The sequence below is a fragment of the Phyllobates terribilis genome, unplaced genomic scaffold (assembly GCF_046119375.1).
Source record: "Phyllobates terribilis strain yellow unplaced genomic scaffold, ASM4611937v1 Scaffold_9__5_contigs__length_417890890, whole genome shotgun sequence".
Taxonomy (NCBI): domain Eukaryota; kingdom Metazoa; phylum Chordata; class Amphibia; order Anura; family Dendrobatidae; genus Phyllobates; species Phyllobates terribilis.
Genome location: NW_027362769.1, coordinates 43130987 through 43203075, shown reverse-complemented (window position 1 = coordinate 43203075; position 72089 = coordinate 43130987). Strand labels below are relative to the sequence as shown.

The 72089-nt window shown below is 48.5% G+C and overlaps 1 protein-coding gene across 1 annotated transcript; it reads right to left on the bottom strand.

Moving 5' to 3' along the window:
- Positions 1-50636: 50636 nt before the first annotated feature.
- On the bottom strand, positions 50637-54622 carry CTLA4 (cytotoxic T-lymphocyte associated protein 4). Its single transcript, XM_073646404.1, has 4 exons — positions 54345-54622; positions 53755-54105; positions 53521-53648; positions 50637-52220 (listed from the first exon to the last, which is right to left on the bottom strand). The coding sequence occupies exons 1-4, from the start codon at positions 54397-54399 to the stop codon at positions 52131-52133; spliced, it is 624 nt and encodes a 207-aa protein (XP_073502505.1). The 5' UTR covers positions 54400-54622; the 3' UTR covers positions 50637-52130.
- Between the last annotated feature and the right edge of the window lie 17467 nt (positions 54623-72089).

Below are 72089 nucleotides of genomic sequence, written 5' to 3'. Positions count from 1 at the left end.
AACTTTCTTCTGGCTACCACTATCCCTGGACGCTGGGGCCTTCGTGGTTCCTAGTTCTTTAAATGATTGTAGCTTCAGGTTGACCAGGGGTTTAGAATCCTCCTGGTATACCGGTTATTCCTACTGGGCGTAGAGGACCCTGTAGGCGCGGACCCGGTGTCCGGCTTGTGTTCTGGGGTGAGCCTAAGATGCTCCTCTGCCCCCATAACTCCTCTCACTCTTCTCCTTGCCTCCGGCCATGCTCTAGGCCCTCAGGCTTCAGTACGTGCTTTAGGCCCTGGCTGGCCCTCAGCACAGCAGCTCACATGCTGCTTCTTCACTGATCTCTGTGCCTGCACACACTCACTACCTAACTCCACCCTCCAGTATATATATCCCTAACAGGCTCCCTCTAGTGGTAAGAGGTGGAAGAGTGGAGGTGTCTGTTATGTAATGGGGGCCTCTGGTGGAGAAGTCAGTCCATGCACCCTTTTGAGTTCTGTGGTACCTGTGGTAGCAAGGTGCCACATTCCCCCCTAGTACAACTCAGTACTCCCGGACTGAAGCATTTTAAACAGATAACAACAACAATTACAATAACAATAACACATATCAAAGTTACAGTGAGTCCTATAGCCAGGTGTCCATCTCACTGGTGAAGGTGCAACATGAATAGCATGAGGGACCCGTCTGAAAACCCTCAATGTAGGCCCTGGGCGTGGCTACAGGGAATAAGTGATCCAGGTGTTGGACCACGTCTTCGGCCACGCCAAACGGGTTTTTGTTCAGTGGTCTTTTGACAAAAAAACCAATAGGGGGCACTTTAATAAGTGCAACTATTTACAAGGGACAGTTCTTTGGTTATTCACCATACATAACCTACAAGTCTTTATACCCTTACGGGTAACTAAATGCACACATTATTTTCAGCTCTCACAAAAACAAATTTTTGTACCCTTAAGGGTAACTATGTACAGTACTTTTCAGCAGTTCAATAATAGTGCTCCCTCCGGGGAAGCACCTGTCCACAATAGGCTGGCCCAGCCGGGTCATCAGCTCTAGGTGGCGAGGGTTTTCTCTCCTCCACCACCCTGTGGACATACGGCAGGGCCATGGGTATCACTGGAGCCATGACCCCTGCTGGTGGGGCGGCCGCTCCAGCCTGAGCAGCGCCGGGCGCGAGTTAAGCATCGGGAGCATTAACCGGTGCTCCGGCGTTTTGCTGGTCGTCGGTCATGGTTGCGCCCCCCTAGTAAACCGTAGCCTACCTTCTTTACTTTTATCAGGAAGGCCGCAGCTCCTTAGATCACGATCTCCTTCCAGGACCTGACGCTTCCTGGTGCTGCGTCAGAACACGAGGCGGGGCTTGAGCTTCGCGTGCTACTAATGGTCACGCCTCTCTGGTTCCCGTGGTTTCGGCCCTCTTCTTCCCGCGCAGCGACACGGTAATGGCGGCGATGTTCACCACAGTTCAAACACAGTTCAAATACAGCACACAGTACCTGGTGGCAACGGGCACGAAATCCTGTTCGTGACACCAGGAAGAGCTGACTCACCCAGGGGGATATGGGGGAAACTCGGTACCCGGGCCTTGACCTTCTATGGGATGTCACGGCAGTCGGCTCCTGGGCCCGTGTAGCATCGGCGTCTCTGCCCCGTTCTAGGCAGAGACGCCGTCCCTCTCACCTCCCCGCTCCTGGCGCGGCGTCCTCCAGTGCTTCTCTCCCCGCTGCTTCCGGCACGCGCTCCTTCCCCGGCAGTGTGCTTAGGGCGCGCGCGCGCTTCCCCTCTCTTAAAGGGACCGCGCGCGCCGTCCTAAGGAGTCCCCGGCCAATTGCCGGAGGACCTCCCATATAAAAGGCACCTCCTCCAAAATGGAGGTGCCCGAGCAATGTTGTAGCACTGTTCACTACTCTGCTTCAGCCCTCAGGTCCCGTTGCCAGTTACCTGCCAGATACCTGCCAGATTCCTGCCAGCTTGCTGTCTTATTCCTGCCTGATATTCTGCTACCTGCCTGCTAGCCTGAGGTCCGACGGTCTGCCTTCCAACTCCTGTCAGTCTGTCTAAGGACCAGCTTGCCCGCTCACCTGGGAGCGCACATCTGCTACCTGCCTGCTTGCCTGAGGTCCGACGGTCTGCCTTTTAACTCCTGTCAGTCTGTCTATGGACCAGCTTGCCCGCTCACCTGGGAGCGCTCATCTGCTGCCTGTCTGCTAGCCTACCTGGAGGCTCTGCCGTCACGTGCTGTGACCACCCGCCTGTCCAGAGACTTCTGCCCGCTCACCTGGGAGCGCTCCTCTTCTACCTGTCTGTTGGTCTTCCTGGAGGCTCCGCCGTCACATGCTGTGACCACCCGTTTATCCAGAGACTCTCGCCTGCTCACCTGGGAGCTCACGTCTATCATCAGCCGCCTCAGGTCGTACCAATCCTTTACCCAGAGACTGCCCAGGTCACTTGCTGTGACCTCCTGCCCGTTCATCCAGAGACTGCCCCGGTCACTTGCCGTGACCTCCTGTCCGTTCATTCAGAGACTGTCCCGGTCACTTGCTGTGACCTCCTGCCCGTTCATCCAGGGACTGCCCCGGTCACTTGCCGTGACCTCCTGTCCGTTCATTCAGAGACTGTCCCGGTCACCTGCTGTGACTGCCTGCCCGTCTACCCTGGTCGCCACCCGCTCCCTTACAAGGACCGCCCCCTTGTATAGTAGCTCAGAGGTTCCGCCTCCCAGACCCGTTACAGTTTGCTCGGGCCATGGAACCCGGTGGCACCCAAGCTCCCTCGCTCTCGGACCTGTGTCATGAACTGTCCCGTCAGAGGTCCCAACAGGAGTCCATCCTGGGTCACCTGCGGAATGTCAATTCTCGCCTGGACACTCTGACGGCTCTGCCTGCAACCACCGCCAGTGCCATGACTCGCAATCCGGCAGCTCCACTGCCCACTTATAACATGGTATTCTACCCCGACCCCGGCTTTCTGCACCTCCTCGCTTCGGAGGCGACTCCGCCCAGGCTCGGGGCTTCATAAATCAGTGCACCCTGCACTTTGAACTCCTGTCTCACCAGTTTAACTCCGACCGGGCCAAAATTGCCTTCATCATGTCCCATCTCACCGGGGAGGCCCTGGCCTGGCTAAATCCTCTATGGGAGAGAGGAGACCCCCTGGTGTCCGACTTGCCTGCCTTTCTCACGGCTTTCCGGAAAGTCTTCGATGAACCCGGACGGAAGACCTCATCCGCATCATCACTGCTACGCCTCCGTCAGGGAAGTCTCACCGTGGGCCAATATGCCATACGGTTCCGTACCCTTGCCTCGGAGCTGGCCTGGGATAATGACGCTCTGGTATCCATCTTCTGGGAGGATCTGTCCGGCCGTATTAAAGATGAACTTGCCGGTCGGGACATTCCTACCACCCTCGATGACCTAATAACTCTTGCCACCCGGATTGACCTACGGTTCCAGGAGCGTGCCAAAGAGGTCACCCGTGAGAGGAGGTTTCCACGTCTAGCTCCTACTTTTCAGAAACCTGTCACTCCCTCCGTCTCTCCTCAGGTACACTCTCCTGAGCCTATGCAGGTCGACCAGACCAAGATGGTCGGTTCTCGCCAAGAATCTCGCCGAGCCGAGGGAAGCTGTTTCTATTGTGGCAGTATGAAGCACTTCATCCGTTCCTGCCTGGAAAAGCCGGGAAACGCCAGTGTCTAGGACCACTCGGAGAGGTCGTCCTAGACAAAAGTAAGCCCTCTCCGTCTCTGACCTTACCGGTCTCTATTGCTTGGGGAGAGAACCGTCTCTTTGAACTCGCCCATCTGGATTCTGGAGCTGCTGGAAACCTCATCTCCCAGTCTCTGGTAGAGAGATACCATATTCCCACCAAGTCCCTGGCTAAACCATTGTCAGTCGCCTCCGTGGATGGAAGACTTCTCTCGGAGACCATCCTGCTCGTCACTGAACCCATAACCCTGCAGGTGGGAATGCTGCACTCTGAGGAGATCTCATTCCATGTGCTGTCCGGGCTTTCTCACTCCCTGTTGCTAGGTTTACCTTGGCTCCAGACACATGAACCCGTATTGAACTGGCGGTCCGGTGAAGTACTCCGATGGGGTCCTGACTGCCATAGGACCTGTCTGGTTCCGGTCCGTCCACTTTGCCCTCAGCCTACTCCAGCTAACTTACCTGGTCTCCCGGCTCCCTACTGGCCCTATGCGGACGTCTTCGGTAAGAAGGAAGCTGAGACGTTGCCACCCCATAGGCCATACGATTGCCCGATCGACCTGGTACCTGGTACCACTCCTCCCCATGGGCGTATCCACCCGTTGTCTGCAGCCGAGACCCGGGCCATGTCTGAGTACATTGAAGAGAATCTGGCTAGGGGATTTATCCGAAAATCTACCTCCCCGGCTGGAGCCGGATTCTTCTTTGTCAAAAAGAAAGACGGCTCGCTACGTCCCTGTATTGACTACAGAGGACTCAATCTCATCACGGTAAAAAACAAATATCCCCTGCCACTCATCTCCGAATTGTTTGACCGTCTCAAGGGCGCCAGTATCTTCTCCAAGCTGGATCTACGAGGAGCGTATAATCTGGTCCGTATCCGTCAAGGAGACGAGTGGAAGACGGCATTCAATACCCGGGACGGTCACTACGAGTACCTTGTGATGCCCTTCGGTCTCTGTAATGCTCCCGCGGTCTTTCAGGAACTAGTCAACGACATCTTCCGTGACCTCCTGTACTCCTGCGTAGTGGTATACCTGGACGATATCTTGGTCTTCTCTCCGGATCTCCCCACACACCGGAGGGATGTTCATCAGGTCCTGCTTAGGCTTCGGCAGAACCACCTTTATGCCAAATACGAGAAGTGCCTCTTCGATCAGACCTCCCTTCCGTTCTTGGGCTATGTTATCTCCCAAACAGGTCTGCAAATGGATCCCGAGAAGCTCTCTTCCGTTCTAAAATGGCCTCGTCCTGAAGGTTTGAAGGCGATACAGCGATTCCTGGGCTTCGCTAATTACTATCGTCTTTTCATCCCACACTTCTCGTCTCGGACTGCTCCCATATCTGCACTTACCCATAAGGGGGCTAACCCCAGGACATGGTCGCCTGAAACCGAGGAGGCCTTCCTTTCCTTTAAGAAAGCCTTCGCCTCTGCTCCCGTCCTGCACCGTCCGGACTGTAATAAACAATTCTACCTGGAGGTTGATGCCTCCTCCTCCGGAGCCGGAGCGGTGCTCACCCAAAAATCTTCTACCGGGAGAATGGTAACATGCGGCTTCTTCTCCAAAATCTTCTCCTCGTCGGAGCGCAACTACTCCATAGGAGACCGTGAATTGCTAGCCATCAAATTGGCACTGGGGGAGTGGCGCTATCTGCTTGAAGGGGCTCTCTACCCGGTAATTATCTACACGGATCACAAAAACCTGGCATATCTCCAAAATGCCCAGAGACTCAATCCTCGCCAGGCCCGGTGGTCGTTGTTTTTTGCCCGCTTCGACTTCATTCTTCATTTCCGTCCGGCGGACAAGAACGTCAAAGCTGATGCCTTGTCCCGGTCCTTCCTGTCCTCCGATCAAGAGGAGGAACCTACGCACATCATCGACTCCTCCAAAGTGATGAATGTGGCCCCCTTGGATCTGACTCGTCTTCCACCCGGTAAGACATTCGTAGCTGTGCCAGATCGGGAGAGGGTTCTTCGCTGGGGACATTCTTCTAAACTAGCTGGCCATGCTGGCCAAAAGAAGACCTTCCAACTTATTACCCGGCATTACTGGTGGCCTACCCTGCGTAAGGACGTGGTAGACTTCGTCGCGGCCTGTTCATCCTGTGCCCGTAACAAAGTTCCCCGACATCTACCTGCCGGCCATCTCCTGCCCCTTCCCGTACCTGCTGCTCCTTGGCAACACATCGCTATGGACTTTATCACCGACCTTCCAGTTTCTGCCGGTTGTACTGTCATTTGGGTTGTCGCTGACCGTTTTTCTAAGATGGCCCACTTCATTCCCCTGCCTGGTCTCCCGTCTGCACCCGAGCTGGCTAAAGATTTTATCCGCCACATCTTCCGTCTCCATGGTCTGCCTCTCCACATCGTGTCGGATCGTGGGGTTCAGTTCACCTCACGCTTCTGGAGAGCCACATGCAAGCTGCTGGACATTACTCTGGACTTCTCCTCCGCTTACCACCCTCAGTCCAATGGTCAAGTGGAGCGGATCAATCAGATCTTGACCAGCTACCTCCGGCACTTTGTTGATGCTCACCACTCGGACTGGGTGGATCTCCTACCATGGGCCGAGTTCTCTTATAACAACCATGAGAGCGAATCCTCTTCCAAATCCCCGTTCTTTATAGTCGGTGGCCAACATCCCCGGATTCCACTTCCTGTCTCCGTTTCTATGGACAACCCTGCTGCGGAGTCTCTTGTCAGCGAATTTTCTACTATTTGGGAGAGCACCAGGTCCGCTCTTCTTCTCTCCTCTGAGCGGATGAAGAGATATGCTGATAAGAGACGTCTGGATCCGCCCCAATTCCGTCCGGGAGACAAGGTTTGGCTCTCATCCAAACATGTGCGGCTCAAAGTACCCTCCTACAAGTTGGGTCCTCGATTCATCGGTCCCTTCGAAGTCCTCAGGCAAATTAACCCTGTGGCCTACAAATTAAAACTCCCGGCCACCCTACGGATCCCCAACTCCTTCCACGTATCTCTCCTCAAACCCGTTGTCTTTAAATTTTTTTCCAAAAATCCAGGTACCCTTCCTGCTCCGGTTTCCGCTGATGACATCTTTGAGGTAGAGAGTATTCTGGCCTCCAAGAGGGTAAGAGGAAAAACCTTTTTTCTGGTGGATTGGAAGGGGTTTGGTCCTGAGGAGAGAACTTGGGAACCCAGGGAGAATATCAACGCCCCGCTTCTCCTTGAAAAATTTCTTTCTGGCCAAAAAAAGAGGGAGCCTAAAGGGGGGGTACTGTAGCATCGGCGTCTCTGCCCCGTTCTAGGCAGAGACGCCGTCCCTCTCACCTCCCCGCTCCTGGCGCGGCGTCCTCCAGCGCTTCTCTCCCCGCTGCTTCCGGCACGCGCTCCTTCCCCGGCAGTGTGCTTAGGGCGCGCGCGCGCTTCCCCTCTCTTAAAGGGACCGCGCGCGCCATCCTAAGGAGTCCCCGGCCAATTGCCGGAGGACCTCCCATATAAAAGGCACCTCCTCCAAAATGGAGGTGCCCGAGCAATGTTGTAGCACTGTTCACTACTCTGCTTCAGCCCTCAGGTCCCGTTGCCAGTTACTTGCCAGATACCTGCCAGATTCCTGCCAGCTTGCTGTCTTATTCCTGCCTGATATTCTGCTACCTGCCTGCTAGCCTGAGGTCCGACGGTCTGCCTTCCAACTCCTGTCAGTCTGTCTAAGGACCAGCTTTCCCGCTCACCTGGGAGCGCACATCTGCTACCTGCCTGCTTGCCTGAGGTCCGACGGTCTGCCTTCCAACTCCTGTCAGTCTGTCTATGGACCAGCTTGCCCGCTCACCTGGGAGCACTCATCTGCTGCCTGTCTGCTAGCCTACCTGGAGGCTCTGCCGTCACGTGCTGTGACCACCCGCCTGTCCAGAGACTTCTGCCCGCTCACCTGGGAGCGCTCCTCTTCTACCTGTCTGTTGGTCTTCCTGGAGGCTCCGCCGTCACATGCGGTGACCACCCGTTTATCCAGAGACTCTCGCCTGCTCACCTGGGAGCTCACGTCTATCATCAGCCGCCTCAGGTCGTACCAATCCTTTACCCAGAGACTGCCCCGGTCACTTGCTGTGACCTCCTGCCCGTTCATCCAGAGACTGCCCCGGTCACTTGCCGTGACCTCCTGTCCGTTCATTCAGAGACTGTCCCGGTCACTTGCTGTGACCTCCTGCCCGTTCATCCAGGGACTGCCCCGGTCACTTGCCGTGACCTCCTGTCCGTTCATTCAGAGACTGTCCCGGTCACCTGCTGTGACTGCCTGCCCGTCTACCCTGGTCGCCACCCGCTCCCTTACAAGGACCGCCCCCTTGTATAGTAGCTCAGAGGTTCCGCCTCCCAGACCCGTTACAGCCCGTACCCTGCGGTCATTCTTTAAAAGGGGTTTTGTTAACAGATTTGTCTCGTGACGCCACCTGTGGTTCCCAGTAATGAGTACCGGCGCTGCTGCAGACCTCCGGGGGTGATGGGATGGCAGCTGGGATGTTTCTGATCCCCACAGTGTAACATACCTGGCAGCGTCCTTGCATAGTGGTCCATCTCCCACTGTGCAGGAGCGCGCACTTGATCTCCTGTCCAGAATGTCTCTCTGGCTTCCCTCCATGCTGTCTGTTTGTGTCTGTCTCTGCTGCTTAAGGGCGGCGCCCGATCACTTCCTGCTTTTTGTACCTGCTGTGGGTCACACCCCTTGTGCGTCCTCAGCCTATTGCTGTCTGACACTTGGTAAATAGCTCAGCATCTCCCTTCTATCCCTGCCTGAGCATAGTGTTTTCCTTCAGTGTGTGTTTGCACTCTGAAGGTGCCAGGTCCCGTCTTTGTTTCCTTGTCTGCCTTTCCTGGAGGCTGTATTTCCAGGCCTGTCTGAACTTAGTCCTGTATGTCTCCTGCTTTGCGGTATCAGCTCCCGTGTCTGAACTGTGTCCTGTATGTCTCCTGCTTTGCGGTATTAGTTCCCGTGTCTGAACTGAGTCCTGTATGTCTCCTGCTTTGCGGTATTAGTTCCCGTGTCTGAACTGAGTCCTTTCTTTGTATCTTGTCTGTCCTGTCTGAACACGCTCCTAGCCTGTTCCTCCCGCCTTCTAGGGGCCGATTACCTAGACCCGCTCCTGTATCTTGTCTGTCCTGTCTGAACACGCTCCTTGCCTGTTCGTCCCGCCTCTCTGGGGGCAGTATTCCCAGACCCGCTCCTGTATCCCGCTGCAGTGTCGGTCTCCTCCGTACACTCAGTTCCAGTCTGAACTCTCTCCTATCCTTTACCTGTTTTTCCTCTATGTCCGTTCCCTTCCTTTTTCTGCAGAGTCTGAACTCGTACCTAACTCCTGCCTGTTGTCTCTGTACTCCCGTTTGTGAGTTTGTGGTCCACTCGCTACTTCACTGCAAGTACCCTGTGGGTGTCTGGCTCTGTCTTTCCCTTCCTGTCTGTTCCGTGTGAACAGAGTCCTGTCCTGCCCTGTTTCTGCCCGCTGCTCCGGCAGTCCTGCCCTGCTTCTGCCCGCTGCTCCGGCAGTCCTGTCCTGCCCTGCTTCTGCCCGCTGCTCCGGCAGTCCTGTCCTGCCCAGCTTCCGCCCGCTGCTCCGGCAGTCCTGTCCTGCCCTGCTTCTGCCCGCTGCTCCGGCAGTCCTGTCCTGCCCTGCTTCTGCCCGCTGCTCCGGCAGTCCTGTCCTGCCCTGTTTCTGCCCGCTGCTCCGGCAGTCCTGTCCTGCCCTGCTTCTGCCCGCTGCTCCGGCAGTCCTGTCCTGCCCTGCTTCTGCCCGCTGCTCCGGCAGTCCTGTCCTGCCCAGCTTCCGCCCGCTGCTCCGGCAGTCCTGTCCTGCCCTGCTTCCGCCCGCTGCTCCGGCAGTCCTGTCCTGCCCTGCTTCTGCCCGCTGCTCCGGCAGTCCTGTCCTGCCCTGCTTCTGCCCGCTGCTCCGGCAGTCCTGTCCTGCCCTGCTTCTGCCCACTGCTCCGGCAGTCCTGTCCTGCCCTGCTTCTGCCCGCTGCTCCGGCAGTCCTGTCCTGCCCAGCTTCCGCCCGCTGCTCCGGCAGTCCTGTCCTGCCCTGCTTCTGCCCGCTGCTCCGGCAGTCCTGTCCTGCCCTGCTTCTGCCCGCTGCTCCGGCAGTCCTGTCCTGCCCTGCTTCTGCCCGCTGCTCCGGCAGTCCTGTCCTGCCCTGCCTGTACCCTTCTGCCTGTATTGTTCCTGAGTCCCGGTGTGTACTGGGTCCTATCCCGCCTGTGTTCCTACCTGCTAGTGCCTCCCTGTCTGCACTCTTGCTGTGCTTGCCTGTACCCCCCTGCCTGCTTACCCGCCTGCCTGCATACCAGTCGTGCCTGCCTATACCCACCAGTCTGTGTGCCAGCCTACCAGTCTGTTCCTGTATTCCCCTGTGTGGGTCAACAGCCGTGTCCGGGGTCTGTCCTGGAGTAGCACCTGGTCCCTCTGCTCGGTTCCTCCTTGGTGCACTGGCGTCGTATGCCGTCGTGCGACCCTGGTCGGATCGGGTGAATACCTAGTTACGCCCTCCAGGCATTCACTCTCCGGCACGGTCCAGTGGAATCACTACCAATCACACGCACACGCCGCTTAGCCCGGGCGTGTGCATAACAGCATGCTCAGGCCATGGTTCCCGTTGAGCCCCACGGCCTTCGCCCTCTGAGAAGTTTTCCAGCGAATATATGCATTAAAATAAATAAATAAATTTTTTTCCCTTAGCTGAGTTCCAGGCGAATTACGCACCGTCCAGATGGATCTATCAGCTCTCGTTCCTGCGGATCCGCCACGTTACTATGGGGATCCAAGACAGTGTCGTGCATTTGTGGAGCAATGCATGCTACACTTTAAGGCCTACCCTCTTTATTTTCCTTCCGATTGGGCTAAAGTGGCCTTTATGATGTCTTACCTGGCGGGTGATGCCTTGGAATGGATCAACCCCCTATATGAAACACAGGATCCGATCCTCCGGGACCTAATGGCCTTCCTGGTGGCCTTTCTAATGGTCTTCGATGATCCTAACCCGGAGGCTCCTGCTGAAGCTTCACTTCCCAATATCCCGGAGCAGCCCCAATGGGTAATGTGTGTGGGTAGCGCAATAGTCCTCCAGCCCAATGAGACTACTGCCCACCCAGAATCCTCTCAGGGTGACTACGCTTTCCGGAATACTTCTCTCAACCTCAAGAGGCAGTCCAGATGTGCTAGACTTAGAGGCAAGCCGTCACGCCAGGGTCTGTCCTCCCTGAGACCTCCTGACCCCAACCTTGAAGTCCCTACTGAAGCTTCACCTCCCTGTATCCCGGAGAAACCCCAATGGGTAATGTGCGTGGGTAGTGCACCAGTTCTCCTGCCCGAAGAGACTTCTGCCCATCCAGACTCCACACAGGAGAACTTCCTGCACCCGGCATCAGATGCTTCTCTCTCTTTAACCGGTGTGCATGTCCAAGGATGCTCCAAAGCTGTGGTTACCTCTGAGTCTGTGCACCTCTACTACCTGGCGGAGGATCCCCTGTTGCCTCCTGAATCCTCCGGGATACCACTCGATGACAAATGGAGAGAGACTTCTCTACACCCGGTACTCAATACTTTGTCCGCTTCGTCCTGTGAGCCTGACAATGGGTACCCAAAAGTGGTAGTTACCTCCGAGTCTCTACACCCCTCCGACCAGGCGGAGGATCTCCAGTTGTCTCCTGAACCCTTCGGGGTGCTACCTGGTAGCGAAAGGACAGAGACTCTCCTATACTCTGTACCTGATACCTCGCTCGCTTCGTCCAGTGAGTTCGACCTAGTGTACTCTGAAGCAGAGGTTACCTGTGAGTCTCTACACCCCTCTGACCAGGCGGAGGACCGCCAGCTGTCTCCAGAACCCTTCGGGGTGCCACCTGGTGGTGAATGGACAGAGACTTTCCTATACTCGGTACCCGATACCTCGCCTGCTTCCTCCAGTGAGTCCAACCTAGTGTACTCCGAAGCAGAGGTTACTCCCGAGTCTCTACACCCCTCCGACCAGGCGGAGGACCTCCAGTTGTGTTCAGAACCCTTCGGGGTGCCACCTGGTGGTGAATGGACAGAGACTTTCCTATACTCGGTACCCGATACCTCGCCTGCTTCCTCCAGTGAGTCCGACCTAGTGTACTCTGAAGCAGTTGTTTTCTCTGAGCCTCTGCACTCTTCTGACCCGGCGGAGGACCTCCAGTTGTTTCCTGAATCCTCCGGGGTACCACCAGATAACAAAGAGACAGTGACTTTTCCTCATTATGTACCTGATAACCCGTCTATTTTTTCCTGTGAGCTTGACAAGATGTACCTCGAAGCAGAGATTACCCTCAAGTCTCTGTCCCCCTCCAACCCAGTGAACGACTGGTCCTCGAATTCCCTGCGGAAGATTCTGGCAGGCCTGAAGAAGAGGGGGCGTAAGGGGGGAGGTACTGTAACATACCTGGCGGCGTCCTTGCATAGTGGTCCATCTCCCACTGTGCAGGAGCGCGCACTTGATCTCCTGTCCAGAATGTCTCTCTGGCTTCCCTCCATGCTGTCTGTTTGTGTCTGTCTCTGCTGCTTAAGGGCGGCGCCCGATCACTTCCTGCTTTTTGTACCTGCTGTGGGTCACACCCCTTGTGCGTCCTCAGCCTATTGCTGTCTGACACTTGGTATATAGCTCAGCAGCTCCCTTCTATCCCTGCCTGAGCATAGTGTTTTCCTTCAGTGTGTGTTTGCACTCTGAAGGTGCCAGGTCCCGTCTTTGTTTCCTTGTCTGCCTTTCCTGGAGGCTGTATTTCCAGGCCTGTCTGAACTTAGTCCTGTATGTCTCCTGCTTTGCGGTATCAGCTCCCGTGTCTGAACTGTGTCCTGTATGTCTCCTGCTTTGCGGTATTAGTTCCCGTGTCTGAACTGAGTCCTGTATGTCTCCTGCTTTGCGGTATTAGTTCCCGTGTCTGAACTGAGTCCTTTCTTTGTATCTTGTCTGTCCTGTCTGAACACGCTCCTAGCCTGTTCCTCCCGCCTTCTAGGGGCCGATTACCTAGACCCGCTCCTGTATCTTGTCTGTCCTGTCTGAACACGCTCCTTGCCTGTTCGTCCCGCCTCTCTGGGGGCAGTATTCCCAGACCCGCTCCTGTATCCCGCTGCAGTGTCGGTCTCCTCCGTACACTCAGTTCCAGTCTGAACTCTCTCCTATCCTTTACCTGTTTTTCCTCTATGTCCGTTCCCTTCCTTTTTCTGCAGAGTCTGAACTCGTAGCTAACTCCTGCCTGTTGTCTCTGTACTCCCGTTTGTGAGTTTGTGGTCCACTCGCTACTTCACTGCAAGTACCCTGTGGGTGTCTGGCTCTGTCTTTCCCTTCCTGTCTGTTCCGTGTGAACAGAGTCCTGTCCTGCCCTGTTTCTGCCCGCTGCTCCGGCAGTCCTGCCCTGCTTCTGCCCGCTGCTCCGGCAGTCCTGTCCTGCCCTGCTTCTGCCCGCTGCTCCGGCAGTCCTGTCCTGCCCAGCTTCCGCCCGCTGCTCCGGCAGTCCTGTCCTGCCCTGCTTCTGCCCGCTGCTCCGGCAGTCCTGTCCTGCCCTGCTTCTGCCCGCTGCTCCGGCAGTCCTGTCCTGCCCTGTTTCTGCCCGCTGCTCCGGCAGTCCTGTCCTGCCCTGCTTCTGCCCGCTGCTCCGGCAGTCCTGTCCTGCCCTGCTTCTGCCCGCTGCTCCGGCAGTCCTGTCCTGCCCAGCTTCCGCCCGCTGCTCCGGCAGTCCTGTCCTGCCCTGCTTCTGCCCGCTGCTCCGGCAGTCCTGTCCTGCCCTGCTTCTGCCCGCTGCTCCGGCAGTCCTGTCCTGCCCTGCTTCTGCCCGCTGCTCCGGCAGTCCTGTCCTGCCCTGCCTGTACCCTTCTGCCTGTATTGTTCCTGAGTCCCGGTGTGTACTGGGTCCTATCCCGCCTGTGTTCCTACCTGCTAGTGCCTCCCTGTCTGCACTCTTGCTGTGCTTGCCTGTACCCCCCTGCCTGCTTACCCGCCTGCCTGCATACCAGTCGTGCCTGCCTATACCCACCAGTCTGTGTGCCAGCCTACCAGTCTGTTCCTGTATTCCCCTGTGTGGGTCAACAGCCGTGTCCGGGGTCTGTCCTGGAGTAGCACCTGGTCCCTCTGCTCGGTTCCTCCTTGGTGCACTGGCGTCGTATGCCGTCGTGCGACCCTGGTCGGATCGGGTGAATACCTAGTTACGCCCTCCAGGCATTCACTCTCCGGCACGGTCCAGTGGAATCACTACCAATCACACGCACACGCCGCTTAGCCCGGGCGTGTGCATAACACACAGGCGGAGCGGGCCCCCGGGGCAGGGTTGATGGAAGGGATGCAGGTGAGAGGTGGCCCAGCCGGGCTAAGGGAGAATAACAGACATGCACACAGGGAGTTGGCTTCAGTACCTTTACTGGTGTAGACGGCAGGTACGGTCCAGGATACTTGATAGCAAGGGTGTACTTCTGGACTCTCCCCAGTGAGCGAGTATAAGGCCTCCTGATCTTTTTCTTCTCTCTGAAGCTTCTGACCAGCCTGAAACTAGGCCTAGCTTCTGTACTCTTTCCCTTTCCTCACCTGCATGCTTGGTGGTAAGAACTTTCTTCTGGCTACCACTATCCCTGGACGCTGGGGCCTTCGTGGTTCCTAGTTCTTTAAATGATTGTAGCTTCAGGTTGACCAGGGGATTAGAATCCTCCTGGTATACCAGTTATTCCTACTGGGCGTAGAGGACCCTGTAGGCACGGACCCGGTGTCCGGCTTGTATTCTCGGGTGAGCCTAAGATGCTCCTCTGCCCCCATAACTCCTCTCACTCTTCTCCTTGCATCCGGCCACGCTCTAGGCCCTCAGGCTTCAGCACGTGCTTTAGGCCCTGGCTGGCCCTCAGCACAGCAGCTCACATGCTGCTTCTTCACTGATCTCTGTGCCAGCACACACTCACTACCAAAGTCCACCCTCCAGTATATATATCCCTAACAGGCTCCCTCTAGTGGTATGAGGAGGAAGGGTGGAGGTGTCTGTTAGGTAATGCGGGCCTCTCGTGGAGAAGTCTGTCCATGCACCCTTTTGGGTTCAGTGGTACCTGTGGCAGCAGGGTGCCACAACTCTGCTCCAGGATCATCATCCATTTGCTGTGTCAGGGCACCATAAATGCGAGGTAACTAACAGGGACAAGCCATAGAAATCGCTGGACTCACAACATTCACTCTCATTCACACCTATCTAAATGCATTTTATACTTCAGCAATTATACAATTTGTGACATATGTACAGGAGCACAAATATAAATAAGGTATAGAACAATAATAAAAAATATATATAGCAATATCTTAAAATGTCTACATGTAAAATGTGCATCCAATGAACACATCATAACTTCAACATCTATACCTTTTAAAATAAAATTGGTGCTTTGAGGTAGTTTCAAGCACTCCAAATTTATAATATATTCAAGAAATAATGGTCATGATGTTTACTAGTCATACGTTTAGATAATCCCCTACTCCTTTGAGTATATCTAATAAATTCAGATCATGAATAGTTCACAAATATCACATGCAATTTGATTCGCTGCACACGGTACCAGTAGATAACCTGTCCAATGCTCTATTAAAAGCATCTTCTTATTGTTTATTAGAATATATGGAGATCACACTGGCTGATAGAAATATTTGATTCTCTATTGCAAAATATTAGCAAGTGTCTATACTCTCCAATAATGGGCACACTCTGTTGTAGGTCCTTTCATCTTCTATATTTTTCATTTAGATTATAATATATGGTCTTTTCACAAATTTTCAGATACAGGTCAATTCATGTCAAGAAATCCCAAGAAAATGTTCCATAAAGGTAGTTTATCAATCCAATTGCCATCAAATCATGGCTCATTCAGGATTCAAATTTGATAAATTAGAGTATGCTCCATCACAGATCCTGGAAATAAAGAACAAGAGCAGTATCAGATTATACAGCAGATTCAACATAATGGCACCCCAGATGGGACACACAATTGCCTTCCCTCCTCAGAGGTTTTATGACTCCACAGCACATGGTCAATCTCTTTGATGTAGTCCTTTGATGAACTTTAGTGCTATACAGCGTTTGTGGATCAAATTGTGAGTTCAGTCATTCATATTACACGTACTATAGATATTGTCCACGTTGGGTTCCAACACCCCCAAAATAAATTATTTTAACCACTGTGCCCGCAGAATAAATTTTGATGACAGCTGTGTCCCAAGAATATATTATAATAACCACTGTGCAACCAAAATACATTGTAACAATCACTATGCCCCAGAATGCATTATAATAACTGATGCATTTTCACTCATACTCACCTGTCCCAGGTACAATTATGCCATCCAATGCTACAAACATGCATTATTGCCATCAACATTTCTGTGCAGGACCTGGACCTTGTCAGAAGATGCCAGGTCAGCCTGTATCAGCAGTGCAGCAAGCCTCCAAGGCCATTGCACCACATTAGCGATAGATGATAGATAGATAGATAGATAGATAGATAGATAGATAGATAGATAGATATGAGTTGATTCCATGAAAATTGACTTTGAGTTGAATTTCCAAAAATTCTCTGGTCCCTACAAATATACACAATTTGCATTTGAATTCACAAGGATCACACACATAAAAAAATGTCTGGGGCTATTTCACAAACTGTTGAAAACAGTGCAACAGCCAGGTGCAGCAAAGCGGCTCGCCTATAATAATAATCTTTTTATTTATATAGTGCCAACATATTCCACAGTACTTTACATTTGCAGACATTGTCCCCATTGGGGCTCACAATCTATATTCCCTATCAGTATGTCTTTGAAGTGTTGGAGGAAACCAGATGAAACTTATGCAAACAATGGGAGAACATACAAACTACTTGCAGATGTTGTCCTTGGTGGGATTTGAACCCAGGATCCCAGCGCTGCAAGGCTGCAGTGCTAACCACTGTGCCACCGTGTTGCCCATTAAATTATGCAGTTGTCACATCACATGGTTTGGTGTAATCAATCAGGGGGGACTATCACAAATAAGGGCACCCAAACAGCACCATTTTAGGATTTCACAGGCTAGGAATAGGAGGTCAGTGCGCACAGATTATTCCACATAGGGATCAATAAAGGCCCAAATACTGCAGTGCTAAAGTACATTAGAATGAGGTGGAGTCTGTGAATAATAATACGAACATTCAAGTGATATAGGGAAGTTCTGCACCTGCATATTCGCTGGGACTGTGAATTGATTGATTGGTGATATACTGCAGTAACAGTACTGTAATAACAGCATTTTTTTTATTATACTTATGTGTCAAAAAGTATGCTTCTTGACTTGTGACATGGCCCGGGCAAGCCATTTTTTTTAGTTTATTTTAACAAGTCAAAGGAAAACTCTCCACGCTTTAGAAATTTATACTAAACAGTCTAGGTCACAAAGTTTACGTATTGTAAAAAATATTTTTTTGCATATTTTCTTGATGTCATAGTCCAATATTAGACCTGTACATGCTACTCGAAAACAGTGGCTTGTGCAGGTGCTTGCTTTTTGGCAGTGCACCTACTTAGTAGAATCGATCCGTGGAGGATATACTTCAAGTTGTATTTCCTTCATTTAGCAGGACCCCTGGAAATTTGAACACTTTGTAATTCAATTTATGGGGAGCGTAAAAAAAGAAGAAAAAAAGCCCAGCCACGTGGGTTAAAGGGGTATTCCCATCTCCAAGATCCTATCCCAGTATGTAGTAGGTGTAATGATAATAATAATAATATTAGCAAATACAGTGGTGGCCAAAAGTATTGGCACCCCTGCAATTCTGTCAGATAATACTCAGTTTCTTCCTGAAAATGATTGCAATCACAAATTCTTTGGTATTATTATCTTCATTTAATTTGTCTTCAATGAAAAAACACAAAAAGAATTATCCTAAAGCCAAATTGGATACAATTCCACCCCAAACCTAAAAAAGGGGGTGGACAAAAGTATTGGCACTGTTTGAAAAATCATGTGATGCTTCTCTAATTCGTGTAATTAACAGCACCTGTAACTTACCTGTGGCACCTAACAGGTGTTGGCAATAACTAAATCACACTTGCAGCCAGTTAACATGGATTAAAGTTGACTCAACCTCTTTCCTATGTCCTTGTGTGTACCACATTGAGCATGGAGAAAAGAAAGAAGACCAAAGAACTGTCTGAGGACTTGAGAAACCAAATTGTGAGGAAGCATGAGCAATATCAAGGCTACAAGTCCATCTCCAAAGACCTGAATGTTCCTGTGTCTTCCGTGTGCAGTGTCATCAAGAAGTTTAAAGCCCATGGCAGTGTGGCTAACCTCCCTAGATGTGGACGGAAAAGAAAAATTGATGAGAGATTTCAACGCAAGATTGTGCGGATGGTGGATAAAGAACCTTGACTAACATCCAAACAAGTTCAAGCTGCCCTGCAGTCCAGGGGTACAACAGTGTCAACCCGTACTATCCATTGGCGTCTGAATGAAAAGGGACTGTATGGTAGGATACCCAGGAAGACCCCTCTTCTTACCCCGAGACATAAAAAAGCCAGGCTGGAGTTTGCCAAAACTTACCTGAGAAAGCCTAACACGTTTTGGAAGAATGTTCTCTGGTCAGATGAGACAAAAGTAGAGCTTTTTGGCAAAAAGCATCAACATAGAGTGTACAGGAAAAAAAAAGAGGCATTCAAAGAAAAGAACACGGTCCCTACAGTCAAACATGGCGGAGGTTCCCTGATGTTTTGGGGTTGCTTTGCTGCCTCTGGCACTGGACTGCTTGACCGTGTGCATGGCATTATGAAGTCTGAAAACTACCAACAAATTTTGCAGCATAATGTAGGGCCCAGTGTGAGAAAGCTGGGTCTCCCTCAGAGGTCATGGGTCTTCCAGCAGGACAATGACCCAAAAACACACTTCCAAAGGCACTATAAAATGGTTTGAGAGAAAGCACTGGAGACTTCTAAGGTGGCCAGCAATGAGTCCAGACCTGAATACCATAGAACACCTGTAGAGAGATCTCAAAATGGCAGTTTGGAGAAGGCAAACTTCAAATATCAGGGACCTGGAGCAGTTTGCCAAAGAAGAATGGTCTACAATTCCAGCAGAGCATTGTAAGAAACTCATTGATGGTTACCGGAAGCGGTTGTTCGCAGTTATTTTGGCTAAAGGTTGTGCAACCAAGTATTAGGCTGAGGGTGCCAATACTTTTGTCTGGCCCATTTTTGGAATTTTGTGTGAAATGATCAATGATTTGATTTTTGCTTCATTCTCTTTTGTGTTTTTTACTTGCAAACAAATTAAATGAAGATAATAATACCAAAGAATTTGTGATTGCAATCATTTTCAGGAGGAAACTGAGTATTATCTGACAGAATTGCAGGGGTGCCAATACTTTTGGCCACCACTGTAGCTATCAGATCACAAGGTCTAGACTAGCCAATCAGGGTGATTACGACAAGCAGTATAAAAAAGGGAGATGGGAAACAGTGAAATTTTAGGTTTTTCCAGCATAGCGATATCAGATCAAGGCACACAGCTCATTTCACATAATAATAGGAAAAAAAGCCTAATCTGCTTGTGGTGAATTAATGCAGTGCTGAACACCATTGAAATGGGAATGGTAGTCTCAGTCTGTGAATAATCCAAACATTCAACTTACAGGGAGGTGCTGGACCTGTAAAGTTACGATTCACTCAGACGTCAGTGATTTTTCTTGAACACAAAAAACAGTCCGAGTTTCAACATTGTTTTTAATCCGATTTTCACCAAAGTTTGGTCAAAGTTTCATCCATTCTTATCTTACAAAAAAAAAGATGGAGGCTTCTCAAGCTCCTACTATCAGTCTGTGAAAAACAGACAGCACATAGATGGCATCTGAGTGCTGTTCGATTTTTTCAGACCCAGACACACATTAGGGTGTTTGGTCCATGACTTCAATCAAATCGTACACATCTCCATGATTTTGCATGGACCACTCAGTCCACAAAAATACATGAACATGTGAACAACCCTACTAACTATAAGAGGTACAAGTTCTATCCATGAAAAACACAACTAGAACTTGTACTCAAAAAACTGATCAATGAATGAGCCCTTTGTGTGACTGTGAATTGATTGATCTGAGATATACTGCAGTAACTGTACCTTAATAGCAGCGTAAAGGCTAAGAAAAATCTCCATGACCCATTGATTTAAACAGAATGGTCTTTCTCACAAAGTTCACAAGTTGAAAAAATATATATATACGGTATATATATGGCACACTTTGTTGTTGTAATAGCCCATATATTAAACTTATATACACCAGCAGAATACAACAGCCGGATTCAGGAGCTTTCTATTGAAATGTGAACAAACCAAGTCTTTCTCATCCTGTTCCTTTTTTTGTAAAGGGCCAAATTGTTTTGTTTTTTCTTGTTTTTCTTTTTTACATTTTTTGTAAAGAAATGGCACATTTAAATGTTTGGAAACAACTTGTTTTAATTGTCCAACTTATCAACAGTACTAAGTAAACCCCATGGTCATACTGCATACTATTTGCTGTATTTTAATTTCCAATAGTGAATTCATGTAGCTACTTCGCAACGTAGCATTTTAGGGTTATGATGCATTTTTTAAGGAGAGGATAATTAATTATTTTTCCAACTAAAAAATAAATAAAATAAAAAAAAGGTTAAGGTATAGCTGATGTTTTACTAGTTCAATTTAACACAACAATACTGCTGGGTGCTGCCGCAACTTGCTTTCCATGCTTATACCTACGTAGCGACATCGTTTTTTGTTAAGAGGGGAAGAATTTAAAACAAAAAATATGTATAGAACAAAAACCACAAAAGGGTTATATTTGCATAGGTCTTTTACTAGTACAATTTAATAAGAGTACGAGCCATAAACATATTGCTATCATTGCCCCAAGTTCCTTTCTATGCATTTACCTACCAAACAATATACCATTCTGGGTTATGGTTTTTCATCAAGGGGAAAATAGTGTTTAACCCCTTTATCCCCGAGGGTGGTTTGCACGTTAATGACCAGGCCAATTTTTACAATTCTGACCACTGTCACTTTATGAGGTAATTACTCTGGAACGCTTCAACGGATCCCCCTGATTCTGAGAAAGTTTTTTCGTGACATATTGTACGTCATGATTGTGGTAAAATTTCTTCGATATCACTTGCGTTTATTTGTAAAAAAAACAGAAATTTGGCGAAAATTTTGAACATTTTGCAATTTTCAAAATTTGAATTTTTATGCCCTTAAATCAGAGAGATATGTCACACAAAATAGTTAATAAATAACATTTCCCACATGTCTAATTTACATCAGCACAATTTTGGAACCAACATTTTTTTTTGTTAGGGAGCTATAAGGGTTAAAAGTTGACCAGCGATTTCTCATTTTTCCAGCAAAATTTACAAAACCATTTTTTTAGGGACCACATCACATTTGAATTCCCTTTGAGAAGTCTTTATAACAGAAAATACCCAAAAGTGACACCATTCTAAAAACTGCACCCCTCAAGGTGCTCAAAACCACATTCAAGAACTTTATTAACCCTTCAGGTGCTTCACAGGAATTTTTGGAATGTGGAAGAAAAAAATGAACATTTAACTTTTTTCACAAAAATGTTACTTTAGATCCAATTTTTTTTATTTTCGCAGGGGTAACAAGAAAAAATGGACCGCAAAATTTGTTGTGCAATTTTCACTGGGCACGTAGATACCCCATATGTGGGGCAAAACCACTGTTTGGGCACACGGCAGGGCTCGGAATGGAAGGAGCGCCATTTGACTTTTTGATTGTAAAATTTGCTTGAATAATTAGCGGATGCCATGTTGCGTTTGGAGAGCCCCTGATGTGCCTAAACAGTGGAAACCCCCCACAAGTGACCCCATTTTGGAAACTAGACCACCCAAGGCACCTATCTAGATACATAGTGAGCACTTGGAACCCCCAGGTGCTTCACAAATTGATTCATAAAAATGAAAAAGTGGAAAAAAAACACTTTTTCATTTTTACGAATCAATTAGTGAAGCATCTGGGGGTTCCAAGTGCTCACTATGCATCTAGATAGGTGCCTTGGGTGGTCTAGTTTCAAAAATGGGGTCACTTGTGGGGGAGCTCCAATGTTTAGGCACACAGGGGCTCTGCAAACACAACATGGTGTCCGCTAACAATTTGAGCCGATTTTCCATTCAATTTGTTAGCGGACACCATGTCGCGTTTGGAGAGCCCCTGATGTGCCTAAACAGTGGAGCTCCCCCACAAGTGACCCCATTTTGGAAACTATACCCCTCAAGGATTTTATTAAGGGGTGTAGTGAACATTTTGAACCCAGAGGTACGACACAGAATTTGATAACATTATTTCATCATATTGAATAAGTTGTCATTACTCTTGAGCGCAAGTGCTCGCTACTTGAGTTTGCATCGGGTACTCGGGTATGCACCATGTATCACAGGTGCTCAAGTGAAATGCTCGAGTCTCCGCCCGCATATTTCACGGTTACTAGACACCCCAAAAAAAACATGCGGGGATCGCTCGTGCATGGCAGGCAATCCCCGTGAGGTTGTTTTGGCCGCGAAGCATATGGGGCGGAGACTCGAGCACCCGCGATACTCAGTGCATACCCGAGCACCCGATGCAAACTCAAGTAGCGAGCACTAGTTGCCATATCGTCATCTTTTTTTTTTTTTTTACTTTTGGAAAAAAAAACAACCCCAACCCTAACATTAGCACAACCCCAACCCCAGCCCTAGCGTTTATTTTTTACGCGTTCCTCGTGTGGTATAAGTGATGAGATTACTTTATTCTTCGGGTCGGTGCGATTACAGCGATACCAGAATCATATCGGGTTTTTATGATTTACAGCTGTCACACACTAAAAGACACATATTTTGTAAAATCTAGTTTTTGTATTGCCATATTTTGGCCTACAGAGTCATGTGATAGCTTGTTTTTTGCAAGACGAGATGACGTTTTCAGCGGTACCATTTTTATTTATATTCGTCTTTTTGATCGCGTGTTATTACATTTTTTGTTTGGCGGTATGATGATAAAGCATAGTTTTTTTGCTTCGTTTTTTATTTTTATTTTTTACCGTGTTCACTGGTCGTTACGGACGCGGCGATACCAAATATGTGTACTTTTATTGTTTTTTTGCTTTTTTTTCATAATAATATTTATTGATGGGTACATTATATTTTTATTTTTAGTGGATTATTTTTTTTTTAAATATTTTTACAATTTTTTTTCTTTTTCACTTTCTGGGAGTTTTTATACTTTTTTACTTTGTCCCACTATGGGACTTTCACTTTTTTTTCTCTGATCGCCTGCATGGCACAGGAATGAAGCACCATCCTTGTGCCATGCAGGCTGTCAGCGCTGGACAGGGAGAAGATAGTTTGGAGATGCACTGCGCATGTCCAAAAAATCTTCCTGCTGTCTGGTGACCCGGATGTTGTCATGACTACATCGGATCATCATGGCAACATCCTGGAAGCCACGGCAGACAGCGCTGGAGGCTGGAAGAGGAGGTGAGTATACCGATCACCTCCTGTTAGCCACCGCAATGCTGCGATCGATTTCAATCGCAGCATTGCGGGGGTTAATGTGCCGGGAGCGGTGTGGGACCGCTCCCTGCACATATTACCGGGTGTCAGCTGTGACAATCAGCTGACACCCGGCGGCGATCGCGCCTGCTCAGCCTGTGTGCGCGCGCGATTGCGATGACGTACTAATACGGGTCAGGCTCTTAAAGCCCAGGGCACAGACGCGTATTAGTACGTCTTGGGCTTTAAAGGGGTTAAAAATAAATTTAAAACATTGTACACACCTTTTTCTTCAATATGATGCCCCCCACTGCCCCTCACATGAAAAACGCTCACCTCTCTAATCGATCCACTGAGGCGCATCTTCCTCCTCTGGCCTGCACGTACATGCTAATTGACTTCACTGGCATGATGATGTCATCGTGCCGGCTGAGTCATTGAAAAGGTGACAAGCAGGAAACTGAGAGTGGCATCCTGCAACTCTGCTAACATTTCACTTTCTATTGCTGGCAGCGGAGCTGCAGGAATATTCTCTGCCCACAATGACCGCCACTAGTGGGGGTGAAAAAGAGTATAAGAAAGATAATATGGCTATGGACCCCATGGCTGGTACGTCATATTGGCTTCATTATAATTTACACTTGCACAGTTGGCATGGACTTCCCTCTACCTTCGGGCCCTGGTACATACCGGGGGTATGTCCACCCCTGCCATGAATATAACCATGACTGAGAAACATTTTTGCATCTGTGGATAAAATCACCAAAGTGTTGGTAGCTGGCAATCCACAGCAATGCAATTGTAACACTATTTGCTGCATCCCTGCGTGTCCCTCCCAGCATAGACACCGACATACTCACTGCCCTGGCCTCGCGCTTCCTGCTGCCATGGTTCCCCTGGACCTTTGCACTCCACGCAGGTATCCCGGCAACATGCCTAGTGCGTGCATTCTCCCTGACTCTTAAAGGAGCAGAGTATGTACTTTTGAAATTCCCCCAGCCAATACCTGGACAGCATTAAGTATATAAGGCACACTTCTCTGTTGAGAGTTGCCTGAGTAATCTCTGTAGCTTCCCTACCGTTTGTGTGCAACTAGTATATTGCCAGATTCTTGTCCTTTAATTCATTAGTGTTTGTCCCTGAATCTGAAACAGCATCGGCGGTCCCTGAGCCTGAAACCGTATTGATTGTCCCTGGACCCTTACACCAATCCGGCAGTATCTGAACCTAAAGGCACTATTTCGGTCCCTGAGCCTGAAACTGCATTGGCAGTCCCTGAACCCAGTCACTACTCCTGTGGTACCTGAATCCTGAAACCGCACCCAAGGCACCTGAACCCTGAAGCCGCACTTGCAGTACCTTAACCATGATAAAGCTCCTGTGGTACCTGAATCCTGAAGCCGCTCCCGTGGTAGCTGAAAACTGACACCACTCCTGTGGTATCTGAACCCTGAAGCCGCGCCCGTGGTACCTGAACTCTGACACCGCTCCTGCGGTACCTGAACCCTGAAGCTGCATCCATGGAACCTAAACCCTGAGGCTGCACCCACCGATACCTGAACCCTGAAGCCGCACCCTCCGTACCTGAACGCTGAAGCCGCACTCATGGTACCTAAACCTGAAACTGTTCTGGCAGTACTTGAACCTGTACCAGTGTCTGTCTTGGTTAGCGCTCCAGAGTCCATACTATCAGAACCTGTCTCAGTATCCAAATCTAGCGATGAGCGAACGTGCTCTGTGATACTCGGATATTATTCGAGTATCTGGGTGCCCGATATGCTCAGCACCCTGCATGTTTGGTGCCTGTTACACAACCAATAAACATGCGGGGATTGGCTGCCAGTCACTTTAATGCTGTAGCCATCTTGGTAGTGGCATTACTGTGATTGGCTGGCGCATTACCTCATCAGAGGTTATAAAACCCCGGCGACGCTACACTCGGCACACTGACACCATTGCACAGCTTAGGGACAGTTGTGATTGGAGGGAGAGAGCAGTTGTCAAGGCCTGTGTGTGCAGTTTAGCTAATGAGAGTCCTCTAGTGTTGATACTGGTGCTGATGCTAAACCATCATATTAAGGGCTCATACTCATCTGTGTGAAAAACAAATGAGTGAAATCCAATAAAAAATCGGATTGCTTTCTGACCAATGTTAATCTTTGACCCTGCTCATCTGTGCTTTTTTTCTCAGCTCAGATTGGACTGAGAAAAAATTGCAGCATGCTGCTATTTGCAATATATATAGGACGAAACTCGCCAATGCAAGATGTTCCTAAAGTTGACTATTGTCATACATACAGTTTAACATGGTTTGTGTAAAATTACGGTGGTTTCACATTTTTAAAAACCGCTTGACCTGCTAAAGTTGACCAAATTTTTTTTTTAATAAAATTTTTTTAGCTTCAATTAATAAAGGAAACTTGGTTTCCAGAGACTTAGCAAATGCAAAATGTGTAAGGCATGTGATAAGGGACGGGGAAGTGGAAGTGCTGATGATGGTTCACGCAGATGCCGAGAACGTGGGGCAGGTGCGACTAAGCCTGTTGCTGGAGCACAAGAAACATGCCCATCCATGACTCATAGGTTCCTGTCCCACTTTGCAAGGAGGCACGGTACACCACTTCTGAAGCCACACCAGTGCGAACAGGTGGTCAGTTGGATAGCAGATAATGCTTCCAGCATACATGCCAGCACCACCCAGTCTTCCACATAGTCCAGTCTCACCAGCCAACAGTCTGGATCACTTAATCCTCACCCTGATCCTCTTTCTTCCCACAATGTTGAGTCCCAGAAGAGCAGTGATCCCACACTAGAACTCTCTGAAGAGCTCTTTACAACATTATTTCTTGATTGTGGCCTCTCACCCTGCATGTTCCAACAGGGAAAGGAGGAGATACTGTTTAGTGATGCACAAAACTTATAGCAGCCACAGTCACAAGAAGATGATGGTGGGGAAATGCAAATTTTGTCCCAGGAAAGTAGATGATGATGAGACACAGTTGCCGATAAGTCAGGTTGCTGTTAAGTCACCAAGTCAGGAGGACCAGGATGTGGCGGTGGAAGACGAGGTGGTGGATGACGAAGTCACTGACCCAACCTGGGAAGCTGGCATGGAGAGCGAGGCCAGCAGTGTTAAGGGGGAAGCTTCAGCTGCACCGAAACAGGCCAGAATAGGCAGTGGGGTGACCAGAGGGAGAAGGCGGGCAACTGTTCCGCTGAGCACCGACACTCGTGAATTTCTCTGCAAAGAGTTAGGTGTTCTGTGACTTTTTTAAAGAGAATTCTGAGACAAAAAAATTGTCATTTGCAACCTGTGAAATGCCAAGATCAGACGGGACCACTAAGAGCCTAACTACAACCAGCATGATCAGGCACATGTCATCTAAGCACCCAACTCGGTGGGCTGAACTCCTGGGTCCACAATTGGTGCCAGCTGGTGACACTATTGCCTCTTCCCCTTTGCTAGGTGCTTCCCAATCCCCTGTCCATGACACTGGGGTAGATGCCTCTCACCCTGCACCTGTCCTTGCACATTTTGAGGCACCATCTGTAATGCACACGCCCGGGCTGAGTGGCGTGTGCGTGTATATGTAGTGATTCCACTGGACCGTGCCGGAGAGTGAATGCCTGGAGGGGTGTAACTAAGTATCCACCCGATCCGACCAGGGTCGCACGACGGCATACGACGCCAGTGCACCAAGGAGGAACCGAGCAGAGGGACCAGGTGCTACTCCAGGACAGACCCCGGACACGGCTGTTGACCCATACAGGGGAATACAGGAACAGGCCGGTTAGGCTGGCACACAGACTGCTGGGTATAGGCAGACATGGCTGGTATGCAGACTGGCGGATGCTGGTAAGCACGACTGGTATGCAGGCAGGGAGGTACTGGCAGGTACGACAGGTTGGCGCATCGAGTGGATAGGACCCAGTACAGACTGGGACTCAGGAACAGAACCGCAGATGCGGTGGACAAACAGCAGAGTGAGGCCGCCCAGAGCGGCGAGCAAGAGCAGAACAAGACGAGACCGTCTGGAGCAGTGAGCGAGAGAAGAGCAGGACAAGGCCGCCTGGAGCGGTGAGCGAGAGAGGAGCAGGACGAGACTGCCGAAGCAGCGAGCAAAGGGTCAGAGCAGAGCGAGATTGCCGGAGCAGCGAGCAAAGGGTCAGAGCAGAGCGAGACTGCCGGAGCAGCGAGCAAAGTGTCAGAGCAGAGCGAGACTGCCGGAGCAGCGAGCAAAGGGTCAGAGCAGAGCGAGACTGCCGGAGAAGCGAGCAAAGGGTCAGAGCAGATCGAGACTGCCGGAGCAGCGTGCAAAGGGTCAGATCAGAGCGAGACTGCCGGAGAAGCGAGCAAATGGTCAGAGCAGAGAGAGACAGCCGGAGCAGCGAGCAAAGGGTCAGAGCAGAGCGATACTGCCGGAGCAGCGAGCAAAGGGTCAGAGCAGAGCGAGACTGCCGGAGCAGCGAGCAAAGGGTCAGAGCAGAGAGAGACAGCCGGGGCAGCGAGCAAAGGGTCAGAGCAGAGCGAGACTGCCGAAGCAGCGAGCAAAGGGTCAGAGCAGAGCGAGACTGCCGGAGCAGCGAGCCAAGGGTCAGAGCAGAGCGAGACTGCCAGAGCAGCGAGCAAAGGGTCAGAGCAGAGCGAGAACCACCGGACCGGTGAGCAAGGCAGAGCAGAGGGGACAGGGCTCTGTTCACACGGAACAGACTGGAAGGGAAAGGCAGAACCAGGTACACACAGGATACTTGCAATGAAGTAGCGAGTGGACACTAAACTCACAAGCGGGAGTACAGGGACAACGAGTAGGAGTTAGGTACGGGATCAGATTCTGCAGGAAAAGGGACGGTACGGACATAGAGAAAAGCAGGTAACAGGCTAGGAGAGTATTCTATCAAGAACAGACACAGCAGCAAGATACAGGAGCGGGTCTAGGTATGCGGCCCCTAGAAAGCGGAACGAAAAGGCTAGGAGCGTGTTCAGACAGGAACAGGCAAGATACAGGAATGGGTCTAGGTATGCGGCCCCTAGAAGGTAGAAAGAACAGGCTAGGAGCGTGTTCACACTGGCCTGGAAATACAGCCTCCAGGATAGGCAGAAGACAACAGGCTAGAAGATAGTTCAGACAGGACACAGTTCAGACACGGGAACTCATACCGCAAGGTAGGAAGCATAGACAAGACCTGGCACATCAGTGACAGGAAGCCAACTGACTGAACACAATGCTCAGGCATGGATTCCAGGGAGGAGCTGGGTTAAATACCAGGTGACAGACAGCAATAGGCTGAGGACGCACAAGGGGTGTGACTGCAGCAGCTACAAGAAGCAGGAAGAGATCGGGCGCCGCCCTTAAGCAGCAGAAACAGAGGCAAGCAGACAGCATGGAGGGAAGCCAGGCTAGCAGACTGGACTGGAGATCAAGTGCGCGCTCTTGCACAGTGGGAGATGCATCACTATGCAAGGACGCCGCCAGGTATGTTACACCATCATTATGCACTTCCAAAAACTTGTCTCAGCACAGCGTTCAGCTCTCCCTACCCCAGACCTTGGCACGAAAAAGAAAGTTCCCAGCCACCCAGGCCCAAATGCTAAACAGGCCCATGTCCAGGCTGCTTTCTGTGGAAATATTGCAGTTTAGTATTGTATACAAGGAGGATTTCCGTCGACTCATGTCTCTTGGTACTCCGTCTCCAGCCGTTACTATTTGTCCCGGTGTAGTGTTTTGCCTTGTACCAGGACGTGTCCAGGAACATCACCCGTGCCCTTACCAACATTGTGGAGGCTCGGGCCGAGTCCCACCCTGGCACGGCACATGTGCTCCCATCACCAATGATTGCTAGCCCTACTTCAATCAGGGATTCTGCCACCTCCTGCAACAGTTCTTGCACCCACTCCTGCTTCTTCTCATCCTCCATATCCAATTTGTTATGTAAGAGCATGCTGTCCACATCAGCCGGAAGCTGGAAGCTCTGCAGCACTGCCTCAGCAAAGTAGCAACAGGCTCTGTTGAAGTTAATTTTTCTAGGAGAAAAAACGCACACTCAGCAGAGTTATTGAAAGGAATAACAGACCAGACAGATCTGTGTCTCTCGCCACTGAACCTACAACCATGCATGGTCATGTGTGATAATGGCCATAATCTGGTGGCAACTGTGAAGCTTGGCAAGCTCACACATGTACCATGCTTGGCCCATGTGCTAAACTTAGTGATTCAGCAGTTTCTGAAAACCTATCCAGATTTGTCAGAGCTTCTGGTCAAGGTACACCACGTCAGTGCCCATTTCCACAGATCATCTACAGCTGCTGCCGCTCTGGCAGTGCTGCAGCAGCGCATGCAAGTGCCAGCCCAACGACTTGTGTGCAACGTCTCCACACGCTGGAACTCCACACTGCACATGCTGGTAAGACTTTGTGAGCAGCAAAAGCTAGTTGTCAAATACAAGCTCCAACATGCCCGTCGGTATTCTGGTCAGCCTCCACGCATAAAATCTGAAGAGTGGGCATGGATGTCTAACATTTATGTGGTTCTCCAAGACTTTGAGTACTCCACAAAGATGGTGAGCGGCGATGATGCCATAGTCAGAGCAACGATCCTGCTTCTATATCTACTTAAACTGTCACTGTTCACAATTAAAGATGAAGCTTTGCATGCGGACCAGGTAAATATGAAGGAAGACATGAGACAGGGAGATACTACCCAGCCCAGCCTTATCTCTTCTGTTCAGCGCAGATTGGGTAAAAATGAGGAGGTGGAGGCTGAGGAGGAGGAACAGGAACTGGTTGTAGTGCAACAGAGACTAGTACCTACACTAGCTTTGTCCCATCTCCCCTACGTGGATTGGCTGAGGAGGGGAATGAGGGGTAAGAGATGGAGGAGGAGGAAATGGAGAGTAATCATCATGGTGGAGACAGGAAAGTGTTGCCTGTAGGGTATTTTGCACATATGGCTGATTTTATATACAGCTGCCTTTCCCGTGACCCTTCATTCATCTTAGCCAAAAAAGAGTACTAGTTGTTCATCCTGCTACACCCACGCTACAAGGAGAACCTTGCATCTCTCCTTCCTGAGGTGGAGAGGTCTACTAAAATGGTGCTATACCAGAAAGCTACTGTGGGAAATATGTTGAAAAAATTTCCATCAGACAACGCTAGCGGCAGGAGATAAGCTTCCTTGCCCAACCAACGACGACAGGCAAGAGAGACACACACCAGGTACAGCAGAGACAGGGGTACACTGTTAAATGCCTGGGTTAATTTCATGACACTCTCCTAGAGTCAATGTCCTGCTGACCGGGAATTTTTGATAACGAGGGAAACGTTTTTAATGATGGTCAAGCAATATCTGGCTGACAAAACCTGTGTACTCCCTAATGCCTCTGTGACCTTCAGCTATCGGGTCTCAAAGCTGGACACCTGGCATGAACTTTCCCTCTATGACTTGGAGGTGTTGTGCTGCGCTGCTGCTAGCATCTTGTCTGGGCGGGTTTTTAGTTCCGCTGGTGGGGTCATAACAGACAGGTGCTTTAGCCTGCCAACAGAAAATGCTGACAGGCTCACTCTGTTAAAAATGAACAAAGCTTGGATTAGCCCCAACTTTTCCACACCACCAGATGACAGCAGCACATAAAGAGTTTTTAATCTTCAATATTTGAAAGAGGCACTCCAGTTCATGCTTTCAAGGGTGTATGGATGTCCCTCTTTGTAATTTTTTTCTGGCTTTGCGCATGACTCGCCCCCTGGGCCGTGGGATACTCAGGGCCGGGGCTCTGGATGCAAATGGGGAGTAGTAGTGGCAACCCGGTCCCGTGGCTCAGGGTGGTCAGACCAAATGCTGTGGCAGTCTATTAGTATAGTTATGAATGTCCGACTACGCCACCCGTGGATTGCGGTCAGAGTGCAGAGCAGACCGCTGAGGCTGGTGTTGTGGGTGCAGCAGGGAATAGTATAACTCCCCACGGGAGGAGTGTTGCCTCAGGGCAGTGAGCGTAGATGGTGGGGGTTGTGGTGCAGGGCGTCCCAGTACCGTTAGTGCTGGCGCGGTAAGAAACATAGAGACAACGTGTTGCAGTCCAGGGTCTTTTACTCACAGTTGATATCCAAGTCACTTCCGCCGGTAATGACTGTCCAAGCCATGCTGCGTCCACCAGGTGAGGGGCTCGGTCAACCCTCAGGCAATTCAGGAGTATGGCACAGGACTCCCTTCTGTCCCTTCTCTGGCCCATGCCCCACCAGTGACCAAACCCCCGTCCAGCTGCCGCGGATCTACGTGGGCAAACGGGGGCCCCGTCTCCCGCTATCCCATATGGTGCCTTCCCAGCAGGCCGGGCGGGGGCTCGCACCAACAGATGATCACGACCTCCGGTCCGCGGCTGAGGGATAATTTACCTCCACCCACTTGGGATCCTGTACCCTTCTTCTGCCTGACCCTTCACCCGATATCTCATGGGCTCTTAGGGTCCCTTCTGCCTTCTTGTTTCTGAGCCCTTCTGCTTCTCTGTCTCTTCTCCTTCTTTCCTGTTCCTTCTCCTCTCCTCCACTCTGGCCCTAGCCTCTTCTCTAGGCCTACCTTCTGAGCAGAGCTCCTACAGAGCCTCTGCTCCCCATCACCTCTCCACTGTACGGACCCTGAACTAAGATGGTGCCCACTTTTTATACCTCCTCCTCTGTGTGTGAGCTCAGGTGACCAGCACCCAATGAGCTCCTACCTATGCTCAGAACCCAACCCCTATCTGCTCCTACACCACTGGGTTTTCCTCCCCCCTCCCCACTCCAGCCAGGGACATAGTCAGTTGTGCCTACGTATATATATAAATGGGAGCACTGTCGAGCTGTCCCCCGGAAATGGGGTGTGTGTGGTGTATGCAGCTAACTGAGCCCTGGTCCATACTCCATCCTTACCCGGGAGTGGAATATCACACCTCTGGTTGAGGTGCAATACCCCTGTAGCGGCCAAACACTCGGGGCGCTACATTCCCCCCTGGTAAACCACAGCACGTCCTCGGGCTGGAAAAGAGCAAAAACATTTGATTTACAAGACATGCAAAACTTTTTCAATAACTTTTTACATTTAGAAAACGACCGACATTATTCAATTCCTTTTATGGGGAACAATTTTCTCTTTTTCAACACTTATCTTTTACTAGACTTTATAAAATATTTTGAACACTACTGAAACTCTCTTTTCAGACACTATATAAAACATTTTTACTATCATATTATCCTTTTAGCAGCATAAAAAACTTTTCATATAAAACATCTTCAAGTAAAACATTTTCTTCTGCTCTGACTGCTGTGCAACTTGCAACCAGGTGTCCATTTTTCTTAAAGGTGCAAAAGTCTAGCAAACTTCTCCTGAGGTTTACGTTGCAGTCCTTTTTTTATTAAACCAATAGGGGGCACTTTAGGAAGCGCAACTATTTACAGGGACGGCCGTTCTCAGTCCTCGGCCAGTTTGGGAAGGGGATGGCTGCTCTCAGTCCTCAGCTAGGTAACTTAGGGAGGAGACAACCTTAACAGGTAACAGTCCCATAACAGTCCCAATGGGGACCACACTTAAATTTGAAACAGTCCCATATACCCTGTCAGGTAACTATACACAATGGTATGCTACTGTTCACTGGTAGCGATACCCCCCATACACGCCTTGTTCCTCATAGCGGTGGTCTTCAGACCCGTCCGGGCCCTCTTGAAATCCGGGTGCTGAGTAGTGCTGCTCCTCCTCCTCTACTACTCTGTGGACGTGGAGGGCGTACCACCCCTTTACGCCTTGGTGTCGGGTGTAGGACACCACGTCTCCAGGATACAGATCCCGCCCACGATGACCTTCCGGCAGGTGGCTCTCGACATCCCTCCGGGTTACGAACACATCGCTTATTGTGTTTGCGTCCCTGATGAAACCCCAGCCATGCTCCATTTGGAATTTTACAACAGTCCCGGTGGCTCGTGGACCGCGGGCAGCTTGGGGGTCTCGCTACCTCTCTCATCTTCTGCTCCGCACTTTGAGCTTGCAACTGCTCCTGCCTTACGCGCCGCTCCCGTTGCTCACTTTCGAACAGCACCAACTGCTGGCGGCTAGACTCCCGTCAGCGGGCTGCGCCCGACTGCGTTTCCTGGGTAAACCCCATTAGATCTTCTCTGGTCGGGTCCCACTCGTACCATCACGGGGCTGGGAAACTTCCATGGGCTCTGGAGCAGGTATGAGGGGCACAGGCGGGGCTCCGGCCTTTGCGTACGGGCCTCCCTGGCGACGAGGGTTAACCCATCCGGGGGGCCAGATGAAAGGCTGTCCATCTGGACTTGTGTGTTGGGCGAACAGGTCCACGCCCAGAGGTGGTATGGTAAAGGTAGAGGGCGCTGGCGGGATAGCGGCGCCCGGAGGCACTAGGCCTTGCGACCAGGCCTGCCGTGGACGTCTTACGATCGCGCCCGGGGTCAGAGGGCACGGCGCGGGGCAGGGCTCGCCGGCGACGTCGGTGGCCTTGGGACCGGTTGGTAGTGGTGGAGGCGCGGTGACAGTGACGGTTCCCGGGGCTTTGGGCTCCGCAACACGATGCAGGGGTAGGTTTACGGCCCCAGGACTCGGGGTAAGGACGCCCCCGTTACCTGCCTCTGCTGCTGCGGCCTCCTCCGCGGCGTCGTCCTCGGCCTCCGGTTCACTCTCACCGCCCTCGGAGGCAGGCGTGCTGCTGGATGGTTGCAGCGTCCCCTGCGGCTGTGTCACGGCCCGCCGGGCCATCTCTTCCTTCCACCCAGCGATGACGTCCCGCTGCGCTCGGACCATCCTCCGGTCCAGCTCCTCCAGCGCGGCCCGCATGTATTCTGGGTCGTCCTAGGGTAGTTGCGCTAGCAGCTCCGTGAAGCTGCTTGGGGATTCGGCCTGCAGCAGGCCCCTCGCCAGGGTGCTGGAGCGGGCTCCTCTCTCCATCTCCGGGTGTGGTCCGGTGAGACTGATCCAAACCACACCCTGCCCCACAGTTTTCTTCTCTTTCCGCCCCCATTGAGGGCGGTCTTGGGGCAATCAGCTGACAATCACCCTCAGGGGCAGCCCCCCCACCCTGATGAACACCTCTACAGCTGCACTCATGGCTGCTGGGGGTGGGCTCCTTCTTTGATGCCATTCTGGGACCTGGCCCACGATGGGAGGCGGCCTCCCATTATCCCTTGGGGCGCACATTATGGCGTCCGCTCTTCCGGGGGGGCGCCATCTTTAACACAGTGAAACAGTCTCTTCTCAGGCACGCAATACCCGTTTGTGGCGAGTTGGTCACGATCCTGCCGACTACGCCAAAGCTGACTCGCCCCCTGGGCCGTGGGATACTCAGGGCCGGGCCTCTGGATGCAAATGGGGAGTAGTAGTGGCAACCCCGTCCCGTGGCTCAGGGTGGTCAGACCAAATGCTGTGGCAGTCTATTAGTATAGTTATGAATGTCCGACTACGCCACCCGGGGATTGCGGTCAGAGTGCAGAGTGCAGAGCAATCCGCTGAGGCTGGTGTTGTGGGTGCAGCAGGGAATAGTATAACTCCCCACGGGAGGAGTGTTTCCTCAGGGCAGTGAGCGTAGATGGTGGGGGTTGTGGTGCAGGGCGTACCAGTACTGTTAATGCTGGCGCGGTAAGAAACACAGAGACAACGTGTTGCAGTCCAGGGTCTTTAACTCACAGGTGATATCCAAGTCACTTCCGCTGGTAATGACTGCCCAAGCCATGCTGCGTCCACCAGGTGAGGGGCTCGGTCAACCCTCAGGCAATTCAGGAGTATGACACAGGACTCCCTTCTGTCCCTTCTCTGGCCCATGCCCCACCAGTGACCAAACCCCCGTCCAGCTGCCGCGGATCTACGCGGGCAAACGTGGGCCCCGTCTCCCGCTATCCCATATGGTGCCTTCCCAGCAGGCCCGGCGGGGGTCGCACCAACAGATGATCACGACCTCCGGTCCCCGGCTGAGGGATAATTTACCTCCACCAACTTGGGATCCGGTACCCTTCTTCTGCCTGACCCTTCACCCGATATCTCATGGGTTCTTAGAGTCCCTTCTGCCTTCTTGTTTCTGAGCCCTTCTGCTTCTCTATCTCTTCTCCTTCTTTCCTGTTCCTTCTCCTCTCCTCCACTCTGGCCCTGGCCTCTTCTCTAGGCCTACCTTCTGAGCAGAGCTCCTACAGAGCCTCTGCTCCCCGTCACCTCTCCACTGTACGGACCCTGAACTAAGATGGTGCCCACTTTTTATACCTCTTCCTCTGTGTGTGAGCTCAGGTGACCAGCACCCAATGAGCTCCTACCTATGCTCAGAACCCAACCCCTATCTGCTCCTACACCACTGGGTTTTCCTCCCCCCTCCCCACTCCAGCCAGGGACATAGTCAGTTGAGCCTACATATATATATAAATGGAAGCACTGTCGAGCTGTCCCCCGGAAATGGGGTGTGTGTGGTGTATGCAGCTAACTGAGCCCTGGTCCATACTCCATCCTTACCCGGGAGTGGAATATCACACCTCTGGTTGAGGTGCAATACCCCTGTAGCGGCCGAACCCTCGGGGCGCTACACACACACTATGCGAAACCTTTATGAGTGTAGAAGTACCACCACAAATATACTTTCTTAATTTTTTTATGAGGCACTCCAGTTAGTGCCTTCAACGGTGTGTGGATGACCCTTCTTATAATTGTTTTCTGACTTTGCACACACACTATGCGAAACCTTTATGAGTGTAGGAGTACCACAACTACACTTTTTTAATATTTTTTATGAGGCACTCCAGTCGGTGCCTTCAAGGGTGTATGGATGACCCTGCTTGTAATTTTTGGGAGGATTTGCACTGTGTGAAGAGCTTTTATGAGTGTACGAGTACCACAACTACACTTTGTTCACAATATTTGAATGAGGCACTACAGTTGGTGCCTTCAAGGTTGTATGGATGACCCTGCTTGTAATTTTTAGCAGGCTTTGCATAGTCTACGAGTACCACTACATGACAATTTGAACAAAATGTGTATGAGGCCCTCTTTTATGTCTCATACAGGGTGTATCTGAATCCCTCTTACATCCAATTTTTGGCAGTTCTTGCTTCCTTCATAAATTGCATGGAAACTTCAAATTTTTTAATAAAATCTCAATTTTGGTTTACTTAAATTATTTTTTTATATCCTTTTTAAATTTTGCCTTATATGCATGTCATTAGACTGGAAAGAATGTTGCTTAACATTTTTTTCCCTGTAAACTCCAATTTCTCATCAATTTTGAATGTTTTATTCTCAGTCCTTAAAGTGGAGTAAAAGTGTGACACCATTGTTCTCAGCAGCGATCTGGGAGTGAGAGATGCTTCCAGGGGTCTTCCCCATGCTGTTCTCCTATTCAGAGCTTTTTGCATCCATTTCAACATTTTCACTGCCTCACAGTCCTCCTTGTTCAGTCTGCCAGAAAAATTCTCGGATTTCACATTGACCCCACTATACTCATTACTCGAAACAACCATCCTAGCATTAGGAATTGCTCGGTTCGAGTAACGATCATCCGAGCATTTTAGTGCTAGCTCATCCCTATCCCAATCCTGTCCTGCTTGTGACTCCAAGTCAGTCTCCATCTTGTCGAATGATCCAAAACCTGTGTTGTCTGAACATTGTCTGAATCCTGTCCTGCCTGTGACTTCGAGTCAGTGTCCATCCTGTCCGATGACCCTTAACCCGTGTTGCTTGAATAGTGTCCAAATACTGTCCTGCCAGTGACTCTGAGCCCATGTCTGTGTCTAAGATCCTAACCCCTGGGGTCACCAAGGACTACCTAGGAGTGGTACCTGGTAGGAACTTGCAGCTTAAGGCTGTGTGCCCACGTAGCATTTTTCAAGCGTATATGCTGCGGAATTTCCGCAGCGTAAACGCTTGAAAAACGCATGGTAATCCGCACCCCATGTTCCCCAATGGGATTCCGCAACTTCTATGCACATGCTGCGGATTTTTCCGCAGCGTTTATGCCGCGTTCAAATATCCGCAGCATGTCATTTAATTTTGCGTTTCCGCAAGCGGAATTGCCTTAGTCCAATGCATAAAAAACGCAAGGCAATTCCGCATGTGGAAAACGCGTGATAAACGCGCGAAAAATGCGCGATAAACACGTGCGGAATTCCGCATGCGTTTTTCCGGGACAGGACTTGCATTTATGCAGCAGAAATTTTCTGCTTCATAAATGCAACGTGGGCACATAGCCTAAGACTAACTCCACCATCAGGAGCTCTAGCGAAAACCAGGTAGTCGCTTAGTAAACCCGGACCGTGGCACAGTGGATCCACGATGCACGTGTGGGACAGAAATATCTCACCAAATTATTGATATATCATATTTATGTTTGGTGTGTATAGAATGCTTAAAGTATCTTTGTTAAGGTGATGCCCATAATGTTTCTCTGGGAGGTTCCTGAAAAAAAATATGAGTCACAGTAGAAATTAGGACCAAAAATGGGTTTTAAATCATTTATAATCAGCCAACCTCCTTTTTCCTAGGCAAAGGGAAGGGTGAGAGGTCTGGTAAGACCCTTTATAACATCTCTTCTACGGAATATTATTGTCAGGTAAATCCCTGCCTAGTCATTTTTGTTTGATTTAGGTAAGAATGTAAATAGCAGTTGAAAAAAAAAGAAAAAGAGAGCTATAAAAGAAAGTATTAAGAAGGAAAATAGAATCCTTCCTGAAGGTATGCCTTCCCACCTAATGCAATATTTGGTAGAATCACAGTGACAAGTGCTTCAGCAAATTACTACTAATATTCCTCATGGTGCTGGCAGAAAGTTCCAAAGAGCATTGTTTTTGTAACACAAACACAAAGGATACGCTCTCAAGATTTTAATATCACAAAAATATATTATTAGTTGTCAAACAATATCATTTAATCAAAACAGAATCTATTATTACTTTTTATCTAGACAGTGTGAGGCAGTGACCGGGATCGTATACGAGGGACGCTATATATCCCCCAGAATGTGTACAGAGACCTATTAAACCCATTGAAGTGCATTGCAGTCACAGACAAACCTGCGGCTGCAATGCAGGAATGATGGTGAGCATTGACCTGGTCAGGCTATCTGGCTAAGGCAGATTAGTAAAACCCGGCAGGGCCTTCATTTCTCGGAGGAGGCTACAGGAAGGCAGTGGGGCGGCCTCCTCCCTCCAACCCGGGTTTTCCAGTGGCTCTTGCCACAGGTCCTTTAAAAACCCTGCATTAAGGGTTAGTGTTGTTCAGTGTTGGGACCTGCTAGGAGCATAGCAGGAAAGTTTGGCGGATCTGTGAGAAGCTGAACCCACGCCTGGGAAGGCTCTGCACCCGTCAGGCTCTGAGCGGCCCGGCGCGGCCGTTGCCCACGGTGACCGCTGTTTATCGACTTATGTTAACCTGGCTGCGAACCGGAGGACTTTCTGTTTACCCGTGAGTTGCTGAATAAAAGCAGCTTAGGCTATGCGCCTACGATGCAGAAATGAAGCAGAAAATTTCTGCAGCATTTCTGCATCTCCCTGGCAGAAAAAACGCATGCAGATTGTGCATGTGTTTTTCCTACAGAATACATGCGGAATACATGCGGATTCACATGCGTTTCCGCATGCAGATTGACAAGCGCTTTCCAGGTGATAGCATCACTTGGAAAGTGCATGACAACTAAAGATAAATTCAATACGGAACTGTTCAGCTTAACACTTGGGGACGCATATAGAAGTTGCCAATTAACATAATAACTATGAGCAGAATGAACATCTAAACAGGTATATTTCTCTCTTTTTTTAATTTATAATTTTATAAGAAAACCTTTTGAGTGTATTAGAGCATTTTTCACCTATTTAATTTTCTACGCTAAGTAAATGTTATTGGGGAGACATTATTACAGTAAATATCAAAATGTCTTGAAATTTCCTTGGAAGTTGCTTCATATTTTGTATTGTACAAATCTTCCTTTGTGTGATAAAAGTGAAGGTCATAATCACGTCCTTGGTGCATCTAATGGAGCATTCATTGCTCTCTTAATTCTATGCACTTTATAAATCTGAACTCAATTTCTGAAGCTTCCAGGAAAAGCTCCGGCATAAATTCCCAAAGATAACAATGTAGCTGGTCCTCTTTAATTGTTCCTGGGATTCCACATATACATACAGTACATTATTTTTTCTGTATCAATCTTCAAGATTAATTTTTATCTTGTACCAAGTCAGTTCTTCTCACAGTTACTCTGTATGGTCCAGGAGAGCATTATAATTCTTCACAATACATGTTTGTTTTTCTTCAAAGTAACCTATGCTCTAGTTTAGCTACTGCATCACATAGTTCTTCATCACTTCAGCTAGTCATATAGATGCTCCAACATATGCAGTGTTGAATTCCAGTAGGTTGAGACATTGCATATCATACTATGCTTTGCCAGACTCTTCTGTTTTTGCAAAGTCAGGAGGGCGTGCTTTGCCACATAAGAATGGTTGAAATGAGCTGACACTTTCATGCCCATAGTCACCACCTTTGTCATGCAAATATATTTCTGAAATAAACGTTGCACAATTAAATTCAGGACATGTATGATGCAGGGAGTGTTAGTTTCATTGCCCGACCCTAAGTCAGTCAGAACATTCTATTCATTGTCGATCACTACAATTCCAGTTGCAGTTCAATGGCGCCAGCCTGAGAGTTGCCAATTAAAGCACAACAGTAAGTCATGTATGAGATTTGTTCCCCATACTTTAAACTGTAAAACCATTTGGCAGCACTTTACCTTGCATGAGCTATAAGAATATGTGTGTTGTATGGAATCAACTCTGTGCCCTGTGATTGTTGGCAATGAGGTCATGTCTGTTAAGTAGAATCTGGGGGAGATGTAAGATAATAACTATATGGTAGCTGAAACAGACATAGCGGCCAGCCGTAAAGGCTTCACCATCTTTCCCGGTTGGGATGGTGCATTGCTGCCGCCAAAATATTGCCCCAGTGGGTTGTGAAACACATGTATTGTTCCTGTCCCTAGTTGCTGCCCCAGGTAGCTAGTGCAATGCACTTTGAAGATCAAATAATTTATAGAATAAATAATTAGCATGCACTCTTGTCATAAGAAGAGAGGTGCTGATGAAGAGACACGAGGTGTCCAATACATATATTAAATTATATCATCGCACACTCATGAATTCTGATGCAGTGTTCATTTATTAACATTTGGCATAATATCAAACCGATCAAACGTGATTTGCGACAGTGATTGGCGACAGACGTTTCGGCCTTATCCAGGCCTTATTCATTGAGTCGAACTACTTAAGTGGGTTCAGATGAAGGTATATGCCATAAGAGATTGAATAAAAAATCTTTAAATGGTGCTTTAATGTCTCTTGGTTCACAGCCTAAAGGAGACTTTCATGCTGGTGCCGCCCTCCTCCTCCCCTGCAACAACGAGCCATATCTGGGACTCCTGCACCACAGCCAGAAACGGAAGCCAACAGGAACAAGTCCCCCACACTTTATGAATAACAATATAGGGAAAAGGCCACACCGCTCCTCTCTACTATATGAAACAGCCACAACAGGGACGCCAGCACTGTATCAAGACGTAGAGACTTCACGTCACACCAGCATGAAAGTCTCCTTTAGGCTGTGAACCAAGAGACATTAAAGCACCATTTAAAGATTTTTTATTCTATCTCTTATGGCATATACCTTCATCTGAACCCACTTAAGTAGTGCGACTCAATGAATAAGGCCTGGATAAGGCCGAAACGTCTGTCGCCAATCACTGTCGCAAATCACGTTTGATCGGTTTGATATTATGCCAAATGTTAATAAATGAACACTGCATCTGAATTCATGAGTGTGCGATGATATAATTTAATATATCTTTGAAGATCAAAGACATGTCAAAAGACTGCCTTCTCCTGCACAAAAGAGCACAGAGTGGGCACCCTTTGTGAAACAATAGCAGCTGGGTATTTTCCAGCAAGGCTTAGCACACAAAATAATTTCTTATTAGGTAGCCGACTCCACAAGTTGTTACAACAGTGATTGCACCACCAGTAAGTTGACCTGGTGAGAGTTTAGTTGGCACACGAGTATATGACTGGGAGCAAATGTCTAATTCCTCACAACACAATCAGGGATAGAAATCTGCTAGTGCAGCAGAGGAGGAAGAGGCATGATCGAAGTATAACAAGCAATAGTTGTAAATGACGATGACGACAATGACCAGGTACTACTTGAGGGTGGGAACTGGATAACAAAAATAAAAGTATGATGGGAAGGAAGGGGAACAACATGAGGATTACTTTGATTGCTGGCTGGCTTGCTTTTCAATAAATGAGCAGGTGATGTTGTTACTTGTGGTGATGGAGAGCTGTAGTTCTTAGTCTATACAAGCCGGACGTCCACAATTTAGTTTTCTCTTGCAGAGCATGATAACTGCCAAAGAATAGTTTGGAGGCAACGTGAAAAAGAACTACCACAAACAAGATGCCTGCACATATAAGGCTCCACCACCTATGATATTGAGTCTACTCCACCGATGATGTTGAGTCTTCTACACCAACAGCATGTGTGCCATCACCTGCTCCAAAGCTGACTGTAGAACAAGCAGATTTTGCCCCAGAAGACCTTTTAGCCACACATTGCCTGCACTGTGTATAGCCAAGGCTGACAGCTTCTTTCTCCTGATTCTTGGCACCCCTGTGTGGTTCCAAAGATTTGTCCACCATAGAATCATTATCATCATTATTGTCATCCCTGAATCAGCTGAAAATTGCCTGTACATGGGAAATGACCTGCACCCTTTGCCTGATGTGCGTTGGATCAAAGTGCTACTACTTATAACAGTGCCCCTACCACCTCGGCTCACAGAGCCAGAAGCACAGTTTGACATTAGAATTTGGTCCTCCTCTCCTATCTCCTTTGGCTCCATGTCAACCGAGCAAAAAGGCTGAATGTTCATCTCTTGCAAAAAATCAGGAAAAAGTTGTTCTGTTGTAGTATTGTAACATCTGTCAGAGGCTGTATGCTGAAAAAGACTACCTCAGACAGCCTTTGCCCTTTAACCCCCATATAGGGATCTGGCCTTACAATGAGGGCCACTAGATTGCTTCCACAGAAGGACTGCTGGCTTGAGGAGTAAATAAAAGGCTAAAGAAGTTAAATTAGAGGGTCAGAAAAAGGAAGGCAGTCAAGGCACAAAATCGGAAGACAAAGAATGGTCAGGAAACAAGTCACAATCAGTTAATAGGAATTCAACAAGCAAAGCAGGAGCAGATAACACAAGACAGAATCAGAAAGTAGTTAAACTGGAAGTAAGAGTCATAGGTTCAGGGATTTAAATAGATGACAGCCCTACCTAGGACTCACAGAAAGGAGCCAGGAATTAATCCCATAGCACTCTTACTGAGCTGCAACAACAGACCTAGGAATTAAACAGGACCGCCGCCCCATTGCACATAAGAAAAGTGTTATGCCTCCCTGCGACCGAAGTGGAAACAAGCGGCCAAAGTGGAAACAATGTATATACTGTATGTATGTCTATCTATCTATCTATCTATCTATCTATCTATCTATCTATCTATCTATCTATCGTTTTAATATGTACTTATATGTATAATGTGAAAGACCAGCTTAAAATTGTAAGCTTGGGGGGTGCACAAGTTGAAAAACCTTTGCAGCTTGCTTCAAAAAATGAATTTCAAGTCCCATTTTACCACAAACTCCCCCCCAAAAAACATGAGCATCATTTTTATCTCCATTTTATTGTTAGAAATAAGACATTACATTGTTTTGATAGTATTACACACAAGCAAAAGATGTGTACATCAAATTTTGCTTGTGTTTTTATTCGTATTGTCATTGTATTTTCACAGAAAACATAAGATGCAATATACTATATTGATGCAACAGGCGGCCTAAATACAATATGAGATCATTTTTGAGCCCATATTATGACACCAATTTCAGGAACAACTGCGTGAAAAGCGTCATAAGTAGTAATGATGCTGTTAGTTCAGAATATCAAACCCGGAGTTTTCCTGGCTTTGCAGTTGTAAATTAGGTGTTAAAATTGACCCAATTAACATTTGTGTGAAATTGGACTAAATATGATGCTTTATGATATTACACATCAGAAACTAATGGAATGCAAGGATGTCTGCATAACATATTATGTAAGGCTTGTACACATACCTCTCAACATCCTAATTCTTAATATTTAATCTTGTTATCATTCCAAAAAACTTTAGTTGGTCTCCAAAGCAATTTTACTTCATGTGCACCAGACACAAGAAGAGGTACCTGGTTTATTTTGGTGTACTATTCCAACTAGGAATGTTGGATGGTATGTGAGCACAAAAATGACACAATGCAATAGATGCGTTTATATTTGTCAAAGATATTTGCAACACTTAGGGTCCAATTAATTTAAGAAGCACCCTCACTAAGTTTTCTATTCATTAAATGTGTGTATGTATTCATGTAATGTAGTGTCGAGTGCTTTAATATTATCAGCTACTGCCGCCTTCTCTGGTGTCCAGCGCCGTTCTTCTTCTCTTCTCAGTGACCTCACTGCTCTGCTGGGTCTTGCTGCATTCTGCGTGACCCGGAAGTGACTTTTACAATGTAAGTCTATGGAGTGTTAGAACAAGGTTCCATAGGCTTTCATTGTAAAAGGGACTTTAGGCTCATGCATAAAGCATAGATTGAGCCAGCTACTCGCAATTGCAGTGACGTCACTGAGAAGCAGAGAAGAACTGAGCTGGATCCTGGTGAGGGCAGCGGTAGGTGAGTACATTATTACACTCAGACTACACTACATGCACATATACATACACTACATGCAGGTATTTGATATGCCCGTATTAATGATAGGCATACAAGGTAAGATGCCTCTAATTCATTAAGAGACACATGCCACTTAATGAATTAGGTGCATTCTATCACTGGCGTGCGCCTCTGTGTTCCTCAGTAGAAAAGTTACATCTGTCAAGGACAGTGGTACATTTTTGGAGTAAGTTATGCAACTAGAGTGGCATAACTTTTGAAGAATTTGTTGGGCAAATTCATCCCATCCAAACTCCAACCACTTTGGCATATCTGGCCAAGACTGGTGCTAAAACACGAAAAGTCGCAAAATTGTTGCAACTTTTCAAAGTGTGTCACGCCAAATTTGATAAATCACAGCCATAATGTTAATATCTTTGCTATACATTGTAAGTCCACTTTAGCATGGATTATAATTCCCATTAAATAATTAATGGTGTGCTGTTGTCACGGGTGTGTCGCCACGAAGATCGTCACGATTACACAGCCTGACTTCTCGCAGCTGAGTTTTTGGTGTTTTGTGTTATTCGGCAGTGAGGGAGTTAACTCTCTCTCTCTGTGCTAGACGAGGTCCAGCCTCGCCCAGCTGCAATCAATGCTGCAGTAGTGGGACTCCTTCAAATTCCTGCCAGTCTGTTAGGGAAGTGTCAGTGAAAGCATTTCATACAGACAAACAGAGCGGATCGTGGTATTTTGGAGTTCTGAGCTAAGTGTATTTGGTGTGGTTTTTCCCTTCCTCGCTTTATCATTTATCTCCTTTCCCGTTGGTGTTCCCTCTGTAGTTGTGGTGTAGTTTTTGTATGCAAGGTGGTTTTTGGTTTGACCCTTGTACTGTCTCGTTCGTCTAAGTACTGTGTGTTGGCATATTATTTCCTGTCCCCTATTGTTGTGATCGGGGTCCTTCTCAGGACTAGATTACTGAGGTGCAGGGATCCTCAGGAGGTAGGGGTTACGCTGACGGCCTGGACCTCTGTACCTTTAACAGTACCTCCAGGTAGAGGGATTAGTCAGGGCCCCAGCTTAGGGTCAGCTTAGGCCCCTGACCTCCTGTACGCAGTGTCAGTGTGACAGCTGTATGCTTACCAACCTTTTCCATTAGAAACTATATCTACATGTGGATTATAATAAAAAAAATAATTTTATGATTCATAGGAAAAAATATCATAAAATTTGTTGATTCTTTGTTCTGAATATTGCTGTCTTTAAATGCAACTAGGATACTTTGCTACAAAAAATGTTGAGTTAATTTAATCAATGTAATTCCTACATGCCTTTTTGCTGCTGTGTGCTATTGCAATGTCATGGTAAAGACTTAGGACTCATTCAGTGTGAGTGATTTTTCTCATAAGCTAAAAAAATGAACAATTTTCATCAGTGTTTTGGAATCTATTTTCATCAGTTTGGTCAGTGTGTTGGTTTTCACCATCTGATTTTCATTAGCTATCAGTTTTATTGCAAAAGAGAAGTTTTTCTCAAGCTCAGATGACACACAGATGATATCAGAGTACAGTCTGATTTTTTTATATGTACCATTAGACTTGCATTGGTAAGTTTGATCTGTAAATTAGATCAAAATCAAGCATGTCTTTGGGTTTGTTTGTGGACCGCAATAATCCACAGACATATGAACAGCCCAATAGATTATAGTATGAGTTCTAACCATGAAAAACATGTATAGAATTTATACATGAAAAACTGATGTCTGAATGAGACATAATAGCAGCTTTCACCCTTTTTGGTGCAAAGTCTGCATGTAACAATTCCATAGCAAAGTACGTATCGGTTAAAGGTTAAATTTATACTTGCCACCCTGTAGAAGAACAACGACCAATCCTCTACAACCAAGCAGATCAACGTTTGTTTAATGGCCTCAACTACACTTTAATGAGCACAGAGCGATCGTGCGTAGAGTGTCATTGTTTTCGACAGCACATATCCTACACAGGATGATGTGCTGCTGAGAACAATGACTTTTAAGAAAACTTAAGGTGCTTTTACACTGGACATTTTTCGAGAATGAGAGTTCTTAGGAGTAGATAACACAAGACAGAATCAGAAAGTAGTTAAACTGGAAGTAAGAGTCATAGGTTCAGGGATTTAAATAGATGACAGCCCTACCTAGGACTCACAGAAAGGAGCCAGGAATTAATCAATTAATCCCATAGCACTCTTACTGAGCTGCAACAACAGACCTAGGAATTAAACAGGACCGCCACCCCAGAAAAGTGTTATGCCTCCATGCGACCGAAGTGGAAACAAGCGGCCAAAGTGGAAACAATGTATATACTGTATGTATATCTATCTATCTATCTATCTATCTATCTATCTATCTATCTATCTATCTATCTATCTATCTATCTATCGTTTTAATATGTACTTATATGTATAATGTGAAAGACCAGCTTAAAATTGTAGGCTTGGGGGTGCAGAAGTTGAAAAACCTTTGCAGTTTGCTTCAAAAAATGAATTTCAAGTCACATTTTACCACAAACTCCCCTCCAAAAAACATGAGCATCATTTTTATCTCCATTTTATTGTTAGAAATAAGACATTACATTGTTTAGATAGTATTACACACAAGCAAAAGATGTGTACATCAAATTTTCTTTGTGTTTTTATTCGTATTGTCATTGTATTTTCACAGAAAACATAAAATGCAATATACTATATTGATGCAACAGGCGGCCTAAATACAATATGAGATCATTTTTTAGCCCATATTATGACACCAATTTCTGGAACAACTGCGTGAAAAGCGTCATAAGTAGTAATGATGCTGTTAGTTCAGAATATCAAACCCGGAGTTTTCCTGGCTTTGCAGTTGTAAATTAGGTGTTAAAATTGACCCAATTAACATTTGTGTGAAATTGGACTAAATATGATGCTTTATGATATTACACATCAGAAACTAATGGAATGCAAGGATGTCTGCATAACATATTATGTAAGGCTTGTACACATACCTCTCAACATCCTAATTCTTAATATTTAATCTTGTTATCATTCCAAAAAACTTTAGTTGGTCTCCAAAGAAATTTTACTTCATGTGCACCAGACACAAGAAGAAGTACCTGGTTTATTTTGGTGTACTATTCCAACTAGGAATGTTGGATGGTATGTGAGCACAAAAATGACACAATGCAATAGATGCGTTTATATTTGTCAAAGATATTTGCAACACTTAGGGTCCAATTAATTTAAGAAGCACTCTCACTAAGTTTTCTATTCATTAAATGTGTGTATGTATTCATGTAATGTAGTGTCGAGTGCTTTAATATTATCAGCTACTGCCGCCTTCTCTGGTGTCCAGCGCCGTTCTTCTTCTCTTCTCAGTGACCTCACCGCTCTGCTGGGTCAAGCTGCATTCTGCGTGACCCGGAAGTGACTTTTACAATGTAAGTCTATGGAGTGTTAGAACAAGGTTCCATAGGCTTTCATTGTAAAAGAGACTTTAGGCTCATGCATAAAGCATAGATTGAGCCAGCTACTCGCAATTGCAGTGACGTCACTGAGAAGCAGAGAGGAACTGAGCTGGATCCCGGTGAGGGCAGCGGTAAGTGAGTATATTATTACACTCAGACTACACTACATGCACATATACATACACTACATGCAGGTATTTGATATGCCCGTATTAATGATAGGCATACAAGGTAAGATGCCTCTAATTCATTAAGAGACACATGCCACTTAATGAATTAGGTGCATTCTATCACTGGCGTGCGCCTCTGTGTTCCTCAGTAGAAAAGTTACATCTGTCAAGGACAGTGGTACATTTTTGGAGTAAGTTATGCTACTAGAGTGGCATAACTTTTGAAGAATTTGTTGGGCAAATTCATCCCAACCAAACTCCAACCACTTTGGCATATCTGGCCAAGACTGGTGCTAAAACACGAAAAGTCGCAAAATTGTTGCAACTTTTCAAAGTGTGTCACGCCAAATTTGATAAATCACAGCCATAATGTTAATATCTTTGCTATACATTGTAAGTCCACTTTAGCATGGATTATAATTCCCATTAAATAATAAATGGTGTGCTATATGCTTACCAACCTTTTCCATTAGAAACTATATCTACATGTGGATTATAATAAAAAAAATTATTTTATGATTCATAGGAATAATTATCATAAAATTTGTTGATTCTTTGTTCTGAATATTGCTGTCTTTAAATGCAACTACGATACTTTGCTACAAAAAATGTTGAGTTAATTTAATCAATGTAATTCCTACATGCCTTTTTGCTGCTGTGTGCTATTGCAATGTCATGGTAAAGACTTAGGACTCATTCAGTGTGAGTGATTTTTCTCATAAGCTAAAAAAATGAACAATTTTCATCAGTGTTTTGGAATCTATTTTCATCAGTTTGGTCAGTGTGCTGGTTTTCACCATCTGATTTTCATTAGCTATCAGTTTTACTGCATACGAGAAGTTTTTCTCAAGCTCAGATGACACACAGATGATATCAGAGTACAGTCTGATATTTTTTATGTACCATTAGACTTGCATTGGTAAGTTTGATCTGTAAATTAGATCAAAATCAAACATGTCTTTGGTTTTTTATGTGGACCACAATAATCCACAGACATATGAACAGCCCAATAGATTATAGTATGAGTTCTAACCATGAAAAACATGTATAGAATTTATACATGAAAAACTGATGTCTCAATGAGACATAATAGCAGCTTTCACCCTTTTTGGTGCAAAGTCTGCATGTAACAATTCCATAGCAAAGTACGTATCGGTTAAAGGTTAAATTTATACTTGCCACCCTGTAGAAGAACAACGACCAATCCTCTACAACCAAGCAGATCAACGTTTGTTTAATGGCCTCAACTACACTTTAATGAGCACAGAGCGATCGTGCGTAGAGTGTCATTGTTTTCGACAGCACATATCCTACACAGGATGATGTGCTCCTGAGAACAATGACTTTTAAGAAAACTTAAGGTGCTTTTACACTGGACATTTTTCGGGAATGAGAGTTCTTAGGAACACTCATTTTCAAATAATCAACTTGTGTAAACAAGCTGCCATTTTCCCACAATAAGCTTGTTTAAGAGTTTTCAAGCTTGCCGAAAAATTATCGTTCTCTGCAGTACATGTCCTGTAGAAACAGAACATGTGCTATTAAGAATAATGATACAAATGAGACAAATTATCATTTTGCTTGTTTGTTGGGTATTAGGCAGCCTGTTTAAATTAGCCAATTATCAAAATAGAGATGAGTAATAAGATTCCCACTACCTAGACTGGCATATAGATCAATTCTCCTTGACAGCTGGGCGGGAGCAGTGTTCACTCTGTGGACTTCTACAGCTTACTAGTCCCCCACTACTCAAGTCATGACATCACTTGAGGCTTAGTCACTATGCCTCACACAATGTTATGACATCATGCGGGTCTTGTAAGTGGCATAGGCAGCCACGATGCCAGACAGAGGATTGCCAACACATAAGTGAACACTAACCTGGTCTGGCTCTTACGAAGGACAGAACTAGATGCCCAATCAGTGTAGTTTAAATCATTATGCTCATTTCTATTAAATCGGTCTTCTCAAATTTAAAAGTTATCTCCTATCCATAAAATAGGGGATAACTTTCTGATCATTGTGGGTTCGACCGAAGTGGTCCACACCAATCCCGAGAACAGGATGGAGTGGAAGTCAACATAGCTGAGGTTGATCATGTGGACTATTGCTCCATTCATTTTTCATGGTAGCACTGTAGATTGCCAAGTGCAGTACTTGGTTGATCTTTGGTGCTCCTATTAGAATGAGTGGAGTGGTAGTGCACATGATCAACCTCAGCTACATTTAGCTGGAGCATCGGGATTGGTGGGGCTACGGCGATCGGAAACCCAGCGATCAGAAAGTTATCCCCTTTCCCTTGGTTATGAGATAACTTTCAAACTTGAGAACACAGATTTTAAGGACAAGATAGGTCGATTTCAAAACGCTGGATAACCTTTTTACAGCAGAGGCAGACAATACAAGTCCTCAAAAATGAACTGGCAGACATATCACCATCAAAAGTAAAAGCACTTTGGAAATTAAAAAATGTACAACTGGCTACAAGTTGAATAATTATGAAAACATAATAATATTAAGGCACATAGTACATATATTATCTGATGAACGTTTTGTAAATGATGTTATATAATTAATCAATAATAAGCATGTAAATTACAATATGTTATTGTGATAGATACATTTTTGATCACTTTCAATGATTAAAGAGGCATGTCAGGGTAAGTTTCTACCGATTAATTTATTAAAGCTTAGTTTGAATAAATAATAATTATGGTATATTATGAAGCATAAGTGTAAGCTTAAAGTGAATGTCTACCTTTTAGCATCATGAGATTGCTAGTGCTGTTTCTTAATACCCCTTATATTTATAGTGGTCAGAATTCTATTTTTATGATAAGACTGGTATAGTCATGTAAAGATGGCCATGATAAAAATTCTTCCTGCATGTAGTAGACTGATAATTATAACAATAATTATACCTATTTATTAGGTGCTGCCATTAGTGTGATCCTTGTTTGGTTTAGCAATGATGTCATGTACATAATTCATATAGCAGCTGCAGCGTACATGCAAATATCACTGCTGATTTTATTTCATGGCTGCAGAAGTTATAGGAATGATGTAAATGATATTTTTGCTCAAACCTGGCAAGGAACACTGAATTGGTGGCACTGCATTGGGATAGTTTTGAATAAGTATTTCATGTTTTCTTTTTTTTTATCACATTTCCTGCTCTTTGCCCATTTTTTGGATATTTCAAACACCCCCTTTAATTTTAATATATACCACAATGTATTAAACAGTAATTATTGTTCATATTTGTTTCAACAAATCTGTAATATGGACAAAAATAAAAACTTTGCAACATATCTGAACAGAAGAAGATGCTTCCTTCTCAACTATTAGTTGCCTCTCCTCTTCCTCCAATGCCTCTTGTGCTATTAGCTCACTTTTAGAGCATATTAAAAAAAGGTGAAGATGAGAGAGAGAGAAACAAAAAGAGAAAGGGAGACTCTTCTGCTGCTTATAGTAATTGTGCTATGTCAGCTGGAGTTACAGCTACACTGCTTATTACTGCTACGTTCGATATTTCTGTTCCTTATGTGTATGTAAATGGTTTAAGGGAAGCAGAATCTCATTTCTCTGTGTTTTGTATGGGAGGTGTAACAGCAGCTTGTTTCTACCCTTTCTGAAGCTATATTCAGAGAAAACATACAAACATGTACAGAAGAGGAAAACTGCTGAAGTCATCTAAAGGCCAGAAATACTGTTTTTTCTCATGTATGCACAACAGTCTACTATGGAAAGTTACCCAAAATAATAGGTACTCTTTTAGCATCTGTTTATGATGAATGTAGGCTGACAAAATTTTATCAATTAAAGGGGTTCTACTAAGATTACAAATTATCACCTATCTGCATGTGGGTCAACATTCTATCGATTGAATGGTGCCACAGTCAAACATGCTATCACTTACCCCCTGGATAGGCAGTAACTTGTAATCTTTATGATAGTTTGTAATTTACAAAGAGGATTTGGAAATCTTTTAAAAAAAATAAGCTACAGTCATTATGAAAAAGGATGTTCAAGACAGGACATTCACTTTAGGTTACTAAGCAGGGCATTATACTATGTTTTCCAGTAAAAGTAGAAGGTTAATATAAGCATGTTACAGGAAAGTGACAGACTATAATGTGAATAACTGTGATAAATACAAAATAACCGCTAAGTACTGTGGCAGCACTGGCTCGACGAGCTTGATGTGCCGTACAATCTCATGACATATGGCACTAGAGAACTATTCAAGTACCTGTTTGTGTTGCCATATTATCCTCAAACCCCTGACACATTTCTACAGACAAGGGAACCTTTGCTAAGCACGTTATTCTTTCTGAGGATTTCTGTTGTGAACAACACTAAATAAACATGGTTAATAAGTGGCTTTAGACTACAACATATCTTATAATTAGATACCTAAAATGATCTGAAATATAACAATCGTTCCGCAAAAGAACATAATGTAACTAAATACTGTAAAATCTGATGACATTGGGCACAGTAAAGCTGAGGGTTCACACCTGTTTCAAAATTCAAAACTGAACATAATAAGGGTGATAATCCTTGTCGTGAGATTGTAGTACTTGCTCATAATATCCAATGTCCCTCCTTCTTTTCCTTTTCTGGAAAATAGGAAGAAATGGTATCAATTACTTAAGAGTATAAAAATATCATATTGGCCAACAATAAAATATAGTAGCACTCAACATAGGAAAGATGATGTAAAGCACAAAACATCCGACAATGTAAATGAAAGCAATGCATGACAGGTAATATATTGGGTTAAGGGACCCATCAACAATGTTATGTGTATGGGTGCTTAAAGCACGATTCTTGCAGTTTTTTAATTCTATTTTAATGCTAGACTGGTTTCACTAATCTAAGTTCCCCACTTCTAGTCTTATACTTAGCAGCCATCATTTTCTCCCACTATCCATGCCACTCCGGTCAGTCTTCTGCAGGTTGTGACTTGCTGGATCACTCCAGTGTTTGCTGGGGAAGCCAGAGGTCTCTTCTCAATGTAAGTCAATGAAAGCCAGAACGAAGCCAGAACAAGACTGTCATAGATGTGCATTGAGAGCTTGTGACCGTTACCTCGGACTTCTGGTTAGTCAGAAGTTGCGGTATCAAAATGGTGGCACGGGACCAAAGAGGCACCAGGAACAGCTGAAGAAAGCAGCTGGTGAGTATACTAGTAGGGGAAGTGAACATAGATTAGTGCCACCACTCCAGTGCTGGAATTTAAAAAAAAGGCGCTGGAGTGGTGCTTTCAATATTTTAATGTAATGCATAGATTCACTTCACATGTGCGTTGATGGCAAAAAGAACAAAAACCATAAGCTGCTGATCTATATGTTCTGAAAAAAAAGCCAGACATGATAACAGAAACATGTCAGACACCCTTATAGTCAATGAAGCTGTTCAGGCTCTGCTGGTACCTGGTATGCAGGGGTCTGGCACTGCCATTATTTTTTTATTTCATATACTATGCAGAATGGAAATGCAGAAATACTCTTGCTGATGTGTACAGAGAATTTGCTTGGGTAAAAAACAAGTAAGTTGGAGTTGAGGTACCTATGAGCTAATAAGCAGCCATGAAGAATATCCACCAAGCGCTCATTTAGCCAAAACAAATAATGAGAATTCAAGCAATTATTTAGGTTTTTAATATGTAAATTGAAAGCAATATAATATTTACATTGAAAATTAACTTTGTCTTTCTTCATTTTTCATTTAGATTATACAAGTTGAATTTTTCTTTAATTAATCTTCATATTTCTTAGAATTTGGTTGTATCTGATAGCATGCTTACTAAGGATGCAATCATTTGACATATCATAACCATAAATAAACAATACTATAATTGAGGTATAAAATGATGTATTCCTAAAAAAAAAATCTTATCTAAAAGGTCTCACTTACCTTGCAGAGAAGGATGCCTGTGACTATTAAACTATACAACAACAAGACCACAAAGACTATGAGCAATGTCCATTTGTACATGTTGTCCTCTACAGGCTCCATGGATTGTGCACATTGGTATGTCAAATCTATGAAATAAGCAAGAGCACCTGTGTTAGATCCATTAACCAAAACAAGATGACATTTGATCTACTTCCAAAGAAATATTAGTTGGTAAAAGTACATCTGACTTACCACTAACATAAACAAGAGTCGCATTCCCTTCAGTGGATCGATAAGGAGGAGGATACATAACTTCCATCCTACAAGTATACAGCCCTGTGTCCTCTGCCGTTAGCCCCGAGATGTTAAAAGTTACATTGTGTGGACTGGGTATGCCTAAACATCTGATGGTGTCTCCAACAGAAGCAGATTCATATTTAGTGTTGAAAGAGAACACACAAATCTCAGTTATCTGTTTCTTCGTTTTCTTCAGGAGACTGAAACGTATCTCTTCCACCATTCCATGAACACTGTAGTCACACATCAGAATGGCTTCACCATGCCTATTGGCGACTATCACAGCTGGCTGAGTCACCTTGGTACCTGCGGCAACAAAAAGTGAAACATTCCACTTATACATTGTATAATATGTGCACTATAACATATTTCATAAGTACAAAATATTATGTCATGCACCTAAAATGTTATTTCATACAATTCCCCATCTAAAACTTCATCTTTCCATAACACAGTCATATCTTTGAGAATAAAATGTTATCTCTTTATGAAGTCAGTAAAACACCTCACAAAAATAGCAAACCCCATTTCCTAATTCCACCTACCTTCTGACATCCCGTTATAGATACATACAATTGCTATGAGCAATTGGTGAAACATAATGGTAAAAAAATGCAAATATCTTCCTTTTTGTACTTAAATCAGAAATGAGGTTTAAATGTTAGCACCATGTAAAGCCTATGATGACATTGATTCCTAAAAATGTTTCCAGAATGCCTAGATAACTGAAAAATTAAAATCAAATTTTGCTGTCAGGAAATATCTAAGGGTATTGTTACTCTGAAATGAAGTTTAGGGTTCACACATCTGCATATATAACCTCAAAATCAGAAACGTATTCATTGTGTAATGTTTTGGGTTTACAAGAAAGGAAGTGGTAGGCTGGAACCGTTACGTATAACGAGAACCACAATAAGAGCAGTAAAATTCAGTATGACCAAAGCATGCCTATTTGGAATGGAAAATAAAAATAATTTCACACAATTTATATTCAGCTTATTTTATTCTAGGAACTTAATTTAATATACTAAGGCGCACAATGTTAACACTTTATGAGCCAACATTTGAAAATAAAAAATGTGATCTGTTAATCTGAAAACCTTTTTTAGCAGTTATCAGTTATAATTAACCATTTTCTCAGTTCTAATATTGTTTTCTGTTTCATTTGTGTTATAAATGCCCATTACTTCCCATTCATTTTTCCAATGTCACAGCAGGCATTGCACATTTTGTGCAGCTCTTGAACAACTGCTTACAGTGAATATATCAACAGAGAATGGGCAATTGTTCAAATCAGTTTTTATTATTATTTTATTTAAGCAGTATTTAAAAAAAACTTTCAATTTTCACATTGTCCATTAGGCTCATGATTCCTTGTCTGTACACATTACTTTTCAGCAGTCTCATTATCATAACAAACAGTTTACAAACAAGGGTAACATATAGTAGGTTACACAGGATCCACCATTCACAATAAATTATTTTACAGTTCCCTTCCTCCCCTTCCCTTCACAATGACCTTTGTCTAAATTAGAACATGCCCAGTTTTAACTTCTATAAAAACAAATAGGGTTGAGGGGTAAGAAAGATGTTTGGTACATTGCTCTGCTGTAGTGTTGAGCCACCCCCGTAGTGTTCGAGTTCGGTTCGGTTCGTCGAACACCCGTATGTTCGCCAAACTGTTCATCGAACTGTTCGTCGAACACCGTTAAAACCAATGGCAGGCAAACAAAAACACATAGAAACACATAGAAAACACCTTCGAAGGTGTCCAAAAGCTGACAAACTGCTCAGAAGACACAACTAACACATGGAAAAGTGACAAGTACATATAGTCATGAGAAAAGAAAAGAGGTGGAGGAGTAAAAGGAGGGGGAGACACAGATATAGGCATGTCATGCCCTTCTAAAACCAAAAAAGTGCGAAGCCGACACGGCCAGTCCGTTCCTGCCCGTGCGACCTCCGTGTCGCCGGGTTTGTGCCAGAGCCGCGGTGGACCCTGACGGCCAGCCCCCCTCTCCCAATACTGGTGCCTGTCCGCTGGTGGGTCGAGCGAGCCCCCCTGCGGTGGAGGCAGGTCTAATCTTTTTAATTTAAATTGTCTCTCTAATTTGAATGAGTACACTTTAAATCCTTTTACAAGGATCTATTGAAGGGCAAGTCTCATGCCAGCAGCCACAGTAGCAGGAAGTGGAGGAGGTGTGGCCTGTGTTCCTAGCTGAGTGAGAGCTGTGTGCAGGAGCTCCTGGGAAGCTCCAACTAGGACTTTTTTCTAAGCCCGACCCTTGCCTCTTCGTTTTCCCTGGACCGAGGCAGGGGTGTCGGGGGGCATCCCCGGGCTCCGGCCCTCCCGGTCTGGGCCGGGTGGGGTCGGAGGACTGAATATGGATCCATCGGAGGACTCTGTGAGGAGGTCTGGGAGGCTGTCCCAGCGTGAAGCGGCTACGGTGAGCATGCCGGCATCGGCTAACAAGGTGACTGGCAAGCCCAAGGGAAGCAAGGGGAGTGCCCCATGGGCCGAGAGGAGCCCGAACGAGTCAGCGGAGTCTTTCTCCCAGTGGGTGGTGGAGATGTTGCGGTGCCACGAAAAGGGGAAGGTGGCACTGGCGAAACTCCTGCTGGACTTGCGGCAGGCCAAGGCGCTATATAATGCAGCAGCCCAGAGGAAGCGCCCGGCGATCGCCACGCAAATCCAGAGGGTCAAGGATAGGATTGCCGAGGTGGAGCAGAGGCAGGCGGAAATAGAGAGGGCTGCGGGTCCCTTTCTGGAGAAATTCTCTAATGATCGGCGGTTCTCGGGCCAGGAGGGGTTAACCACGCAGCAAGGAAGGGGGGAGTATGAAGGGGGCCTGCCGGCCAGTGAAGGCACTCCCAGGACTATGCATGGCAGCCAGGAGCCTGGAAAGGAACGTTTGTCTGGAGCCCCGCCCCCTGTCCCACCCACCACAGCGCTGGGTGCTGCCCCAGGGGTTACCCCAGCCATGGAGGAGGAGAAGGTGGGGGGTGGAGGAAGTGGCACGCTGTTAGTGAGAGCAGAGGATAGTGTGGGTGCGGGCACAAAGGCCGGGGGATCGTGGTCCGGGGCTCCGCCCCTTGCCCCGCCCACCTCAGCGCTCGGCGTGGCCACCATGAGAGACACACGTGGAACTGCAGAGCCCAGCGGCACCCGGTCTGCCGGCCCGCCCCTAGCCCCGCCCACCTCGGCACTCGGCGTGGCCACCATGAGAGACACACGTGGAACTACCGAGCCCAGCGACCCCCAGTCTGCCAACCCACCCCAAGCCCCGCCCACCTTGGCGCTCGGCGCGGCCACTGAGAGCCGCGAGTGGAACTGCAGAGCCCAGCAGTTCCCGGTCTGCTGGTCCGCCTCTAGTCCCGCCCACCGCAGCTCTCTGCACTGCCTCTGTACAGTCTGTGGGCGGAGGGAAGGAGGGAGGCTGGAGGGACATGAAAGAAAAAGCAGCAAGCAATGCTTATAGTACCACAAAGCTCAGCAAGCCTTGCGCCGGTGCCCCGCCCCTCGTCCTGCCCACCACAGCACCTGCAGTTGCCCAGAAGAAACCTGCGGCTGGGAGGGAGGCAGCAGGAAAAACAGCAGGGAAGACAGAGGCGGAACCAGGAACAGTGTCCCAGGAGGTGGCAGTAACCCCGGTCGAGCAGCCTGCCGGCGTTACTGAGGAGCCTCCTAAATCTTCCGGTCTGCGTCCTGAGCAGGTGGCGCTGCCTGCCTCCAGCACATCAGAGGAGGAGGACATGGAGGCGTCTTCGGGGTCTGGGGGGCTCATGGCGGCCATCCGGTTGCTGGAGTCCCCGGTGAACCTCCAGCATTTTTGTTTCGGGGACGAAGATCCGAGACCCCGAAAGAAGAAGGGGCGCAAGAAGAAGGCACAGGAGACGGTGAGTATGCGTTACGTGTTTAATGATGATACTGATGCTGCTGCTGTCTCCTGTGTAACCCCCACCGGTCAAGGGCGCCCGAATCATGTAAAGGCAAATGTAAGGCGAGTGGTGATGGTATGGCGATCCCTACGGAGGACAGTAGGGATGGCAAAGGGTCATCGCTGGCGGTGGCGCCAGACATATTCAGTGTGGTGGAGTTCCCGTCTCTGTCTCCCATGGCCTCTGGGTCTCGGGCAGAGGGAGGTGAGGGTTGTGGCGGTGGAGCCAGAGCAGCTTTTTCAGAGATCTTGGCTGAGGTCCGGAGGATGGTGGGGGAGGAGAGAGCCACTGCTTCCATATCTGGCCAGAGGGTTGAGGGGCCGCATGCTGGGGACAAGGCTGCCGGGGGTAAACCGGCCGGGGTGTCTGCACCTGTGAGGTTGGTAAAACCCTGCGCCCAAAATCCCGGCCCCTGTGATACCCAGCGCATGAATATTGGAGGGTCCAAGGTGGCAGAGGGGGAGAAGGGGAGTAAGGACAATGCTGCGGATGTGGTGAGTGTCCTGAAACCCCCCCCCAGTGATGCCAGGACCTTGGGTAAAGCGGTTAGTACCCCACCTGTTCTGGCTGGCATGGATGGGGTGCATGAGGTGGGGATGAATGGGGTACCTGAAGGAGGTGAGGATGGAGGTTAGGATGCAGGTATGGAAGTGGTGAGTGGTACGGCTGGTGGTGATGGTAGTGGTGCAGGGGCGGTAGGTGAGGCTGTGAGGCAGAGTGTGAGTGTGAATGAGGGGCCAAGTGTGAGGCCAAGGAATCCCAGTTCGTTGGCGGCCTCGTTAGAGGGCGGTTGACATCTCCGCACCTATGCGGCGGCCGCTGCCGCGGGTAGTGGAGGGTCCTTGTCAGGGGACGCTGGGCAGGGTTACTTGCAATGGCGTCTCCTGGACGCCCTGAAGAGGGGAGAGCAGTCCATTACAGTGGAGGGTAGGGAGGTAGATTTATCGTTCTGGATAGACCGACATGGTCTGTCCGCCTTCCGAGAGTTAGGGGCAGAGAACGTTACGTGGTCTCTGCCGACAGCAGGGCAGGGTGGCGTCCGTAGGAATGTGGTCCGTCTCCGGTGGGAAGGCAATGAAACGTGCCCCTCTAGGGACAAGGTGGTGGAGCTTTTCCTGGGGATGGGCTTCAGGGCTGATGACATCTATGCCCTGATTCATCCCTATGGTGCCACCTTTTTCGACGTCAGCTTTGTGTGATCGGAGGGCCTAGAGCTCTTCTGGTCTCAGTATGAGCTGGCTCGGATTTGCCCTGAATGGCGAGGGTTTATAGTCCAGGCTATCTCTCGCCAAAACTCAGTGAAGAAAGTCACCGTGCTCACCAGTAACGAGTCACTTTCTGAGATGGACATCATGACCTGGCTGAGCAGGTATGGGGAGGTGGTCCAGATTCCCAAAAATAATCTGGACAAGCATGGCATCTGGTCAGGGGCCTGGACCTTTATGGTAAAACTGAAGGTCTCGGGTTACTCGGTTACCCACATTCCCACTTCAACATTCTTGGGAAGGGACCGAATCCTGATCTTTTACCAGGGGCAGCCGAAGTTGTGCCACAGGTGCGGCAGCCCCTCTCACTTCAGCGCGGGGTGCAAGGTGGAGAAGTGCGCAATGAGTGGAGGGGTGGGTCATCTGGCCGCAACCTGTAGGGACATTCGGTGTAACCTGTGTGGTGTCTTGGGACACCCATTTAGTCGCTGTCCGCGCTCCTATGCCAATGTTGGCCTGAATCCGGGAGGTGCTGGTAGGGAGGAGGCGAGGACCAGACCAGCCAGTGAAGGGACTAGCGGCGGCGTAGGAAGTAAGGGACCGGTGAGGAGCAGAACTCCCCCTGAGGCGGGAGGGAAAGAACAGCGTCCGAGGAGAGTGGTGGAGAGGGACCAGGGGATTATGTCCCTGCCTCTGGTCCCTAGCTCGGGGGAGCTTGCAGCTGAGGTCCCGGACAGTGAGATAGACGAAGAGGTCAGGAGGATGGTCAGGGAGGATGGGGCCACCTCTCCCTTATCCTCATCCAGCGAAGGTGTGGATGAGGGGGGGAATGAAGAGTGGCAACAGCAAAAGAAGAGGGAGAAGAAAAGGGTGAGGAAGAAGGGTAACTCCAAGGAGAAGGCAACCCGGGGCCAGGTGCCAAAGGAAGGCTCTTCCTCCCTTCCTCCGGTGGAGCTCTCCAACCAGTACCAGGCCCTAAGCGAGTCTCCCTTGTCTTCAGATGGAGGGGAGGAGGGGGGTCTGGTGCTGGGGGTTGCGGACAAGGATGTAGGGGCTAAAGGGGGCGCCAGGCCCTCAACATCGGGGGTCGGGAAAACCGGGCCTCTGGTGGGGGGGGTCGACCCAGGGCCTCCTGACAAGGGCAAGGGTGCGCCTGAAACAGTTGTGCCCGTTAAAGTTGTGTGTGGAACAGCAGGTATGGATGTGTCGGTGTGCCTGAAACATGCTATATCGTCCTCTGAGGAGGAAAATGGAGCACATGTAAAGGGTAAGGTGGGTGGGAAGAAGGTCGCTGTCCAACCAGATCACTCATGATGGCGGCACTCACCCCGTTGACACTGGCCACCATTAATGTTGCCAGCATAAAGTCTGATGTGGCTAGGTTCACGGCCTTTCATTTTCTTGGCCAGCTTGATGCTGACATTTTGTTTTTGCAGGAGACCAGGTTGGTCGATCTCACGTCCCTTAAAAAAGCTAAGAGGGAGTGGGTATGACGCGCCCCTGGGCCTGTGTCGCGCTGCGTTGCGCACGCGGGAGCTTACCCGGAGCCGGATCTGTTTAGGGTTGTAGTCTCGTGGCGGTGACCCGGTCCGTGCCCAGGGAGTCAAACTGGACGGCAGTCTGTTAGCGGTAGAAAATGGTTGATGACTACGCCACCCGTTGAATGCAGCCAGGGGGCTGCTGCTGCAGGGCAGACCGCTGAGGCCGGTGGAAGGATGGTGCAGCGTGATAGTATAACCCCCAACGGGAGGGGTATGGCCTCAGGGCAGCCGACGTGGATGATGGGGGTAGCAGGAACCACTCAGAGACGGTATGGTAGCGTTCAGGGTCTTTACTGGTAACAACGATAGACCCTCCCGGAGTACTTGCTAGCAAACGGGGCCTGGTCAGTCCTTGAGCAGATGGGATCTCCCCTGGCCAGGCGTAGTTGTAGGCCTCCCAAGCTGACTGTACTCTTCTGGCTACCTTGCTAGAAGCTGATGTAAGTAGCCCACGTCCCTGAGTGTACCGTGTGGTGCTCACCCGTATGGCCGGTGACTCGGGGCCTTCTAATGGCTTCCGCTCCACGATGGCGGTGCTGGTCCCACGCGTGTGACCGGGCCTTCGGGCTTCTGGGCCAGGGGACCTGAAATCCCCTGCCTGACGGATTCTGCTGCTGGGTAGAAGTTAGTCCCCACAGCCTCGGACTCCGGGTCCGGTAAAGAATCTTCTTAGTCAGGGCGAGCTCTTTAGCTGCCAGCCCCTGACTCCTTGTGACTCTGCTGCTTCCTATGCTGCTCTTGTCTCTACTCTTCCTGGACTCACTAACCCTGCCTCAGCCCCGGGTTTATACAGGGGAAGTTCTTCCCCTCCCAAGGCTGGGCAGGAGGTGTGGCATGCACAGGATCCCTGACCAAAGGACCTCCCACCTGCTCTCAGACGTAGTATCTCTATCACTGTGACAACCAGACCCCTGGGGTGTCACACTCCCCCCTAGTGAAATTTAGTACTCCGGGACTAAACACTTTTTAGAAAAATATAACAAGGTATATCAAAGAACAATAAAATACAATAAGGAAACACAATAAGATGGTCACGGATGTCCGCAACCGGGTGCAGTCTTTGAAGAAAAGCAAAGGTGTCCATTAGTTTGCGGATGGTAGGGTGTCGTCCTTATCTTCCGGCAGCCATACAGATTGCAGAATTCCTGGAAGACCTCCGCTTCAAAGGCAGGTCCCTGGTCCGTCAGCACTTGGTCCGGGTACCCGTGTGGACGGCAAAAGTGCTGCTGGAAGGCTCTAGCTGCTGTTCGAGCCGTTAAGTCCTTGACGGGGACGACAACCAGAAACCGGGAGTAATGATCCACGATGGTTAACGCGTAGACGTAGCCACTTCTGCTGGGGGTCAGTTTTACATGATCCAAGGCTACCAGTTCCAACGGTTGCCGGGTGACGATGGACTGCAGGGGAGTCTTCTGGCTGGCCCGGTCCTTCCTTCTCAGATTGCACGGGCCACAGTCTCTGCACCACTTCTCGATGGTTCCCCTCATGCCTACCCAGTGGAACCGCTCGCGCAGCAGGAACTCCAGCTTTTTCCACCCGAAGTGTCCAGCTCCGTCGTGGTATGCCTCCATCACCATGGCTGCGTCTCTTCGTGGCACCACTACTTGCCAGAGTAGTTCATGCGTCCTGGAGTTAACCATTCTGCGGCACAACTTCCCCTTGTAAAGGAACAGTCGACTCTTCTCTGCCCATAGTTGTTTGGCTTCCTCTGGAGCGTCTGATTCCAGGCTAGCCTCCGGGCGAGTCAGCATCTCCTTCACCAGTCGGACGGCAGGGTCGCTGTCTTGCGTTTCCGCCCAGTTGTAGTGAGGTAAGGGGTTCAACGTAGCAGCCTGCTTACTCCTTACCCGGTGGGAATACTGGATAGTCCCATGACGGTGGAACGCAGGGAGTTCAACTTCTTCCAGTCCCTCCGGATCTTCTCCTCCGTCCGGCAGGTTGGGCATCCTGGACAGGGCGTCCGCGTTGGTATTGGAGCGCCCTGCCCGGTATTTAATTGTGAACTCGTAGTTGGACAGACGGGCCATCCACCTCTGCTCCAGGGCACCGAGTCTTGCCGTGTCCAGGTGTGTCAGCGGGTTGTTATCCGTGTATACGGTGAACCGGGAAGAAGCGAGGTAATGCTTAAAGCGCTCGGTGACTGCCCATACCACGGCCAGGAACTCCAGCTTAAATGAGCTATAATTCTCGGGATTCCTTTCGGTGGGTCGCAGTTTTCGGCTGGCATAGGCGATTACTCGCTCTTTCCCCTGCTGAATCTGGGACAGTACGGCTCCTAGCCCGACGTTACTGGCGTCGGTGTAGAGGATGAAGGGCTGGCTATAGTCTGGATACGCCAAGATTTCATCCCCCGTGAGGGCCATCTTCAGCTGGCGGAAGGACTCTTCCTCTAGCTCTTCCCATTTGAAGGGCGGCTTCTGGTTCTTGGCCTTCCGGGACTGGCCTATCAGGAGGTCCTGCATAGGCGCCGCCTTTTTGGTGAAACCGGGAATAAACCTTCGGTAGTAGCCTACCAACCCTAGGAACTGCCGCACTTCTTTTACGCTGGAAGGGCTTGGCCATCCTTTGATTGCGGTGATCTTATCGGGGTCGGGAGCCACTCCGTCAGCGCTCACCACGTGTCCCAGGTATTGCACCTTTGGTTTCAGGAGGTGACACTTGGAGGGTTTCACCTTTAGGCCGTAACTCGCCAGAGCTTCGAACACCTCCGCCAGGTGTTTCAGGTGGTCCTCATAAGTTTTTGAGTATACGATGACATCGTCCAGGTACAACAGGACCGTCTCGAAGTTTCTGTGGCCCAGACAGCACTCCATTAATCGTTGGAAGGTTCCTGGGGCGTTGCAGAGTCCGAACGGCATGCAGGTGAACTCGCTAAGTCCCATCGGGGTGGTGAATGCGGTCTTCTCCCGGTCCGCCTCTGCTACAGGAACCTGCCAGTACCCGCTAGTGAGATCCAAGGTAGAGAAGAAGTTAGCAGATCTTAAAGCAGCCAATGACTCCTCTATCCTTGGTAAGGGGTACGCATCCTTGTGTGTGATACGGTTGATTTTCCGGTAATCTACACACATCCTCATGGTGTTGTCTTTCTTTTTGACTAAAACTAGTGGGGCTGCCCAGGGGCTACAGCTATCCCGGATTACCCCAGCCTCCTTCATGTCTCTAAGCATCCCCTTGGCGTGTTGGTAATGTGCAGGGGGTACGGGTCGATACCTCTCTTTTATGGGAGGATGATCTCCCGTGGGGATGCGGTGTTCTACCCCCTTGACTCGCCCGAAGTCTAACGGGTGTTTACTAAACACTCTCTCATACTCTTGAACCACCCGATAGACTCCTTGTTTCTGGTGTGAGGGAGTGGAGTCAGTACCCAGATGTAGTTGCTGACACCAGTCCTCCATGTCTTTCTTAGAGCCGTTACCTTCCTCCGGGTGAGATGGAGGCAAGGGTTCCACAGATTGTATAGAATTTTGATTAGTGGTATATAATTTGGCTAGCGTGGCATACCGGGGCAGGTACACTTCCCTCTCCCCGATATTTATTATGCGAACGGGCACCCTCCCATGGCGTACATTGACCACCCCCCGTGCTGTCAAAATGGTGGGCCTACTGTCTGAGTAAACTGGTTCTACCATTGCCTGGTAATCTCTACCTCTCAGACCAATAGCTGCCCGGCACCAAATCATCATTTCACTTTTTGGGGGCATGGCAATAGGAAAAGGGTCACACATTCTTACGCTACCAATCTCACCGCCGGAGAGTTCCACTTGTTGCCGTTGCATCAGTGCCCGGATCTCTTTCTGGAGCACCCGCTGCTCGCCGGAGCTGGCATTCTTGGCAACCTGCTGTAAAAGGAAAATCACCTCTGCAAGACAATTTTCAATTACATTAGTTCCTAGAGTTATTTTTGGGTGACTCTCATGTTTGTCAATATCTACAATGATCAGTCCCTGTGCGGCCAGTTCGACTCTACCAATTTTGATGGTCACCTCTTTAAATCCGATCTGTGGCACGGGCTGACCATTGCTGGCGATGATACTCAAGTCGTCGTCAGGGTAGCGGGTAATATCCGAGTCATTCCAGTACTGCTTGAAGAGCACGTACGGGATGGTGGTGACCTGTGACCCGGTGTCCAGTAGGGCACTCATGGGAATGCCATCCAGTACCACAGGCAAGACTGGACGTCCTCCCACATATCTGTCGCGCCAGTTCGATGGGCCTGGTGATCTTTTTCCTGGGGGTTGGCCCTCTACCCCAGGTTGTGCCCGTTTAAAGAACAGTACCTTTCCATATGTCCGGGTTGATTGCAGCGGCGGCAGATAGGTCGTCCGTCCTCGCTGTATCGGTCACTGGGTCTTCCTCTGGCCGGTGGGGTCCTCCTTGGTCGACGCCACGGGATGTCCTCCGGTCCGGATGCCAGCTGGATCTTCCCTGGAGTGGAAACCTGTAAAGACTGCACAGTTCGGGTTAGCGCAGCAACGCTTTTAGCTAGCTCTTGGACCTGATGGTGTAGGTCTGGAGCCGGGTCATTGTCCAAAGCCTGCGCATCAGCTCCCACAGGCCCTGCTGACAAGGGCGCCGCCTCCTGGTAGTAAGTGGTAGTGGGGCGTCTGTGGGTCACAACGCCACCTGGTGCCGGTTCTCGGAGCACCCGGATGGCTCTGTCCTTGAACTGTGCAAATTCTAGATGAGGGTCCTGTAAGGCCATTGCCCGCAACTGGGTGCGGTGGGCATTGCAATATAAACCCTCTATAAATTGTTCGGTCAACAGCCTGTCCTCGTTTCCCACTCCATTAGGGTCGGTCTGCTTAATGGCCCTCAGGGCCTCTTGTAGGTTGAGTGCATAGTCCCTTATACTCTCATGCGCTCGCTGCTTGCACCCGTAGAATCTAAGTTTAATCTCGGCTGAGGTGCGGGTATCAAAGGTGTCCTTCAGCCGGGTTAGTATCCCTGCGACAGTCTTCCTCCCAGGTGGCCAGGATTTTACTTCCCTTTTGGCTGCCCCAGTTAGTTGGGCCACCAGGATGCTCACTTTTTGCTCTTCTGTGAGGGGGTACACCTGGAAGAGGCTATCCAGCTTTTCTCTAAAGTCATGCAGGGTATGTGACTCCCCTGAGTACTGGGGTAGCCAAGCTGCTCCCGGGATATAGGGCATGGTGAAGGGCATAACTGCAACAGCGGTAGCGCTGGCGGGGGTTGAGACAGTGGAGCTCTCCTCCGTATCCGACATCTTCCTCCCCCCTAGTGGACCGTGGCCTACCTTGCGATGATCCTGTTCCGTAGGCCGCGGCTCCGCAGTGGATCGTCAGGGTTGAGGACCTTCCGTCGCGCTCCTGTGACGTCGGCGTCTGCTGGGCTCCTTCCAGGACCTTACGCAACGTCCGGACGTGAGGCGGGGCTTCAGTTCTCGCGCGCTTTCGGAGTCCACGCCCCTCTTCTTCCCGCGCGGCGTCCTCAAGATGGCGTCCAATGGCGGGAAAACTCCACGGATGGCGGGAAGAAGGCTGAAGATGGCGCCGGATGGCGGGAAACTTCACCGATGGCGGGAAGAAGGCTGAAGATGGCGCCGGATGGCGGGAATCTTCACCGATGGCGGGAATCTTCACCACTGGTAAGTTTGAACAGTCTTTGCTTTTCAGGCACGCAGTACCCGGTGGTTGCGGGCACGTGATCCTGCCGACTACGCCAAAGTTGACGCGCCCCTGGGCCTGTGTCGCGCTGCGTTGCGCACGCGGGAGCTTACCCGGAGCCGGATCTGTTTAGGGTTGTAGTCTCGTGGCGGTGACCCGGTCTGTGCCCAGGGAGTCAAACTGGACGGCAGTCTGTTAGCGGTAGAAAATGGTTGATGACTACGCCACCCGTTGAATGCAGCCAGGGGGCTGCTGCTGCAGGGCAGACCGCTGAGGCCGGTGGAAGGATGGTGCAGCGTGATAGTATAACCCCCAACGGGAGGGGTATGGCCTCAGGGCAGCCGACGTGGATGATGGGGGTAGCAGGAACCACTCAGAGACGGTATGGTAGCGTTCAGGGTCTTTACTGGTAACAACGATAGACCCTCCCGGAGTACTTGCTAGCGAACGGGGCCTGGTCAGTCCTTGAGCAGATGGGATCTCCCCTGGCCAGGCGTAGTTGTAGGCCTCCCAAGCTGACTGTACTCTTCTGGCTACCTTGCTAGAAGCTGATGTAAGTAGCCCACGTCCCTGAGTGTACCGTGTGGTGCTCACCCGTATGGCCGGTGACTCGGGGCCTTCTAATGGCTTCCGCTCCACGATGGCGGTGCTGGTCCCACGCGTGTGACCGGGCCTTCGGGCTTCTGGGCCAGGGGACCTGAAATCCCCTGCCTGACGGATTCTGCTGCTGGGTAGAAGTTAGTCCCCACAGCCTCGGACTCCGGGTCCGGTAAAGAATCTTCTTAGTCAGGGCGAGCTCTTTAGCTGCCAGCCCCTGACTCCTTGTGACTCTGCTGCTTCCTATGCTGCTCTTGTCTCTACTCTTCCTGGACTCACTAACCCTGCCTCAGCCCCGGGTTTATACAGGGGAAGTTCTTCCCCTCCCAAGGCTGGGCAGGAGGTGTGGCATGCACAGGATCCCTGACCAAAGGACCTCCCACCTGCTCTCAGACGTAATATCTCTATCACTGTGACAACCAGACCCCTGGGGTGTCACAGGTACACGGGCCTTCCTATTGGTCTCTTGCGGCTGAGCTGTATAGCGGTGTGGCGGTCCTTTTCAAGACCGCAGATGTAGTATGCCGATGGGTTATTGAGTTGGAAATAGGGAGGTGCTTGATCTTGGATGTGTTCATAAGGGGACAAGAGCTTCGGCTCATAAACATCTATGGTCCCCAGACTAAGTGGGACCGCAAGTGTCTCTTTATGAGTATTAAACCCTTTTTGTTTTGTAGCCGACAGGTGGTCTTTGGAGGGGACTTCAACAATGTCTCGAGGCCCCAAGACAGAGGAGGTTCCAGAGACCGGTTGGCCTATGACAGCGTCGCCTTGAATAGCATAGTTAGTGAGGCTCGCCTAGTGGATGTCCACATCCGGAACACCACGGGCCACACGGGTTACACTTATTTCAGTGGTAGTCAGACTAGGTCTAGAATAGACAGGTTTTATTTGAAGGAGGAGGCAGTCTCTTCACCTTTATCGGTGGTAGAGGTTGAATTCTCTGACCACTGCCTGATTATGTTTTCTCTGAATGTTACAGAGACTCCTCGGATGGGAAGAGGTTTTTGGAAGCTGAATTCGTCACTCCTGAAGGAAGCAGCTGTAAGACAGTCCTTTGAGGATTTCTTTCAAAGTCAGGTACCGCTACTGGGCCTTGGTAACACTAAGTCAGAGTGGTGGGAGATCTTCAAACATCGGGTGGCGAGATTCTTCCGCCAGCATTCTAACCTCAGAAGCCTGAACAGGGATCTCCTGTATCGGGGACTGAGGAGGAAACTCGAGGAACTTGTCTCGACTGGGGGTGGCCGTGAGGACATCACCAGGGTGAAAGCCTTACTCAAGAGATGTCAGTATGATAGGCACACATCTTTGGTTTTTGAGAGGGACTTCGGGAAGTATCGCTCACCCGACCCCTACAGAAACTGCAAGATGTCAGTGAGTAGTAAGATAGTGGCGGGTCTGAGGGACAGTACAGGATCCCTGACCAGGTCCAGGTCAGGGATCTTGGAGGTCGTCAGATCCTTTTACTCACATCTCTTGGGGAGGAAGGAGCTGGATCGAGATGAGACGTCGGCTTTCCTGGCTGAGGCCATTCCTGAATCAGGGGTAGACCCCTCGCTCGATGTCTTGGTGGATGAGATCAAAGAAGAGGAAGTTAGACTGGCGATTGACGGGCTCCAGCTCAAAAAATCACCAGGTCCGGACGGCTTAACGTGGGAGTTCTACAAGACCTTTAAGGACCTTTTGGTCCCCTTATTGACTCAGGTTTTTAATGAGTGTCTCTCCTCGGGCACTCTTCCGAGATCAATGAGGAGGTCAGCTTTGATCCTTCTTTCTAAGGGAAAGGATCCGTCGCACATTGAGAACTGGAGGCCCATAGCGCTTCTCAATGTGGACAGGAAGGTTTTGGCTAAAGTACTCTTTAACAGGTTGGTGAAGTTTGCGCCACGGCTCCTTTCTGAGTCCCAGCACTGCTGTGTTCCTGGCCGTAGCACTTTTAGTGCTGTTCTTGGTGTCCGGGAGGCTGTGGAACAGGGTAGGGCTGGCCTCTGGAAGGGGTATCTGCTGTCCTTGGATCAGGCCAAAGCCTTTGACCGGGTTGATCACGAGTACCTGTGGTCCGCTCTTCTGAGGTATGGTCTGCCAGGGAGGTTCGTGGACTGGCTGAAGACATTGTACAGAGGGGCGGAGAGTTTCCCACTTGTGAATGGTTGGATTGGACAGGCCTTTGTGGTGGGCTCCGGCGTTCGTCAGGGATGTCCTCTCAGTCCCCTGCTGTATGTGTTCGCGATTGATCCCTTCATAAGGAGGGTGGATCGTGGACCAATAGCGGGGGTGAGGATGGACCAGGCGGGCGAACGGGAGGCCGCCCTGAAGGTAGTGGGCTATGCTGATGATGTCTCTGATTTTGTCTCCTCGGAAGAGGAGGTGCTGGCAGTGATGTCTGAGGTGGAGGGCTACTCCAGGGCCTCTGGTTCCATTGTCAATCAGAGCAAGTGTGGGAGTCTTTGGCTGGGGGGAGGAGATCCCAGCTTTGATCTCCCGGACACCCTCCCAGAGCCCCAAGAGTATGCCAAGATCCTAGGCGTTGAATTTGGCCAGGGTGATTACCCAACCAAAAGCTGGGAAGGTAGACTTAAAACTGCCGCCCAGAGAGTGGACTAGTGGAAGGGTTGGTCTTTGACCCTGAGGGAAAGGGTGAGCTTGTGCAAAGGTTTCCTGCTCCCATTGTTAATGTATCTAGGCAGCATTTGCATTTTGCCAGAGCCTCTCTGGACACGGGTCTATGGCCTGTTTTTCCAACTGTTATGGGGAAACAGGCTGAACCTAGTCAAGCGGGAGGTTACTTACCGTACGAGGAGACTAGGGGGGTTGAATATGGTCAACCCCGTGGTGTTCTTGGTTTGCACCTTTCTTAAGCTAAATATATCAAACCTCTGGAAAGAGAGGGCTCCTCTGTGGGTATTCTCCTGTAGGGGATGGTTGCAGTCCTTCTTCCAGGATTGGGAGACAGGAGGGTGTGTGAAGGATCTTCGCACACCGCACGGGCATCTCCCGGCTTATGTTACCCCGGTTTTGAAAGTAATACGCCGGTGGGGTTTGGGAGTGTGGGAGGTGAGGACTCTCACGAGGAAACTTCTCGAGGGGAGGATCTTATCGACCCATTTTCAAAAGCCACTGGCACTCAGGGACTGCCCAAGTCGGGATCTGGAGGTGGGGTTGCGTCTTTTAAATTCAAAACGGATCCCCGCGAAGTATTGGGACTTGACTTGGCGCTGCTTTCAGGGTAAGCTGTATGTGAGGGACAACTTGAAGTACAGGAACTCGGAGGATAGGAATTGTCCTCGTGAGAGTTGTGCTGACACGCTTGAGAGCATGGAGCACTTCCTGCTTCAGTGTCCCTTTAATGCAGAGATATGCAACAGGGTGGGCGCTTCCATTGACTGGCCTAGGCTGGCGGGCCTCTCCTATGCTGAGTGGGCCTATGGAGCGTTCAGAGACCTTGGTGGACGGGACCAGTGCACTCTTTTTCTAGTTAGCCTAGTGGTTAGGTTTTTCACATGGAATGCACGGTGTTTAGTGTCGACGGGCAGTAAAATCCTCCCAGTGGGTGAGGTATGTAGCAACATCCTTGGTGACCTGGTGAAGGTGCGCTCCTTGGAGTATGAAAGGCTGGGTGCATCGGGGGCCTCCCGTCTCTGGAGGGGTTTCTCCTTCCAGGTGCCTTAGTTCTGGATTGCTCCAATCCTCCTGGTGGTGGGCTAAGTTCTCACCGTAGCTTTTTGCTTTGAGAATGGTATCATGAAAAGGGTTTACAAGCACCGAACCGGTGCGGATGGTATTTTTGTTATTATTCTTGTTGTTATTATTATTGTTGTCTTATTGTTCTTTTACTTTGGGGGTTAGTTAGGTGGGGTGGGGGTTTTGAGGGGGGTTAAGCATGAACTTGGACTGGCCCGGGCTCAAAACTGTCGGGGTTCGCCCTAAGTCCGGAAGGACTTTTTCGGAACTTAGAGGCCGGTTCAGGTTGGGGGTATAGTGAGAGTTGGGGTAGTGTATGTGTTATTATGTGTTACTCATGATTTAAGTGTTGTGTGTTATTTCATATGGTTTATGTGGTTTATATTTTGTTATATGTATTTTGCTTCTGCATCTCTGGTTTTTGTTACGGCAGAATCAGGTGTAAGTGTGGAGGAAGTTTGAGGTATGTTTGGATAGGCTGTGGTTGTATGGTGGTTGTCAGGCAGGTGGGGTCCCTTGTATATACATTGTTTATGTATCGGTTATATTGCTGGAAATTGTTTTCGTTACTTGTACTAGTTTGTGTTTTTACATTTATAATAAAATAGAGTTCCAGCTCCAGTAGCGTCCACTAAAGCTGCTGCAGTTAAAAAGCTTTTATAAGAATCGAGCTTAGCGGTCCACCGTAAGGCGTCCTACCACCAGTCCCAGCCCCTGTGCCTTGGGGTGCCTCCCCAATGCTCTTCACTGAGTGTCCCGGGGGCCCGAACCATTTCCTTTGAAAAAATTAAGTGTCCAAACTACAGGTGGTGTAGCTTGCTTAACAGCTGGGATAATCCGCTGACTAGCAGACACTGCTACTAGGCACAAAGTATTTCCTGGGCTAGATGCAGTTAAAAACTTGTAATTAGATACTCTTGTTGGATTCTGAGAAAGCATTCCATAGAGTCTCCTGGCACGCCATATATTAATCTCTTAAATAGCTTGGGGTAGGGGTCTAGGGGACTCTTTTATAGCCAAAATCACGGCCCTGTATCGCAATACGTCACCTAGGCTGAAGATAAATGGAACATTTTCATCACCTTTCATAATCACCAATGGGACAAGGCAGGGATGTCCTTTGTCCCCTCTCTTATACATCCTAGTGATGGAGCACCTGCTCTCATCAATTCGCCATAACCCCAATATTAGGTGGATTGAGGTGGGAGGCACCGAGTACAAGTACTCTGCATTTGCTGATGGTGTCCTAGTATATATCACTCAATCACATATATCCATCCCTGCTGTTATGGCTGAAATAGATCACTTTGTTACATGGTCAAATTTTAAAATCAATGCAGCAAAGTCTGAGGCCCTCGATGTCTCCCTCCCCAATTCCATACAGGATTCCATCCAGTCCAACTTTCCCTTTGCCTGGCCCTCACAGGGTTTCAAATACTTAGGAATTCGTATTCATAGAGACCTCTCCCGTCTAAGTTATCTTAATTTTGGGCACTTTATTGAACAACTCCATACAGACCACGGATGGCAAGTTAGAACTGTAAGATTCACTACGTGAACCACTGGTGTTTTGTGGAAAAGCACTTGTACACTGTGTTCCAAATTATTATGCAAAAAGTGTTTTGGAGTGATAAGGGAAAAATTTGTTTGTTTGTCAGTTAAACTCATTGATGGTGATGAGTGTCAGGGCTCTTTATATC

Coding starts and splice junctions, on each gene's coding strand:
- CTLA4 (XM_073646404.1), bottom strand. CDS start 54,399: ATGTTTCACCAATTGCTCATAGCAATTGTATGTATCTATAACGGGATG. Junction 54,106..54,344: donor CTATAACGGGATGTCAGAAG/GTAGGTGGAATT, acceptor TTGTTGCCGCAG/GTACCAAGGTGACTCAGCCA. Junction 53,649..53,754: donor GACTCTTGTTTATGTTAGTG/GTAAGTCAGATG, acceptor CTTATTTCATAG/ATTTGACATACCAATGTGCA.